Source organism: Lissotriton vulgaris, chromosome 10 (genome assembly GCF_964263255.1).
Source record: "Lissotriton vulgaris chromosome 10, aLisVul1.2, whole genome shotgun sequence".
NCBI classification, from domain to species: Eukaryota; Metazoa; Chordata; class Amphibia; order Caudata; family Salamandridae; genus Lissotriton; species Lissotriton vulgaris.
This window is the reverse complement of record NC_141698.1, coordinates 356,594,091-356,666,179: the sequence shown is the minus strand read 5'-3', so window position 1 is coordinate 356,666,179 and position 72,089 is coordinate 356,594,091.

Genomic DNA, 72,089 nt, shown 5'->3' with positions numbered 1-72,089 from the left:
TCCAGAATGTTATGATCAACCACTCCTTCAATCAAATGTATACGTTTCAAATAATGGCCTAGGTCATTTCATCTCACCACCTTAGTCTTCAGCTGGGCATCCTGTATACATTGCTCCCTTTGCTATACCATGATACATGTATCCTATTGCATACTAGGCAACTGATTGGCCCTCATGTTAGATGATATCCTGCTGTAGCTTTGTGATGTAATGGCACCACTTGACCAATCGCCCTGGGTGACGATTACACCGGAGAACCAGACATCAGCAATTACACACTAGGTAACTTCCTGTAAATATGACTGCACAGCAAGTAGGAGGTGTAATGAGAAAGTACACTGAACCATTTAAAGCATTGTGCTTCTACTTAAAGAGGACTAGAGTTAGAAGAGGCAACTGATTGGCCCTCATGTGAGATGACATCCTGCTGTAGCCTTGTGATGTAATGGCACCACTTGATCAATCACCCTGGGTGACGATTACACCGGAGGACCAGACATCAGCAATTACACACTAGGGAAGTATCTGGGAATAAGACAGCACAGCAAGTAGGAGGTGTAATGGGAAAGTACTCTGCACCATTGAAAGCATTGGGCTCCTTTTTAGAGAGGGCTAGAGTTAGAAGAACACGGCTTCTAAATACCAGTCCATCTTGAGTATCAGAGTCCCACTCGCAGAGAGCAGGGAAACAGGTTAAATAGCTTGCCTCCATCTGAAAGTAAGTCAATTGCTCTAACCTAAGAAACCTCATTCCAGCCTGAAAGATGGTAATTAACTCAGAGGAGAAATTGCCTGCACAAGTATGTAAAGAAGATTTTGTCAGCCACATAGACAGTCAAAGTCTTTGATAAACTATCATGATGGCCATAGCGTTACCCATATTGTTACCGTCTTAGAAGATTATATAAATGTGGAAGACCCCACTAAAAGGCACTGAGAGCCATCAGATGGTATGAACTTTTTATTAATGGCAAAAATATTAAATGAGAATTTGACTTACCATGTATACTTATCGAGGCATGGAGAAGGCTGAGGAATGACTTTTCTTTTTTTTTCTCTCAGCAAGCAGAGAAATATTCCTCTGCAACACTGCCTCTGTTGGCCATTCAGTATAATCTGCAGATGGAAAAGTCCACTGTTAGTCAATTTTTAGAACTTGAATATTTCCAAACCAAATGCAACACTACCAAAAAAAGATTTTTATAAAGCATCAATTATTAGTACTATGGCGTGTCTAATATTGTGACAATCCAAAGCTCACTAAAAATTATAATCTCAATTTAGATTTCAACCTAGCAGACTTCTTTCCATCCTATGCCTCATTTGCTGGTACTCTCTACACAACTCTAGCACCTATATGAGGACTTCGATAGAAAGATGTCTTTGGCAGACAAGAGATAGTGTGCCCTTCTCACAGGAATTATTATAGGTTATGGTACACCATAGCAATTCAGTGTTCGGATATATTAAGGGAGGAAGGTTTACGCTACGGTTTGTGGGAATAATAAAAACTATGAATAGCAGATTCCAACATCTTAATTTTAGGACATTCCTATCAGCTAACCTATAGAGAACTCCAGAATGTTATGATCAACCACTCCTTCAATCAAATGTATACGTTTCAAATAATGGCCTAGGTCATTTCATCTCACCACCTAAGTCTTCAGCTGGGCATCCTGTCTACATTGCTCCCTTTGCTATACAATGATACATGTATCCTATTGCGTACTAGGCAACTGATTGTCCCTCATGTTAGATGATATCCTGCTGTAGCTTTGTGATGTAATGGCACCACTTGACCAATCGCCCTGGGTGACGATTACACCGGAGGACCAGACATCAGCAATTACACACTAGGTAACTACCTGTAAATATGACTGCACAGCAAGTAGGAGGTGTAATGGGAAAGTACACTGAACCATTAAAAGCATTGTGCTTCTACTTAAAGAGGACTAGAGTTAGAAGAGGCAACTGATTGGCCCTCATGTGAGATGACATCCTGCTGTAGCTTTGTGATGTAATGGCACCACTTGATCAATCGCCCTGGGTGACGATTACACCGGAGGACCAGACATCAGCAATTACACACTAGGGAAGTATCTGGGAATAAGACAGCACAGCAAGTAGGAGGTGTAATGGGAAAGTACTCTGCACCATTGAAAGCATTGGGCTCCTATTTAGAGAGGGCTAGAGTTCGAAGAACACAGCTTCTAAATACCAGTCCATCTTGAGTATTAGAGTCCCACTCGGAGAGAGCAGGGAAACAGGTTAAATAGCTTCCCTCCATCTGAAAGTAAGTCAATTGCTCTAACCTAAGAAACCTCATTCCAGCCTGAAAGATGGTAATTAACTCAGAGGAGAAATTGACTGCACAAGTATGTAAAGAAGATTTTGTCAGCCACATAGACAGTCAAAGTCTTTGATAAACTATCATGATGGCCATGGCGTTACCCATATTGCTACCGTTTTAGAAGATTATATAAATGTGGAAGACCCCACTAAAAGGCACTGAGAGCCATCAGATGGTATGAACTTTTTGTTAATGGCAAAAATATTAAATGAGAATTTGACTTACCATGTATACTTATCGAGGCATGGAGAAGGCTGAGGAATGACTTTTCTTTTTTTTTCTCTCAGCAAGCAGAGAAATATTCCTCTGCAACACTGCCTCTGTTGGCCATTCAGTATAATCTGCAGATGGAAAAGTCCACTGTTAGTCAATTTTTAGAACTTGAATATTTCCAAATCAAATGCAACACTACCAAAAAAAGATTTTTATAAAGCATCAATTATTAGTACTATGGCGTGTCTAATATTGTGACAATCCAAAGCTCACTAAAAATTATAATCTCAATTTAGATTTCAACCTAGCAGACTTCTTTCCATCCTATGCCTCATTTGCTGGTACTCTCTACACAACTCTAGCACCTATATGAGGACTTCGATAGAAAGATGTCTTTGGCAGACAAGAGATAGTGTGCCCTTCTCACAGGAATTATTATAGGTTATGGTAAACCATAGCAATTCAGTGTTCTGATATGTTAAGGGAGGAAGGTTTACGCTACGGTTTGTGGGAATAATAAAAACTATGAATAACAGATTCCAACATCTTAATTTTAGGACATCCCTATCAGCTAACCTATAGAGAACTCCAGAATGTTATGATCAACCACTCCTTCAATCAAATTTATACGTTTCAAATAATGGCCTAGGTCATTTCATCTCACCACCTAAGTCTTCAGCTGGGCATCCTGTCTACATTGCTCCCTTTGCTATACCATGATACATGTATCCTATTGCGTACTAGGCAACTGATTGGCCCTCATGTTAGATGATATCCTGCTGTAGCTTTGTGATGTAATGGCACCACTTGACCAATCGCCCTGGGTGACGATTACACCGGAGGACCAGACATCAGCAATTACACACTAGGTAACTACCTGTAAATATGACTGCACAGCAAGTAGGAGGTGTAATGGGAAAGTACACTGAACCATTAAAAGCATTGTGCTCCTACTTAAAGAGGACTAGAGTTAGAAGAGGCAACTGATTGGCCCTCATGTGAGATGACATCCTGCTGTAGCTTTGTGATGTAATGGCACCACTTGATCAATCACCCTGGGTGACGATTACACCGGAGGACCAGACATCAGCAATTACACACTAGGGAAGTATCTGGGAATAAGACAGCACAGCAAGTAGGAGGTGTAATGGGAAAGTACTCTGCACCATTGAAAGCATTGGGCTCCTATTTAGAGAGGGCTAGAGTTAGAAGAACACAGCTTCTAAATACCAGTCCATCTTGAGTATCAGAGTCCCACTCGCAGAGAGCAGGGAAACAGGTTAAATAGCTTCCCTCCATCTGAAAGTAAGTCAATTGCTCTAACCTAAGAAACCTCATTCCAGCCTGAAAGATGGTAATTAACTCAGAGGAGAAATTGCCTGCACAAGTATGTAAAGAAGATTTTGTCAGCCACATAGACAGTCAAAGTCTTTGATAAACTATCATGATGGCCATAGCGTTACCCATATTGCTACCGTCTTAGAAGATTATATAAATGTGGAAGACCCCACTAAAAGGCACTGAGAGCCATCAGATGGTATGAACTTTTTATTAATGGCAAAAATATTAAATGAGAATTTGACTTACCATGTATACTTATCGAGGCATGGAGAAGGCTGAGGAATGACTTTTCTTTTTTTTTCTCTCAGCAAGCAGAGAAATATTCCTCTGCAACACTGCCTCTGTTGGCCATTCAGTATAATCTGCAGATGGAAAAGTCCACTGTTAGTCAATTTTTAGAACTTGAATATTTCCAAATCAAATGCAACACTACCAAAAAAAGATTTTTATAAAGCATCAATTATTAGTACTATGGCGTGTCTAATATTGTGACAATCCAAAGCTCACTAAAAATTATAATCTCAATTTAGATTTCAACCTAGCAGACTTCTTTCCATCCTATGCCTCATTTGCTGGTACTCTCTACACAACTCTAGCACCTATATGAGGACTTCGATAGAAAGAGGTCTTTGGCAGACAAGAGATAGTGTGCCCTTCTCACAGGAATTATTATAGGTTATGGTAAACCATAGCAATTCAGTGTTCTGATATGTTAAGGGAGGAAGGTTTACGCTACGGTTTGTGGGAATAATAAAAACTATGAATAACAGATTCCAACATCTTAATTTTAGGACATCCCTATCAGCTAACCTATAGAGAACTCCAGAATGTTATGATCAACCACTCCTTCAATCAAATGTATACGTTTCAAATAATGGCCTAGGTCATTTCATCTCACCACCTTAGTCTTCAGCTGGGCATCCTGTCTACATTGCTCCCTTTGCTATACCATGATACATGTATCCTATTGCATACTAGGCAACTGATTGGCCCTCATGTTAGATGATATCCTGCTGTAGCTTTGTGATGTAATGGCACCACTTGACCAATCGCCCTGGGTGACGATTACACCGGAGAACCAGACATCAGCAATTACACACTAGGTAACTTCCTGTAAATATGACTGCACAGCAAGTAGGAGGTGTAATGAGAAAGTACACTGAACCATTTAAAGCATTGTGCTTCTACTTAAAGAGGACTAGAGTTAGAAGAGGCAACTGATTGGCCCTCATGTGAGATGACATCCTGCTGTAGCTTTGTGATGTAATGGCACCACTTGATCAATCACCCTGGGTGACGATTACACCGGAGGACCAGACATCAGCAATTACACACTAGGGAAGTATCTGGGAATAAGACAGCACAGCAAGTAGGAGGTGTAATGGGAAAGTACTCTGCACCATTGAAAGCATTGGGCTCCTATTTAGAGAGGGCTAGAGTTAGAAGAACACAGCTTCTAAATACCAGTCCATCTTGAGTATCAGAGTCCCACTCGCAGAGAGCAGGGAAACAGGTTAAATAGCTTCCCTCCATCTGAAAGTAAGTCAATTGCTCTAACCTAAGAAACCTCATTCCAGCCTGAAAGATGGTAATTAACTCAGAGGAGAAATTGCCTGCACAAGTATGTAAAGAAGATTTTGTCAGCCACATAGACAGTCAAAGTCTTTGATAAACTATCATGATGGCCATAGCGTTACCCATATTGCTACCGTCTTAGAAGATTATATAAATGTGGAAGACCCCACTAAAAGGCACTGAGAGCCATCAGATGGTATGAACTTTTTATTAATGGCAAAAATATTAAATGAGAATTTGACTTACCATGTATACTTATCGAGGCATGGAGAAGGCTGAGGAATGACTTTTCTTTTTTTTTCTCTCAGCAAGCAGAGAAATATTCCTCTGCAACACTGCCTCTGTTGGCCATTCAGTATAATCTGCAGATGGAAAAGTCCACTGTTAGTCAATTTTTAGAACTTGAATATTTCCAAACCAAATGCAACACTACCAAAAAAAGATTTTTATAAAGCATCAATTATTAGTACTATGGCGTGTCTAATATTGTGACAATCCAAAGCTCACTAAAAATTATAATCTCAATTTAGATTTCAACCTAGCAGACTTCTTTCCATCCTATGCCTCATTTGCTGGTACTCTCTACACAACTCTAGCACCTATATGAGGACTTCGATAGAAAGATGTCTTTGGCAGACAAGAGATAGTGTGCCCTTCTCACAGGAATTATTATAGATGATGGTACACCATAGCAATTCAGTGTTCTGATATGTTAAGGGAGGAAGGTTTACGCTACGGTTTGTGGGAATAATAAAAACTATGAATAACAGATTCCAACATCTTAATTTTAGGACATCCCTATCAGCTAACCTATAGAGAACTCCAGAATGTTATGATCAACCACTCCTTCAATCAAATTTATACGTTTCAAATAATGGCCTAGGTCATTTCATCTCACCACCTAAGTCTTCAGCTGGGCATCCTGTCTACATTGCTCCCTTTGCTATACCATGATGCATGTATCCTATTGCGTACTAGGCAACTGATTGGCCCTCATGTTAGATGATATCCTGCTGTAGCTTTGTGATGTAATGGCACCACTTGACCAATCGCCCTGGGTGACGATTACACCGGAGGACCAGACATCAGCAATTACACACTAGGTAACTACCTGTAAATATGACTGCACAGCAAGTAGGAGGTGTAATGGGAAAGTACACTGAACCATTAAAAGCATTGTGCTCCTACTTAAAGAGGACTAGAGTTAGAAGAGGCAACTGATTGGCCCTCATGTGAGATGACATCCTGCTGTAGCTTTGTGATGTAATGGCACCACTTGATCAATCACCCTGGGTGACGATTACACCGGAGGACCAGACATCAGCAATTACACACTAGGGAAGTATCTGGGAATAAGACAGCACAGCAAGTAGGAGGTGTAATGCGAAAGTACTCTGCACCATTGAAAGCATTGGGCTCCTATTTAGAGAGGGCTAGAGTTAGAAGAACACAGCTTCTAAATACCAGTCCATCTTGAGTATCAGAGTCCCACTCGCAGAGAGCAGGGAAACAGGTTAAATAGCTTCCCTCCATCTGAAAGTAAGTCAATTGCTCTAACCTAGGAAACCTCATTCCAGCCTGAAAGATGGTAATTAACTCAGAGGAGAAATTGCCTGCACAAGTATCTAAAGAAGATTTTGCCAGCCACATAGACAGTCAAAGTCTTCGATAAAGTATCATGATGGCCATAGCGTTACCCATATTGCTACCGTCTTAGAAGATTATATAAATGTGGAAGACCCCACTAAAAGGCACTGAGAGCCATCAGATGGTATGAACTTTTTGTTAATGGCAAAAATATTAAATGAGAATTGGACTTACCATGTATACTTATCGAGGCATGGAGAAGGCTGAGGAATGACTTTTCTTTTTTTTTCTCTCAGCAAGCAGAGAAATATTCCTCTGCAACACTGCCTCTGTTGGCCATTCAGTATAATCTGCAGATGGAAAAGTCCACTGTTAGTCAATTTTTAGAACTTGAATATTTCCAAACCAAATGCAACACTACCAAAAAAAGATTTTTATAAAGCATCAATTATTAGTACTATGGCGTGTCTAATATTGTGACAATCCAAAACTCACTAAAAATTATAATCTCAATTTAGATTTCAACCTAGCAGACTTCTTTCCATCCTATGCCTCATTTGCTGGTACTCTCTACACAACTCTAGCACCTATATGAGGACTTCGATAGAAAGATGTCTTTGGCAGACAAGAGATAGTGTGCCCTTCTCACAGGAATTATTATAGATTATGGTACACCATAGCAATTCAGTGTTCTGATATGTTAAGGGAGGAAGGTTTACGCTACGGTTTGTGGGAATAATAAAAACTATGAATAACAGATTCCAACATCTTAATTTTAGGACTTCCCTATCAGCTAACCTATAGAGAACTCCAGAATGTTATGATCAACCACTCCTTCAATCAAATGTATACGTTTCAAATAATGGCCTAGGTCATTTCATCTCACCACCTAAGTCTTCAGCTGGGCATCCTGTCTACATTGCTCCCTTTGCTATACAATGATACATGTATCCTATTGCGTACTAGGCAACTGATTGGCCCTCATGTTAGATGATATCCTGCTGTAGCTTTGTGATGTAATGGCACCACTTGACCAATCGCCCTGGGTGACGATTACACCGGAGGACCAGACATCAGCAATTACACACTAGGTAACTACCTGTAAATATGACTGCACAGCAAGTAGGAGGTGTAATGGGAAAGTACACTGAACCATTAAAAGCATTGTGCTCCTACTTAAAGAGGACTAGAGTTAGAAGAGGCAACTTATTGGCCCTCATGTGAGATGACATCCTGCTGTAGCTTTGTGATGTAATGGCACCACTTGATCAATCGCCCTGGGTGACTATTACACCGGAGGACCAGACATCAGCAATTACACACTAGGGAAGTATCTGGGAATAAGACAGCACAGCAAGTAGGAGGTGTAATGGGAAAGTACTCTGCACCATTGAAAGCATTGGGCTCCTATTTAAAGAGGGCTAGAGTTAGAAGAACACAGTTTCTAAATACCAGTCCATCTTGAGTATCAGAGTCCCACTCGCAGAGAGCAGGGAAACAGGTTAAATATCTTCCCTCCATCTGAAAGTAAGTCAATTGCTCTAACCTAAGAAACCTCATTCCAGCCTGAAAGATGGTAATTAACTCAGAGGAGAAATTGCCGGCACAAGTATGTAAAGAAGATTTTGTCAGCCACATAGACAGTCAAAGTCTTTGATGAACTATCATGATGGCCATAGCGTTACCCATATTGCTACCGTCTTAGAAGATTATATAAATGTGGAAGACCCCACTAAAAGGCACTGAGAGCCATCAGATGGTATGAACTTTTTATTAATGGCAAAAATATTAAATGAGAATTTGACTTACCATGTATACTTATCGAGGCATGGAGAAGGCTGAGGAATGACTTTTCTTTTTTTTTCTCTCAGCAAGCAGAGAAATATTCCTCTGCAACACTGCCTCTGTTGGCCATTCAGTATAATCTGCAGATGGAAAAGTCCACTGTTAGTCAATTTTTAGAACTTGAATATTTCCAAACCAAATGCAACACTACCAAAAAAAGATTTTTATAAAGCATCAATTATTAGTACTATGGCGTGTCTAATATTGTGACAATCCAAAGCTCACTAAAAATTATAATCTCAATTTAGATTTCAACCTAGCAGACTTCTTTCCATCCTATGCCTCATTTGCAGGTACTCTCTACACAACTCTAGCACCTATATGAGGACTTCGATAGAAAGATGTCTTTGGCAGACAAGAGATAGTGTGCCCTTCTCACAGGAATTATTATAGGTTATGGTAAACCATAGCAATTCAGTGTTCTGATATGTTAAGGGAGGAAGGTTTACGCTACGGTTTGTGGGAATAATAAAAACTATGAATAACAGATTCCAACATCTTAATTTTAGGACATCCCTATCAGCTAACCTATAGAGAACTCCAGAATGTTATGATCAACCACTCCTTCAATCAAATGTATACGTTTCAAATAATGGCCTAGGTCATTTCATCTCACCACCTTAGTCTTCAGCTGGGCATCCTGTATACATTGCTCCCTTTGCTATACCATGATACATGTATCCTATTGCATACTAGGCAACTGATTGGCCCTCATGTTAGATGATATCCTGCTGTAGCTTTGTGATGTAATGGCACCACTTGACCAATCGCCCTGGGTGACGATTACACCGGAGAACCAGACATCAGCAATTACACACTAGGTAACTTCCTGTAAATATGACTGCACAGCAAGTAGGAGGTGTAATGAGAAAGTACACTGAACCATTTAAAGCATTGTGCTTCTACTTAAAGAGGACTAGAGTTAGAAGAGGCAACTGATTGGCCCTCATGTGAGATGACATCCTGCTGTAGCCTTGTGATGTAATGGCACCACTTGATCAATCACCCTGGGTGACGATTACACCGGAGGACCAGACATCAGCAATTACACACTAGGGAAGTATCTGGGAATAAGACAGCACAGCAAGTAGGAGGTGTAATGGGAAAGTACTCTGCACCATTGAAAGCATTGGGCTCCTTTTTAGAGAGGGCTAGAGTTAGAAGAACACGGCTTCTAAATACCAGTCCATCTTGAGTATCAGAGTCCCACTCGCAGAGAGCAGGGAAACAGGTTAAATAGCTTGCCTCCATCTGAAAGTAAGTCAATTGCTCTAACCTAAGAAACCTCATTCCAGCCTGAAAGATGGTAATTAACTCAGAGGAGAAATTGCCTGCACAAGTATGTAAAGAAGATTTTGTCAGCCACATAGACAGTCAAAGTCTTTGATAAACTATCATGATGGCCATAGCGTTACCCATATTGTTACCGTCTTAGAAGATTATATAAATGTGGAAGACCCCACTAAAAGGCACTGAGAGCCATCAGATGGTATGAACTTTTTATTAATGGCAAAAATATTAAATGAGAATTTGACTTACCATGTATACTTATCGAGGCATGGAGAAGGCTGAGGAATGACTTTTCTTTTTTTTTCTCTCAGCAAGCAGAGAAATATTCCTCTGCAACACTGCCTCTGTTGGCCATTCAGTATAATCTGCAGATGGAAAAGTCCACTGTTAGTCAATTTTTAGAACTTGAATATTTCCAAACCAAATGCAACACTACCAAAAAAAGATTTTTATAAAGCATCAATTATTAGTACTATGGCGTGTCTAATATTGTGACAATCCAAAGCTCACTAAAAATTATAATCTCAATTTAGATTTCAACCTAGCAGACTTCTTTCCATCCTATGCCTCATTTGCTGGTACTCTCTACACAACTCTAGCACCTATATGAGGACTTCGATAGAAAGATGTCTTTGGCAGACAAGAGATAGTGTGCCCTTCTCACAGGAATTATTATAGGTTATGGTACACCATAGCAATTCAGTGTTCGGATATATTAAGGGAGGAAGGTTTACGCTACGGTTTGTGGGAATAATAAAAACTATGAATAGCAGATTCCAACATCTTAATTTTAGGACATTCCTATCAGCTAACCTATAGAGAACTCCAGAATGTTATGATCAACCACTCCTTCAATCAAATGTATACGTTTCAAATAATGGCCTAGGTCATTTCATCTCACCACCTAAGTCTTCAGCTGGGCATCCTGTCTACATTGCTCCCTTTGCTATACAATGATACATGTATCCTATTGCGTACTAGGCAACTGATTGTCCCTCATGTTAGATGATATCCTGCTGTAGCTTTGTGATGTAATGGCACCACTTGACCAATCGCCCTGGGTGACGATTACACCGGAGGACCAGACATCAGCAATTACACACTAGGTAACTACCTGTAAATATGACTGCACAGCAAGTAGGAGGTGTAATGGGAAAGTACACTGAACCATTAAAAGCATTGTGCTTCTACTTAAAGAGGACTAGAGTTAGAAGAGGCAACTGATTGGCCCTCATGTGAGATGACATCCTGCTGTAGCTTTGTGATGTAATGGCACCACTTGATCAATCGCCCTGGGTGACGATTACACCGGAGGACCAGACATCAGCAATTACACACTAGGGAAGTATCTGGGAATAAGACAGCACAGCAAGTAGGAGGTGTAATGGGAAAGTACTCTGCACCATTGAAAGCATTGGGCTCCTATTTAGAGAGGGCTAGAGTTCGAAGAACACAGCTTCTAAATACCAGTCCATCTTGAGTATCAGAGTCCCACTCGGAGAGAGCAGGGAAACAGGTTAAATAGCTTCCCTCCATCTGAAAGTAAGTCAATTGCTCTAACCTAAGAAACCTCATTCCAGCCTGAAAGATGGTAATTAACTCAGAGGAGAAATTGACTGCACAAGTATGTAAAGAAGATTTTGTCAGCCACATAGACAGTCAAAGTCTTTGATAAACTATCATGATGGCCATGGCGTTACCCATATTGCTACCGTTTTAGAAGATTATATAAATGTGGAAGACCCCACTAAAAGGCACTGAGAGCCATCAGATGGTATGAACTTTTTGTTAATGGCAAAAATATTAAATGAGAATTTGACTTACCATGTATACTTATCGAGGCATGGAGAAGGCTGAGGAATGACTTTTCTTTTTTTTTCTCTCAGCAAGCAGAGAAATATTCCTCTGCAACACTGCCTCTGTTGGCCATTCAGTATAATCTGCAGATGGAAAAGTCCACTGTTAGTCAATTTTTAGAACTTGAATATTTCCAAATCAAATGCAACACTACCAAAAAAAGATTTTTATAAAGCATCAATTATTAGTACTATGGCGTGTCTAATATTGTGACAATCCAAAGCTCACTAAAAATTATAATCTCAATTTAGATTTCAACCTAGCAGACTTCTTTCCATCCTATGCCTCATTTGCTGGTACTCTCTACACAACTCTAGCACCTATATGAGGACTTCGATAGAAAGATGTCTTTGGCAGACAAGAGATAGTGTGCCCTTCTCACAGGAATTATTATAGGTTATGGTAAACCATAGCAATTCAGTGTTCTGATATGTTAAGGGAGGAAGGTTTACGCTACGGTTTGTGGGAATAATAAAAACTATGAATAACAGATTCCAACATCTTAATTTTAGGACATCCCTATCAGCTAACCTATAGAGAACTCCAGAATGTTATGATCAACCACTCCTTCAATCAAATTTATACGTTTCAAATAATGGCCTAGGTCATTTCATCTCACCACCTAAGTCTTCAGCTGGGCATCCTGTCTACATTGCTCCCTTTGCTATACCATGATACATGTATCCTATTGCGTACTAGGCAACTGATTGGCCCTCATGTTAGATGATATCCTGCTGTAGCTTTGTGATGTAATGGCACCACTTGACCAATCGCCCTGGGTGACGATTACACCGGAGGACCAGACATCAGCAATTACACACTAGGTAACTACCTGTAAATATGACTGCACAGCAAGTAGGAGGTGTAATGGGAAAGTACACTGAACCATTAAAAGCATTGTGCTCCTACTTAAAGAGGACTAGAGTTAGAAGAGGCAACTGATTGGCCCTCATGTGAGATGACATCCTGCTGTAGCTTTGTGATGTAATGGCACCACTTGATCAATCACCCTGGGTGACGATTACACCGGAGGACCAGACATCAGCAATTACACACTAGGGAAGTATCTGGGAATAAGACAGCACAGCAAGTAGGAGGTGTAATGGGAAAGTACTCTGCACCATTGAAAGCATTGGGCTCCTATTTAGAGAGGGCTAGAGTTAGAAGAACACAGCTTCTAAATACCAGTCCATCTTGAGTATCAGAGTCCCACTCGCAGAGAGCAGGGAAACAGGTTAAATAGCTTCCCTCCATCTGAAAGTAAGTCAATTGCTCTAACCTAAGAAACCTCATTCCAGCCTGAAAGATGGTAATTAACTCAGAGGAGAAATTGCCTGCACAAGTATGTAAAGAAGATTTTGTCAGCCACATAGACAGTCAAAGTCTTTGATAAACTATCATGATGGCCATAGCGTTACCCATATTGCTACCGTCTTAGAAGATTATATAAATGTGGAAGACCCCACTAAAAGGCACTGAGAGCCATCAGATGGTATGAACTTTTTATTAATGGCAAAAATATTAAATGAGAATTTGACTTACCATGTATACTTATCGAGGCATGGAGAAGGCTGAGGAATGACTTTTCTTTTTTTTTCTCTCAGCAAGCAGAGAAATATTCCTCTGCAACACTGCCTCTGTTGGCCATTCAGTATAATCTGCAGATGGAAAAGTCCACTGTTAGTCAATTTTTAGAACTTGAATATTTCCAAATCAAATGCAACACTACCAAAAAAAGATTTTTATAAAGCATCAATTATTAGTACTATGGCGTGTCTAATATTGTGACAATCCAAAGCTCACTAAAAATTATAATCTCAATTTAGATTTCAACCTAGCAGACTTCTTTCCATCCTATGCCTCATTTGCTGGTACTCTCTACACAACTCTAGCACCTATATGAGGACTTCGATAGAAAGAGGTCTTTGGCAGACAAGAGATAGTGTGCCCTTCTCACAGGAATTATTATAGGTTATGGTAAACCATAGCAATTCAGTGTTCTGATATGTTAAGGGAGGAAGGTTTACGCTACGGTTTGTGGGAATAATAAAAACTATGAATAACAGATTCCAACATCTTAATTTTAGGACATCCCTATCAGCTAACCTATAGAGAACTCCAGAATGTTATGATCAACCACTCCTTCAATCAAATGTATACGTTTCAAATAATGGCCTAGGTCATTTCATCTCACCACCTTAGTCTTCAGCTGGGCATCCTGTCTACATTGCTCCCTTTGCTATACCATGATACATGTATCCTATTGCATACTAGGCAACTGATTGGCCCTCATGTTAGATGATATCCTGCTGTAGCTTTGTGATGTAATGGCACCACTTGACCAATCGCCCTGGGTGACGATTACACCGGAGGACCAGACATCAGCAATTACACACTAGGTAACTACCTGTAAATATGACTGCACAGCAAGTAGGAGGTGTAATGGGAAAGTACACTGAACCATTAAAAGCATTGTGCTCCTACTTAAAGAGGACTAGAGTTAGAAGAGGCAACTGATTGGCCCTCATGTGAGATGACATCCTGCTGTAGCTTTGTGATGTAATGGCACCACTTGATCAATCACCCTGGGTGACGATTACACCGGAGGACCAGACATCAGCAATTACACACTAGGGAAGTATCTGGGAATAAGACAGCACAGCAAGTAGGAGGTGTAATGCGAAAGTACTCTGCACCATTGAAAGCATTGGGCTCCTATTTAGAGAGGGCTAGAGTTAGAAGAACACAGCTTCTAAATACCAGTCCATCTTGAGTATCAGAGTCCCACTCGCAGAGAGCAGGGAAACAGGTTAAATAGCTTCCCTCCATCTGAAAGTAAGTCAATTGCTCTAACCTAGGAAACCTCATTCCAGCCTGAAAGATGGTAATTAACTCAGAGGAGAAATTGCCTGCACAAGTATCTAAAGAAGATTTTGCCAGCCACATAGACAGTCAAAGTCTTCGATAAAGTATCATGATGGCCATAGCGTTACCCATATTGCTACCGTCTTAGAAGATTATATAAATGTGGAAGACCCCACTAAAAGGCACTGAGAGCCATCAGATGGTATGAACTTTTTGTTAATGGCAAAAATATTAAATGAGAATTGGACTTACCATGTATACTTATCGAGGCATGGAGAAGGCTGAGGAATGACTTTTCTTTTTTTTTCTCTCAGCAAGCAGAGAAATATTCCTCTGCAACACTGCCTCTGTTGGCCATTCAGTATAATCTGCAGATGGAAAAGTCCACTGTTAGTCAATTTTTAGAACTTGAATATTTCCAAACCAAATGCAACACTACCAAAAAAAGATTTTTATAAAGCATCAATTATTAGTACTATGGCGTGTCTAATATTGTGACAATCCAAAGCTCACTAAAAATTATAATCTCAATTTAGATTTCAACCTAGCAGACTTCTTTCCATCCTATGCCTCATTTGCTGGTACTCTCTACACAACTCTAGCACCTATATGAGGACTTCGATAGAAAGATGTCTTTGGCAGACAAGAGATAGTGTGCCCTTCTCACAGGAATTATTATAGATGATGGTACACCATAGCAATTCAGTGTTCTGATATGTTAAGGGAGGAAGGTTTACGCTACGGTTTGTGGGAATAATAAAAACTATGAATAACAGATTCCAACATCTTAATTTTAGGACATCCCTATCAGCTAACCTATAGAGAACTCCAGAATGTTATGATCAACCACTCCTTCAATCAAATTTATACGTTTCAAATAATGGCCTAGGTCATTTCATCTCACCACCTAAGTCTTCAGCTGGGCATCCTGTCTACATTGCTCCCTTTGCTATACCATGATGCATGTATCCTATTGCGTACTAGGCAACTGATTGGCCCTCATGTTAGATGATATCCTGCTGTAGCTTTGTGATGTAATGGCACCACTTGACCAATCGCCCTGGGTGACGATTACACCGGAGGACCAGACATCAGCAATTACACACTAGGTAACTACCTGTAAATATGACTGCACAGCAAGTAGGAGGTGTAATGGGAAAGTACACTGAACCATTAAAAGCATTGTGCTCCTACTTAAAGAGGACTAGAGTTAGAAGAGGCAACTGATTGGCCCTCATGTGAGATGACATCCTGCTGTAGCTTTGTGATGTAATGGCACCACTTGATCAATCACCCTGGGTGACGATTACACCGGAGGACCAGACATCAGCAATTACACACTAGGGAAGTATCTGGGAATAAGACAGCACAGCAAGTAGGAGGTGTAATGCGAAAGTACTCTGCACCATTGAAAGCATTGGGCTCCTATTTAGAGAGGGCTAGAGTTAGAAGAACACAGCTTCTAAATACCAGTCCATCTTGAGTATCAGAGTCCCACTCGCAGAGAGCAGGGAAACAGGTTAAATAGCTTCCCTCCATCTGAAAGTAAGTCAATTGCTCTAACCTAGGAAACCTCATTCCAGCCTGAAAGATGGTAATTAACTCAGAGGAGAAATTGCCTGCACAAGTATCTAAAGAAGATTTTGCCAGCCACATAGACAGTCAAAGTCTTCGATAAAGTATCATGATGGCCATAGCGTTACCCATATTGCTACCGTCTTAGAAGATTATATAAATGTGGAAGACCCCACTAAAAGGCACTGAGAGCCATCAGATGGTATGAACTTTTTGTTAATGGCAAAAATATTAAATGAGAATTGGACTTACCATGTATACTTATCGAGGCATGGAGAAGGCTGAGGAATGACTTTTCTTTTTTTTTCTCTCAGCAAGCAGAGAAATATTCCTCTGCAACACTGCCTCTGTTGGCCATTCAGTATAATCTGCAGATGGAAAAGTCCACTGTTAGTCAATTTTTAGAACTTGAATATTTCCAAACCAAATGCAACACTACCAAAAAAAGATTTTTATAAAGCATCAATTATTAGTACTATGGCGTGTCTAATATTGTGACAATCCAAAACTCACTAAAAATTATAATCTCAATTTAGATTTCAACCTAGCAGACTTCTTTCCATCCTATGCCTCATTTGCTGGTACTCTCTACACAACTCTAGCACCTATATGAGGACTTCGATAGAAAGATGTCTTTGGCAGACAAGAGATAGTGTGCCCTTCTCACAGGAATTATTATAGATTATGGTACACCATAGCAATTCAGTGTTCTGATATGTTAAGGGAGGAAGGTTTACGCTACGGTTTGTGGGAATAATAAAAACTATGAATAACAGATTCCAACATCTTAATTTTAGGACTTCCCTATCAGCTAACCTATAGAGAACTCCAGAATGTTATGATCAACCACTCCTTCAATCAAATGTATACGTTTCAAATAATGGCCTAGGTCATTTCATCTCACCACCTAAGTCTTCAGCTGGGCATCCTGTCTACATTGCTCCCTTTGCTATACAATGATACATGTATCCTATTGCGTACTAGGCAACTGATTGGCCCTCATGTTAGATGATATCCTGCTGTAGCTTTGTGATGTAATGGCACCACTTGACCAATCGCCCTGGGTGACGATTACACCGGAGGACCAGACATCAGCAATTACACACTAGGTAACTACCTGTAAATATGACTGCACAGCAAGTAGGAGGTGTAATGGGAAAGTACACTGAACCATTAAAAGCATTGTGCTCCTACTTAAAGAGGACTAGAGTTAGAAGAGGCAACTTATTGGCCCTCATGTGAGATGACATCCTGCTGTAGCTTTGTGATGTAATGGCACCACTTGATCAATCGCCCTGGGTGACTATTACACCGGAGGACCAGACATCAGCAATTACACACTAGGGAAGTATCTGGGAATAAGACAGCACAGCAAGTAGGAGGTGTAATGGGAAAGTACTCTGCACCATTGAAAGCATTGGGCTCCTATTTAAAGAGGGCTAGAGTTAGAAGAACACAGTTTCTAAATACCAGTCCATCTTGAGTATCAGAGTCCCACTCGCAGAGAGCAGGGAAACAGGTTAAATAGCTTCCCTCCATCTGAAAGTAAGTCAATTGCTCTAACCTAAGAAACCTCATTCCAGCCTGAAAGATGGTAATTAACTCAGAGGAGAAATTGCCGGCACAAGTATGTAAAGAAGATTTTGTCAGCCACATAGACAGTCAAAGTCTTTGATGAACTATCATGATGGCCATAGCGTTACCCATATTGCTACCGTCTTAGAAGATTATATAAATGTGGAAGACCCCACTAAAAGGCACTGAGAGCCATCAGATGGTATGAACTTTTTATTAATGGCAAAAATATTAAATGAGAATTTGACTTACCATGTATACTTATCGAGGCATGGAGAAGGCTGAGGAATGACTTTTCTTTTTTTTTCTCTCAGCAAGCAGAGAAATATTCCTCTGCAACACTGCCTCTGTTGGCCATTCAGTATAATCTGCAGATGGAAAAGTCCACTGTTAGTCAATTTTTAGAACTTGAATATTTCCAAACCAAATGCAACACTACCAAAAAAAGATTTTTATAAAGCATCAATTATTAGTACTATGGCGTGTCTAATATTGTGACAATCCAAAGCTCACTAAAAATTATAATCTCAATTTAGATTTCAACCTAGCAGACTTCTTTCCATCCTATGCCTCATTTGCAGGTACTCTCTACACAACTCTAGCACCTATATGAGGACTTCGATAGAAAGATGTCTTTGGCAGACAAGAGATAGTGTGCCCTTCTCACAGGAATTATTATAGGTTATGGTAAACCATAGCAATTCAGTGTTCTGATATGTTAAGGGAGGAAGGTTTACGCTACGGTTTGTGGGAATAATAAAAACTATGAATAACAGATTCCAACATCTTAATTTTAGGACATCCCTATCAGCTAACCTATAGAGAACTCCAGAATGTTATGATCAACCACTCCTTCAATCAAATGTATACGTTTCAAATAATGGCCTAGGTCATTTCATCTCACCACCTTAGTCTTCAGCTGGGCATCCTGTATACATTGCTCCCTTTGCTATACCATGATACATGTATCCTATTGCATACTAGGCAACTGATTGGCCCTCATGTTAGATGATATCCTGCTGTAGCTTTGTGATGTAATGGCACCACTTGACCAATCGCCCTGGGTGACGATTACACCGGAGAACCAGACATCAGCAATTACACACTAGGTAACTTCCTGTAAATATGACTGCACAGCAAGTAGGAGGTGTAATGAGAAAGTACACTGAACCATTTAAAGCATTGTGCTTCTACTTAAAGAGGACTAGAGTTAGAAGAGGCAACTGATTGGCCCTCATGTGAGATGACATCCTGCTGTAGCCTTGTGATGTAATGGCACCACTTGATCAATCACCCTGGGTGACGATTACACCGGAGGACCAGACATCAGCAATTACACACTAGGGAAGTATCTGGGAATAAGACAGCACAGCAAGTAGGAGGTGTAATGGGAAAGTACTCTGCACCATTGAAAGCATTGGGCTCCTTTTTAGAGAGGGCTAGAGTTAGAAGAACACGGCTTCTAAATACCAGTCCATCTTGAGTATCAGAGTCCCACTCGCAGAGAGCAGGGAAACAGGTTAAATAGCTTGCCTCCATCTGAAAGTAAGTCAATTGCTCTAACCTAAGAAACCTCATTCCAGCCTGAAAGATGGTAATTAACTCAGAGGAGAAATTGCCTGCACAAGTATGTAAAGAAGATTTTGTCAGCCACATAGACAGTCAAAGTCTTTGATAAACTATCATGATGGCCATAGCGTTACCCATATTGTTACCGTCTTAGAAGATTATATAAATGTGGAAGACCCCACTAAAAGGCACTGAGAGCCATCAGATGGTATGAACTTTTTATTAATGGCAAAAATATTAAATGAGAATTTGACTTACCATGTATACTTATCGAGGCATGGAGAAGGCTGAGGAATGACTTTTCTTTTTTTTTCTCTCAGCAAGCAGAGAAATATTCCTCTGCAACACTGCCTCTGTTGGCCATTCAGTATAATCTGCAGATGGAAAAGTCCACTGTTAGTCAATTTTTAGAACTTGAATATTTCCAAACCAAATGCAACACTACCAAAAAAAGATTTTTATAAAGCATCAATTATTAGTACTATGGCGTGTCTAATATTGTGACAATCCAAAGCTCACTAAAAATTATAATCTCAATTTAGATTTCAACCTAGCAGACTTCTTTCCATCCTATGCCTCATTTGCTGGTACTCTCTACACAACTCTAGCACCTATATGAGGACTTCGATAGAAAGATGTCTTTGGCAGACAAGAGATAGTGTGCCCTTCTCACAGGAATTATTATAGGTTATGGTACACCATAGCAATTCAGTGTTCGGATATATTAAGGGAGGAAGGTTTACGCTACGGTTTGTGGGAATAATAAAAACTATGAATAGCAGATTCCAACATCTTAATTTTAGGACATTCCTATCAGCTAACCTATAGAGAACTCCAGAATGTTATGATCAACCACTCCTTCAATCAAATGTATACGTTTCAAATAATGGCCTAGGTCATTTCATCTCACCACCTAAGTCTTCAGCTGGGCATCCTGTCTACATTGCTCCCTTTGCTATACAATGATACATGTATCCTATTGCGTACTAGGCAACTGATTGTCCCTCATGTTAGATGATATCCTGCTGTAGCTTTGTGATGTAATGGCACCACTTGACCAATCGCCCTGGGTGACGATTACACCGGAGGACCAGACATCAGCAATTACACACTAGGTAACTACCTGTAAATATGACTGCACAGCAAGTAGGAGGTGTAATGGGAAAGTACACTGAACCATTAAAAGCATTGTGCTTCTACTTAAAGAGGACTAGAGTTAGAAGAGGCAACTGATTGGCCCTCATGTGAGATGACATCCTGCTGTAGCTTTGTGATGTAATGGCACCACTTGATCAATCGCCCTGGGTGACGATTACACCGGAGGACCAGACATCAGCAATTACACACTAGGGAAGTATCTGGGAATAAGACAGCACAGCAAGTAGGAGGTGTAATGGGAAAGTACTCTGCACCATTGAAAGCATTGGGCTCCTATTTAGAGAGGGCTAGAGTTCGAAGAACACAGCTTCTAAATACCAGTCCATCTTGAGTATCAGAGTCCCACTCGGAGAGAGCAGGGAAACAGGTTAAATAGCTTCCCTCCATCTGAAAGTAAGTCAATTGCTCTAACCTAAGAAACCTCATTCCAGCCTGAAAGATGGTAATTAACTCAGAGGAGAAATTGACTGCACAAGTATGTAAAGAAGATTTTGTCAGCCACATAGACAGTCAAAGTCTTTGATAAACTATCATGATGGCCATGGCGTTACCCATATTGCTACAGTTTTAGAAGATTATATAAATGTGGAAGACCCCACTAAAAGGCACTGAGAGCCATCAGATGGTATGAACTTTTTGTTAATGGCAAAAATATTAAATGAGAATTTGACTTACCATGTATACTTATCGAGGCATGGAGAAGGCTGAGGAATGACTTTTCTTTTTTTTTCTCTCAGCAAGCAGAGAAATATTCCTCTGCAACACTGCCTCTGTTGGCCATTCAGTATAATCTGCAGATGGAAAAGTCCACTGTTAGTCAATTTTTAGAACTTGAATATTTCCAAATCAAATGCAACACTACCAAAAAAAGATTTTTATAAAGCATCAATTATTAGTACTATGGCGTGTCTAATATTGTGACAATCCAAAGCTCACTAAAAATTATAATCTCAATTTAGATTTCAACCTAGCAGACTTCTTTCCATCCTATGCCTCATTTGCTGGTACTCTCTACACAACTCTAGCACCTATATGAGGACTTCGATAGAAAGATGTCTTTGGCAGACAAGAGATAGTGTGCCCTTCTCACAGGAATTATTATAGGTTATGGTAAACCATAGCAATTCAGTGTTCTGATATGTTAAGGGAGGAAGGTTTACGCTACGGTTTGTGGGAATAATAAAAACTATGAATAACAGATTCCAACATCTTAATTTTAGGACATCCCTATCAGCTAACCTATAGAGAACTCCAGAATGTTATGATCAACCACTCCTTCAATCAAATTTATACGTTTCAAATAATGGCCTAGGTCATTTCATCTCACCACCTAAGTCTTCAGCTGGGCATCCTGTCTACATTGCTCCCTTTGCTATACCATGATACATGTATCCTATTGCGTACTAGGCAACTGATTGGCCCTCATGTTAGATGATATCCTGCTGTAGCTTTGTGATGTAATGGCACCACTTGACCAATCGCCCTGGGTGACGATTACACCGGAGGACCAGACATCAGCAATTACACACTAGGTAACTACCTGTAAATATGACTGCACAGCAAGTAGGAGGTGTAATGGGAAAGTACACTGAACCATTAAAAGCATTGTGCTCCTACTTAAAGAGGACTAGAGTTAGAAGAGGCAACTGATTGGCCCTCATGTGAGATGACATCCTGCTGTAGCTTTGTGATGTAATGGCACCACTTGATCAATCACCCTGGGTGACGATTACACCGGAGGACCAGACATCAGCAATTACACACTAGGGAAGTATCTGGGAATAAGACAGCACAGCAAGTAGGAGGTGTAATGGGAAAGTACTCTGCACCATTGAAAGCATTGGGCTCCTATTTAGAGAGGGCTAGAGTTAGAAGAACACAGCTTCTAAATACCAGTCCATCTTGAGTATCAGAGTCCCACTCGCAGAGAGCAGGGAAACAGGTTAAATAGCTTCCCTCCATCTGAAAGTAAGTCAATTGCTCTAACCTAAGAAACCTCATTCCAGCCTGAAAGATGGTAATTAACTCAGAGGAGAAATTGCCTGCACAAGTATGTAAAGAAGATTTTGTCAGCCACATAGACAGTCAAAGTCTTTGATAAACTATCATGATGGCCATAGCGTTACCCATATTGCTACCGTCTTAGAAGATTATATAAATGTGGAAGACCCCACTAAAAGGCACTGAGAGCCATCAGATGGTATGAACTTTTTATTAATGGCAAAAATATTAAATGAGAATTTGACTTACCATGTATACTTATCGAGGCATGGAGAAGGCTGAGGAATGACTTTTCTTTTTTTTTCTCTCAGCAAGCAGAGAAATATTCCTCTGCAACACTGCCTCTGTTGGCCATTCAGTATAATCTGCAGATGGAAAAGTCCACTGTTAGTCAATTTTTAGAACTTGAATATTTCCAAATCAAATGCAACACTACCAAAAAAAGATTTTTATAAAGCATCAATTATTAGTACTATGGCGTGTCTAATATTGTGACAATCCAAAGCTCACTAAAAATTATAATCTCAATTTAGATTTCAACCTAGCAGACTTCTTTCCATCCTATGCCTCATTTGCTGGTACTCTCTACACAACTCTAGCACCTATATGAGGACTTCGATAGAAAGAGGTCTTTGGCAGACAAGAGATAGTGTGCCCTTCTCACAGGAATTATTATAGGTTATGGTAAACCATAGCAATTCAGTGTTCTGATATGTTAAGGGAGGAAGGTTTACGCTACGGTTTGTGGGAATAATAAAAACTATGAATAACAGATTCCAACATCTTAATTTTAGGACATCCCTATAAGCTAACCTATAGAGAACTCCAGAATGTTATGATCAACCACTCCTTCAATCAAATGTATACGTTTCAAATAATGGCCTAGGTCATTTCATCTCACCACCTTAGTCTTCAGCTGGGCATCCTGTCTACATTGCTCCCTTTGCTATACCATGATACATGTATCCTATTGCATACTAGGCAACTGATTGGCCCTCATGTTAGATGATATCCTGCTGTAGCTTTGTGATGTAATGGCACCACTTGACCAATCGCCCTGGGTGACGATTACACCGGAGAACCAGACATCAGCAATTACACACTAGGTAACTTCCTGTAAATATGACTGCACAGCAAGTAGGAGGTGTAATGAGAAAGTACACTGAACCATTTAAAGCATTGTGCTTCTACTTAAAGAGGACTAGAGTTAGAAGAGGCAACTGATTGGCCCTCATGTGAGATGACATCCTGCTGTAGCTTTGTGATGTAATGGCACCACTTGATCAATCACCCTGGGTGACGATTACACCGGAGGACCAGACATCAGCAATTACACACTAGGGAAGTATCTGGGAATAAGACAGCACAGCAAGTAGGAGGTGTAATGGGAAAGTACTCTGCACCATTGAAAGCATTGGGCTCCTATTTAGAGAGGGCTAGAGTTAGAAGAACACAGCTTCTAAATACCAGTCCATCTTGAGTATCAGAGTCCCACTCGCAGAGAGCAGGGAAACAGGTTAAATAGCTTCCCTCCATCTGAAAGTAAGTCAATTGCTCTAACCTAAGAAACCTCATTCCAGCCTGAAAGATGGTAATTAACTCAGAGGAGAAATTGCCTGCACAAGTATGTAAAGAAGATTTTGTCAGCCACATAGACAGTCAAAGTCTTTGATAAACTATCATGATGGCCATAGCGTTACCCATATTGCTACCGTCTTAGAAGATTATATAAATGTGGAAGACCCCACTAAAAGGCACTGAGAGCCATCAGATGGTATGAACTTTTTATTAATGGCAAAAATATTAAATGAGAATTTGACTTACCATGTATACTTATCGAGGCATGGAGAAGGCTGAGGAATGACTTTTCTTTTTTTTTCTCTCAGCAAGCAGAGAAATATTCCTCTGCAACACTGCCTCTGTTGGCCATTCAGTATAATCTGCAGATGGAAAAGTCCACTGTTAGTCAATTTTTAGAACTTGAATATTTCCAAACCAAATGCAACACTACCAAAAAAAGATTTTTATAAAGCATCAATTATTAGTACTATGGCGTGTCTAATATTGTGACAATCCAAAGCTCACTAAAAATTATAATCTCAATTTAGATTTCAACCTAGCAGACTTCTTTCCATCCTATGCCTCATTTGCTGGTACTCTCTACACAACTCTAGCACCTATATGAGGACTTCGATAGAAAGATGTCTTTGGCAGACAAGAGATAGTGTGCCCTTCTCACAGGAATTATTATAGATGATGGTACACCATAGCAATTCAGTGTTCTGATATGTTAAGGGAGGAAGGTTTACGCTACGGTTTGTGGGAATAATAAAAACTATGAATAACAGATTCCAACATCTTAATTTTAGGACATCCCTATCAGCTAACCTATAGAGAACTCCAGAATGTTATGATCAACCACTCCTTCAATCAAATTTATACGTTTCAAATAATGGCCTAGGTCATTTCATCTCACCACCTAAGTCTTCAGCTGGGCATCCTGTCTACATTGCTCCCTTTGCTATACCATGATGCATGTATCCTATTGCGTACTAGGCAACTGATTGGCCCTCATGTTAGATGATATCCTGCTGTAGCTTTGTGATGTAATGGCACCACTTGACCAATCGCCCTGGGTGACGATTACACCGGAGGACCAGACATCAGCAATTACACACTAGGTAACTACCTGTAAATATGACTGCACAGCAAGTAGGAGGTGTAATGGGAAAGTACACTGAACCATTAAAAGCATTGTGCTCCTACTTAAAGAGGACTAGAGTTAGAAGAGGCAACTGATTGGCCCTCATGTGAGATGACATCCTGCTGTAGCTTTGTGATGTAATGGCACCACTTGATCAATCACCCTGGGTGACGATTACACCGGAGGACCAGACATCAGCAATTACACACTAGGGAAGTATCTGGGAATAAGACAGCACAGCAAGTAGGAGGTGTAATGCGAAAGTACTCTGCACCATTGAAAGCATTGGGCTCCTATTTAGAGAGGGCTAGAGTTAGAAGAACACAGCTTCTAAATACCAGTCCATCTTGAGTATCAGAGTCCCACTCGCAGAGAGCAGGGAAACAGGTTAAATAGCTTCCCTCCATCTGAAAGTAAGTCAATTGCTCTAACCTAGGAAACCTCATTCCAGCCTGAAAGATGGTAATTAACTCAGAGGAGAAATTGCCTGCACAAGTATCTAAAGAAGATTTTGCCAGCCACATAGACAGTCAAAGTCTTCGATAAAGTATCATGATGGCCATAGCGTTACCCATATTGCTACCGTCTTAGAAGATTATATAAATGTGGAAGACCCCACTAAAAGGCACTGAGAGCCATCAGATGGTATGAACTTTTTGTTAATGGCAAAAATATTAAATGAGAATTGGACTTACCATGTATACTTATCGAGGCATGGAGAAGGCTGAGGAATGACTTTTCTTTTTTTTTCTCTCAGCAAGCAGAGAAATATTCCTCTGCAACACTGCCTCTGTTGGCCATTCAGTATAATCTGCAGATGGAAAAGTCCACTGTTAGTCAATTTTTAGAACTTGAATATTTCCAAACCAAATGCAACACTACCAAAAAAAGATTTTTATAAAGCATCAATTATTAGTACTATGGCGTGTCTAATATTGTGACAATCCAAAACTCACTAAAAATTATAATCTCAATTTAGATTTCAACCTAGCAGACTTCTTTCCATCCTATGCCTCATTTGCTGGTACTCTCTACACAACTCTAGCACCTATATGAGGACTTCGATAGAAAGATGTCTTTGGCAGACAAGAGATAGTGTGCCCTTCTCACAGGAATTATTATAGATTATGGTACACCATAGCAATTCAGTGTTCTGATATGTTAAGGGAGGAAGGTTTACGCTACGGTTTGTGGGAATAATAAAAACTATGAATAACAGATTCCAACATCTTAATTTTAGGACTTCCCTATCAGCTAACCTATAGAGAACTCCAGAATGTTATGATCAACCACTCCTTCAATCAAATGTATACGTTTCAAATAATGGCCTAGGTCATTTCATCTCACCACCTAAGTCTTCAGCTGGGCATCCTGTCTACATTGCTCCCTTTGCTATACAATGATACATGTATCCTATGGCGTACTAGGCAACTGATTGGCCCTCATGTTAGATGATATCCTGCTGTAGCTTTGTGATGTAATGGCACCACTTGACCAATCGCCCTGGGTGACGATTACACCGGAGGACCAGACATCAGCAATTACACACTAGGTAACTACCTGTAAATATGACTGCACAGCAAGTAGGAGGTGTAATGGGAAAGTACACTGAACCATTAAAAGCATTGTGCTCCTACTTAAAGAGGACTAGAGTTAGAAGAGGCAACTTATTGGCCCTCATGTGAGATGACATCCTGCTGTAGCTTTGTGATGTAATGGCACCACTTGATCAATCGCCCTGGGTGACTATTACACCGGAGGACCAGACATCAGCAATTACACACTAGGGAAGTATCTGGGAATAAGACAGCACAGCAAGTAGGAGGTGTAATGGGAAAGTACTCTGCACCATTGAAAGCATTGGGCTCCTATTGAGAGAGGGCTAGAGTTAGAAGAACACAGCTTCTAAATACCAGTCCATCTTGAGTATCAGAGTCCCACTCGGAGAGAGCAGGGAAACAGGTTAAATAGCTTCCCTCCATCTGAAAGTAAGTCAATTGCTCTAACCTAAGAAACCTCATTCCAGCCTGAAAGATGGTAATTAACTCAGAGGAGAAATTGACTGCACAAGTATGTAAAGAAGATTTTGTCAGCCACATAGACAGTCAAAGTCTTTGATAAACTATCATGATGGCCATAGCGTTACCCATATTGCTACCGTCTTAGAAGATTATATAAATGTGGAAGACCCCACTAAAAGGCACTGAGAGCCATCAGATGGTATGAACTTTTTGTTAATGGCAAAAATATTAAATGAGAATTTGACTTACCATGTATACTTATCGAGGCATGGAGAAGGCTGAGGAATGACTTTTCTTTTTTTTTCTCTCAGCAAGCAGAGAAATATTCCTCTGCAACACTGCCTCTGTTGGCCATTCAGTATAATCTGCAGATGGAAAAGTCCACTGTTAGTCAATTTTTAGAACTTGAATATTTCCAAACCAAATGCAACACTACCAAAAAAAGATTTTTATAAAGCATCAATTATTAGTACTATGGCGTGTCTAATATTGTGACAATCCAAAGCTCACTAAAAATTATAATCTCAATTTACATTTCAACCTAGCAGACTTCTTTCCATCCTATGCCTCATTTGCTGGTACTCTCTACACAACTCTAGCACCTATATGAGGACTTCGATAGAAAGATGTCTTTGGCAGACAAGAGATAGTGTGCCCTTCTCACAGGAATTATTATAGGTTATGGTACACCATAGCAATTCAGTGTTCGGATATGTTAAGGGAGGAAGGTTTACGCTACGGTTTGTGGGAATAATAAAAACTATGAATAACAGATTCCAACATCTTAATTTTAGGACATCCCTATCAGCTAACCTATAGAGAACTCCAGAATGTTATGATCAACCACTCCTTCAATCAAATGTATACGTTTCAAATAATGGCCTAGGTCATTTCATCTCACCACCTTAGTCTTCAGCTGGGCATCCTGTCTACATTGCTCCCTTTGCTATACCATGATACATGTATCCTATTGCATACTAGGCAACTGATTGGCCCTCATGTTAGATGATATCCTGCTGTAGCTTTGTGATGTAATGGCACCACTTGACCAATCGCCCTGGGTGACGATTACACCGGAGAACCAGACATCAGCAATTACACACTAGGTAACTTCCTGTAAATATGACTGCACAGCAAGTAGGAGGTGTAATGAGAAAGTACACTGAACCATATAAAGCATTGTGCTTCTACTTAAAGAGGACTAGAGTTAGAAGAGGCAACTGATTGGCCCTCATGTGAGATGACATCCTGCTGTAGCTTTGTGATGTAATGGCACCACTTGATCAATCACCCTGGGTGACGATTACACCGGAGGACCAGACATCAGCAATTACACACTAGGGAAGTATCTGGGAATAAGACAGCACAGCAAGTAGGAGGTGTAATGGGAAAGTACTCTGCACCATTGAAAGCATTGGGCTCCTATTTAGAGAGGGCTAGAGTTAGAAGAACACAGCTTCTAAATACCAGTCCATCTTGAGTATCAGAGTCCCACTCGCAGAGAGCAGGGAAACAGGTTAAATAGCTTCCCTCCATCTGAAAGTAAGTCAATTGCTCTAACCTAAGAAACCTCATTCCAGCCTGAAAGATGGTAATTAACTCAGAGGAGAAATTGCCTGCACAAGTATGTAAAGAAGATTTTGTCAGCCACATAGACAGTCAAAGTCTTTGATAAACTATCATGATGGCCATAGCGTTACCCATATTGCTACCGTCTTAGAAGATTATATAAATGTGGAAGACCCCACTAAAAGGCACTGAGAGCCATCAGATGGTATGAACTTTTTATTAATGGCAAAAATATTAAATGAGAATTTGACTTACCATGTATACTTATCGAGGCATGGAGAAGGCTGAGGAATGACTTTTCTTTTTTTTTCTCTCAGCAAGCAGAGAAATATTCCTCTGCAACACTGCCTCTGTTGGCCATTCAGTATAATCTGCAGATGGAAAAGTCCACTGTTAGTCAATTTTTAGAACTTGAATATTTCCAAACCAAATGCAACACTACCAAAAAAAGATTTTTATAAAGCATCAATTATTAGTACTATGGCGTGTCTAATATTGTGACAATCCAAAGCTCACTAAAAATTATAATCTCAATTTAGATTTCAACCTAGCAGACTTCTTTCCATCCTATGCCTCATTTGCTGGTACTCTCTACACAACTCTAGCACCTATATGAGGACTTCGATAGAAAGATGTCTTTGGCAGACAAGAGATAGTGTGCCCTTCTCACAGGAATTATTATAGATGATGGTACACCATAGCAATTCAGTGTTCTGATATGTTAAGGGAGGAAGGTTTACGCTACGGTTTGTGGGAATAATAAAAACTATGAATAACAGATTCCAACATCTTAATTTTAGGACATCCCTATCAGCTAACCTATAGAGAACTCCAGAATGTTATGATCAACCACTCCTTCAATCAAATTTATACGTTTCAAATAATGGCCTAGGTCATTTCATCTCACCACCTAAGTCTTCAGCTGGGCATCCTGTCTACATTGCTCCCTTTGCTATACCATGATGCATGTATCCTATTGCGTACTAGGCAACTGATTGGCCCTCATGTTAGATGATATCCTGCTGTAGCTTTGTGATGTAATGGCACCACTTGACCAATCGCCCTGGGTGACGATTACACCGGAGGACCAGACATCAGCAATTACACACTAGGTAACTACCTGTAAATATGACTGCACAGCAAGTAGGAGGTGTAATGGGAAAGTACACTGAACCATTAAAAGCATTGTGCTCCTACTTAAAGAGGACTAGAGTTAGAAGAGGCAACTGATTGGCCCTCATGTGAGATGACATCCTGCTGTAGCTTTGTGATGTAATGGCACCACTTGATCAATCACCCTGGGTGACGATTACACCGGAGGACCAGACATCAGCAATTACACACTAGGGAAGTATCTGGGAATAAGACAGCACAGCAAGTAGGAGGTGTAATGCGAAAGTACTCTGCACCATTGAAAGCATTGGGCTCCTATTTAGAGAGGGCTAGAGTTAGAAGAACACAGCTTCTAAATACCAGTCCATCTTGAGTATCAGAGTCCCACTCGCAGAGAGCAGGGAAACAGGTTAAATAGCTTCCCTCCATCTGAAAGTAAGTCAATTGCTCTAACCTAGGAAACCTCATTCCAGCCTGAAAGATGGTAATTAACTCAGAGGAGAAATTGCCTGCACAAGTATCTAAAGAAGATTTTGCCAGCCACATAGACAGTCAAAGTCTTCGATAAAGTATCATGATGGCCATAGCGTTACCCATATTGCTACCGTCTTAGAAGATTATATAAATGTGGAAGACCCCACTAAAAGGCACTGAGAGCCATCAGATGGTATGAACTTTTTGTTAATGGCAAAAATATTAAATGAGAATTGGACTTACCATGTATACTTATCGAGGCATGGAGAAGGCTGAGGAATGACTTTTCTTTTTTTTTCTCTCAGCAAGCAGAGAAATATTCCTCTGCAACACTGCCTCTGTTGGCCATTCAGTATAATCTGCAGATGGAAAAGTCCACTGTTAGTCAATTTTTAGAACTTGAATATTTCCAAACCAAATGCAACACTACCAAAAAAAGATTTTTATAAAGCATCAATTATTAGTACTATGGCGTGTCTAATATTGTGACAATCCAAAACTCACTAAAAATTATAATCTCAATTTAGATTTCAACCTAGCAGACTTCTTTCCATCCTATGCCTCATTTGCTGGTACTCTCTACACAACTCTAGCACCTATATGAGGACTTCGATAGAAAGATGTCTTTGGCAGACAAGAGATAGTGTGCCCTTCTCACAGGAATTATTATAGATTATGGTACACCATAGCAATTCAGTGTTCTGATATGTTAAGGGAGGAAGGTTTACGCTACGGTTTGTGGGAATAATAAAAACTATGAATAACAGATTCCAACATCTTAATTTTAGGACTTCCCTATCAGCTAACCTATAGAGAACTCCAGAATGTTATGATCAACCACTCCTTCAATCAAATGTATACGTTTCAAATAATGGCCTAGGTCATTTCATCTCACCACCTAAGTCTTCAGCTGGGCATCCTGTCTACATTGCTCCCTTTGCTATACAATGATACATGTATCCTATGGCGTACTAGGCAACTGATTGGCCCTCATGTTAGATGATATCCTGCTGTAGCTTTGTGATGTAATGGCACCACTTGACCAATCGCCCTGGGTGACGATTACACCGGAGGACCAGACATCAGCAATTACACACTAGGTAACTACCTGTAAATATGACTGCACAGCAAGTAGGAGGTGTAATGGGAAAGTACACTGAACCATTAAAAGCATTGTGCTCCTACTTAAAGAGGACTAGAGTTAGAAGAGGCAACTTATTGGCCCTCATGTGAGATGACATCCTGCTGTAGCTTTGTGATGTAATGGCACCACTTGATCAATCGCCCTGGGTGACTATTACACCGGAGGACCAGACATCAGCAATTACACACTAGGGAAGTATCTGGGAATAAGACAGCACAGCAAGTAGGAGGTGTAATGGGAAAGTACTCTGCACCATTGAAAGCATTGGGCTCCTATTTAGAGAGGGCTAGAGTTAGAAGAACACAGCTTCTAAATACCAGTCCATCTTGAGTATCAGAGTCCCACTCGGAGAGAGCAGGGAAACAGGTTAAATAGCTTCCCTCCATCTGAAAGTAAGTCAATTGCTCTAACCTAAGAAACCTCATTCCAGCCTGAAAGATGGTAATTAACTCAGAGGAGAAATTGACTGCACAAGTATGTAAAGAAGATTTTGTCAGCCACATAGACAGTCAAAGTCTTTGATAAACTATCATGATGGCCATAGCGTTACCCATATTGCTACCGTCTTAGAAGATTATATAAATGTGGAAGACCCCACTAAAAGGCACTGAGAGCCATCAGATGGTATGAACTTTTTGTTAATGGCAAAAATATTAAATGAGAATTTGACTTACCATGTATACTTATCGAGGCATGGAGAAGGCTGAGGAATGACTTTTCTTTTTTTTTCTCTCAGCAAGCAGAGAAATATTCCTCTGCAACACTGCCTCTGTTGGCCATTCAGTATAATCTGCAGATGGAAAAGTCCACTGTTAGTCAATTTTTAGAACTTGAATATTTCCAAACCAAATGCAACACTACCAAAAAAAGATTTTTATAAAGCATCAATTATTAGTACTATGGCGTGTCTAATATTGTGACAATCCAAAGCTCACTAAAAATTATAATCTCAATTTACATTTCAACCTAGCAGACTTCTTTCCATCCTATGCCTCATTTGCTGGTACTCTCTACACAACTCTAGCACCTATATGAGGACTTCGATAGAAAGATGTCTTTGGCAGACAAGAGATAGTGTGCCCTTCTCACAGGAATTATTATAGGTTATGGTACACCATAGCAATTCAGTGTTCGGATATGTTAAGGGAGGAAGGTTTACGCTACGGTTTGTGGGAATAATAAAAACTATGAATAACAGATTCCAACATCTTAATTTTAGGACATCCCTATCAGCTAACCTATAGAGAACTCCAGAATGTTATGATCAACCACTCCTTCAATCAAATGTATACGTTTCAAATAATGGCCTAGGTCATTTCATCTCACCACCTTAGTCTTCAGCTGGGCATCCTGTCTACATTGCTCCCTTTGCTATACCATGATACATGTATCCTATTGCATACTAGGCAACTGATTGGCCCTCATGTTAGATGATATCCTGCTGTAGCTTTGTGATGTAATGGCACCACTTGACCAATCGCCCTGGGTGACGATTACACCGGAGAACCAGACATCAGCAATTACACACTAGGTAACTTCCTGTAAATATGACTGCACAGCAAGTAGGAGGTGTAATGAGAAAGTACACTGAACCATATAAAGCATTGTGCTTCTACTTAAAGAGGACTAGAGTTAGAAGAGGCAACTGATTGGCCCTCATGTGAGATGACATCCTGCTGTAGCTTTGTGATGTAATGGCACCACTTGATCAATCACCCTGGGTGACGATTACACCGGAGGACCAGACATCAGCAATTACACACTAGGGAAGTATCTGGGAATAAGACAGCACAGCAAGTAGGAGGTGTAATGGGAAAGTACTCTGCACCATTGAAAGCATTGGGCTCCTATTTAGAGAGGGCTAGAGTTAGAAGAACACAGCTTCTAAATACCAGTCCATCTTGAGTATCAGAGTCCCACTCGCAGAGAGCAGGGAAACAGGTTAAATAGCTTCCCTCCATCTGAAAGTAAGTCAATTGCTCTAACCTAAGAAACCTCATTCCAGCCTGAAAGATGGTAATTAACTCAGAGGAGAAATTGCCTGCACAAGTATGTAAAGAAGATTTTGTCAGCCACATAGACAGTCAAAGTCTTTGATAAACTATCATGATGGCCATAGCGTTACCCATATTGCTACCGTCTTAGAAGATTATATAAATGTGGAAGACCCCACTAAAAGGCACTGAGAGCCATCAGATGGTATGAACTTTTTATTAATGGCAAAAATATTAAATGAGAATTTGACTTACCATGTATACTTATCGAGGCATGGAGAAGGCTGAGGAATGACTTTTCTTTTTTTTTCTCTCAGCAAGCAGAGAAATATTCCTCTGCAACACTGCCTCTGTTGGCCATTCAGTATAATCTGCAGATGGAAAAGTCCACTGTTAGTCAATTTTTAGAACTTGAATATTTCCAAACCAAATGCAACACTACCAAAAAAAGATTTTTATAAAGCATCAATTATTAGTACTATGGCGTGTCTAATATTGTGACAATCCAAAGCTCACTAAAAATTATAATCTCAATTTAGATTTCAACCTAGCAGACTTCTTTCCATCCTATGCCTCATTTGCTGGTACTCTCTACACAACTCTAGCACCTATATGAGGACTTCGATAGAAAGATGTCTTTGGCAGACAAGAGATAGTGTGCCCTTCTCACAGGAATTATTATAGATGATGGTACACCATAGCAATTCAGTGTTCTGATATGTTAAGGGAGGAAGGTTTACGCTACGGTTTGTGGGAATAATAAAAACTATGAATAACAGATTCCAACATCTTAATTTTAGGACATCCCTATCAGCTAACCTATAGAGAACTCCAGAATGTTATGATCAACCACTCCTTCAATCAAATTTATACGTTTCAAATAATGGCCTAGGTCATTTCATCTCACCACCTAAGTCTTCAGCTGGGCATCCTGTCTACATTGCTCCCTTTGCTATACCATGATGCATGTATCCTATTGCGTACTAGGCAACTGATTGGCCCTCATGTTAGATGATATCCTGCTGTAGCTTTGTGATGTAATGGCACCACTTGACCAATCGCCCTGGGTGACGATTACACCGGAGGACCAGACATCAGCAATTACACACTAGGTAACTACCTGTAAATATGACTGCACAGCAAGTAGGAGGTGTAATGGGAAAGTACACTGAACCATTAAAAGCATTGTGCTCCTACTTAAAGAGGACTAGAGTTAGAAGAGGCAACTGATTGGCCCTCATGTGAGATGACATCCTGCTGTAGCTTTGTGATGTAATGGCACCACTTGATCAATCACCCTGGGTGACGATTACACCGGAGGACCAGACATCAGCAATTACACACTAGGGAAGTATCTGGGAATAAGACAGCACAGCAAGTAGGAGGTGTAATGCGAAAGTACTCTGCACCATTGAAAGCATTGGGCTCCTATTTAGAGAGGGCTAGAGTTAGAAGAACACAGCTTCTAAATACCAGTCCATCTTGAGTATCAGAGTCCCACTCGCAGAGAGCAGGGAAACAGGTTAAATAGCTTCCCTCCATCTGAAAGTAAGTCAATTGCTCTAACCTAGGAAACCTCATTCCAGCCTGAAAGATGGTAATTAACTCAGAGGAGAAATTGCCTGCACAAGTATCTAAAGAAGATTTTGCCAGCCACATAGACAGTCAAAGTCTTCGATAAAGTATCATGATGGCCATAGCGTTACCCATATTGCTACCGTCTTAGAAGATTATATAAATGTGGAAGACCCCACTAAAAGGCACTGAGAGCCATCAGATGGTATGAACTTTTTGTTAATGGCAAAAATATTAAATGAGAATTGGACTTACCATGTATACTTATCGAGGCATGGAGAAGGCTGAGGAATGACTTTTCTTTTTTTTTCTCTCAGCAAGCAGAGAAATATTCCTCTGCAACACTGCCTCTGTTGGCCATTCAGTATAATCTGCAGATGGAAAAGTCCACTGTTAGTCAATATTTAGAACTTGAATATTTCCAAACCAAATGCAACACTACCAAAAAAAGATTTTTATAAAGCATCAATTATTAGTACTATGGCGTGTCTAATATTGTGACAATCCAAAACTCACTAAAAATTATAATCTCAATTTAGATTTCAACCTAGCAGACTTCTTTCCATCCTATGCCTCATTTGCTGGTACTCTCTACACAACTCTAGCACCTATATGAGGACTTCGATAGAAAGATGTCTTTGGCAGACAAGAGATAGTGTGCCCTTCTCACAGGAATTATTATAGATTATGGTACACCATAGCAATTCAGTGTTCTGATATGTTAAGGGAGGAAGGTTTACGCTACGGTTTGTGGGAATAATAAAAACTATGAATAACAGATTCCAACATCTTAATTTTAGGACTTCCCTATCAGCTAACCTATAGAGAACTCCAGAATGTTATGATCAACCACTCCTTCAATCAAATGTATACGTTTCAAATAATGGCCTAGGTCATTTCATCTCACCACCTAAGTCTTCAGCTGGGCATCCTGTCTACATTGCTCCCTTTGCTATACAATGATACATGTATCCTATGGCGTACTAGGCAACTGATTGGCCCTCATGTTAGATGATATCCTGCTGTAGCTTTGTGATGTAATGGCACCACTTGACCAATCGCCCTGGGTGACGATTACACCGGAGGACCAGACATCAGCAATTACACACTAGGTAACTACCTGTAAATATGACTGCACAGCAAGTAGGAGGTGTAATGGGAAAGTACACTGAACCATTAAAAGCATTGTGCTCCTACTTAAAGAGGACTAGAGTTAGAAGAGGCAACTTATTGGCCCTCATGTGAGATGACATCCTGCTGTAGCTTTGTGATGTAATGGCACCACTTGATCAATCGCCCTGGGTGACTATTACACCGGAGGACCAGACATCAGCAATTACACACTAGGGAAGTATCTGGGAATAAGACAGCACAGCAAGTAGGAGGTGTAATGGGAAAGTACTCTGCACCATTGAAAGCATTGGGCTCCTATTTAGAGAGGGCTAGAGTTAGAAGAACACAGCTTCTAAATACCAGTCCATCTTGAGTATCAGAGTCCCACTCGGAGAGAGCAGGGAAACAGGTTAAATAGCTTCCCTCCATCTGAAAGTAAGTCAATTGCTCTAACCTAAGAAACCTCATTCCAGCCTGAAAGATGGTAATTAACTCAGAGGAGAAATTGACTGCACAAGTATGTAAAGAAGATTTTGTCAGCCACATAGACAGTCAAAGTCTTTGATAAACTATCATGATGGCCATAGCGTTACCCATATTGCTACCGTCTTAGAAGATTATATAAATGTGGAAGACCCCACTAAAAGGCACTGAGAGCCATCAGATGGTATGAACTTTTTGTTAATGGCAAAAATATTAAATGAGAATTTGACTTACCATGTATACTTATCGAGGCATGGAGAAGGCTGAGGAATGACTTTTCTTTTTTTTTCTCTCAGCAAGCAGAGAAATATTCCTCTGCAACACTGCCTCTGTTGGCCATTCAGTATAATCTGCAGATGGAAAAGTCCACTGTTAGTCAATTTTTAGAACTTGAATATTTCCAAATCAAATGCAACACTACCAAAAAAAGATTTTTATAAAGCATCAATTATTAGTACTATGGCGTGTCTAATATTGTGACAATCCAAAGCTCACTAAAAATTATAATCTCAATTTAGATTTCAACCTAGCAGACTTCTTTCCATCCTATGCCTCATTTGCTGGTACTCTCTACACAACTCTAGCACCTATATGAGGACTTCGATAGAAAGATGTCTTTGGCAGACAAGAGATAGTGTGCCCTTCTCACAGGAATTATTATAGGTTATGGTAAACCATAGCAATTCAGTGTTCTGATATGTTAAGGGAGGAAGGTTTACGCTACGGTTTGTGGGAATAATAAAAACTATGAATAACAGATTCCAACATCTTAATTTTAGGACATCCCTATCAGCTAACCTATAGAGAACTCCAGAATGTTATGATCAACCACTCCTTCAATCAAATGTATACGTTTCAAATAATGGCCTAGGTCATTTCATCTCACCACCTTAGTCTTCAGCTGGGCATCCTGTCTACATTGCTCCCTTTGCTATACCATGATACATGTATCCTACTGCATACTAGGCAACTGATTGGCCCTCATGTTAGATGATATCCTGCTGTAGCTTCGTGATGTAATGGCACCACTTGACCAATCGCCCTGGGTGACGATTACACCGGAGAACCAGACATCAGCAATTACACACTAGGTAACTTCCTGTAAATATGACTGCACAGCAAGTAGGAGGTGTAATGAGAAAGTACACTGAACCATTTAAAGCATTGTGCTTCTACTTAAAGAGGACTAGAGTTAGAAGAGGCAACTGATTGGCCCTCATGTGAGATGACATCCTGCTGTAGCTTTGTGATGTAATGGCACCACTTGATCAATCACCCTGGGTGACGATTACACCGGAGGACCAGACATCAGCAATTACACACTAGGGAAGTATCTGGGAATAAGACAGCACAGCAAGTAGGAGGTGTAATGGGAAAGTACTCTGCACCATTGAAAGCATTGGGCTCCTATTTAGAGAGGGCTAGAGTTAGAAGAACACAGCTTCTAAATACCAGTCCATCTTGAGTATCAGAGTCCCACTCGCAGAGATCAGGGAAACAGGTTAAATAGCTTCCCTCCATCTGAAAGTAAGTCAATTGCTCTAACCTAAGAAACCTCATTCCAGCCTGAAAGATGGTAATTAACTCAGAGGAGAAATTGCCTGCACAAGTATGTAAAGAAGATTTTGTCAGCCACATAGACAGTCAAAGTCTTTGATAAACTATCATGATGGCCATAGCGTTACCCATATTGCTACCGTCTTAGAAGATTATATAAATGTGGAAGACCCCACTAAAAGGCACTGAGAGCCATCAGATGGTATGAACTTTTTATTAATGGCAAAAATATTAAATGAGAATTTGACTTACCATGTATACTTATCGAGGCATGGAGAAGGCTGAGGAATGACTTTTCTTTTTTTTTCTCTCAGCAAGCAGAGAAATATTCCTCTGCAACACTGCCTCTGTTGGCCATTCAGTATAATCTGCAGATGGAAAAGTCCACTGTTAGTCAATTTTTAGAACTTGAATATTTCCAAACCAAATGCAACACTACCAAAAAAAGATTTTTATAAAGCATCAATTATTAGTACTATGGCGTGTCTAATATTGTGACAATCCAAAGCTCACTAAAAATTATAATCTCAATTTACATTTCAACCTAGCAGACTTCTTTCCATCCTATGCCTCATTTGCTGGTACTCTCTACACAACTCTAGCACCTATATGAGGACTTCGATAGAAAGATGTCTTTGGCAGACAAGAGATAGTGTGCCCTTCTCACAGGAATTATTATAGGTTATGGTACACCATAGCAATTCAGTGTTCGGATATGTTAAGGGAGGAAGGTTTACGCTACGGTTTGTGGGAATAATAAAAACTATGAATAACAGATTCCAACATCTTAATTTTAGGACATCTCCTATCAGCTAACCTATAGAGAACTCCAGAATGTTATGATCAACCACTCCTTCAATCAAATGTATACGTTTCAAATAATGGCCTAGGTCATTTCATCTCACCACCTAAGTCTTCAGCTGGGCATCCTGTCTACATTGCTCCCTTTGCTATACCATGATACATGTATCCTATTGCGTACTAGGCAACTGATTGGCCCTCATGTTAGATGATATCCTGCTGTAGCTTTGTGATGTAATGGCACCACTTGACCAATCGCCCTGGGTGACGATTACACCGGAGGACCAGACATCAGCAATTACACACTAGGTAACTACCTGTAAATATGACTGCACAGCAAGTAGGAGGTGTAATGGGAAAGTACACTGAACCATTAAAAGCATTGTGCTTCTACTTAAAGAGGACTAGAGTTAGAAGAGGCAACTGATTGGCCCTCATGTGAGATGACATCCTGCTGTAGCTTTGTGATGTAATGGCACCACTTGATCAATCACCCTGGGTGACGATTACACCGGAGGACCAGACATCAGCAATTACACACTAGGGAAGTATCTGGGAATAAGACAGCACAGCAAGTAGGAGGTGTAATGGGAAAGTACTCTGCACCATTGAAAGCATTGGGCTCCTATTTAGAGAGGGCTAGAGTTAGAAGAAAACAGCTTCTAAATACCAGTCCATCTTGAGTATCAGAGTCCCACTCGGAGAGAGCAGGGAAACAGGTTAAATAGCTTCCCTCCATCTGAAAGTAAGTCAATTGCTCTAACCTAAGAAACCTCATTCCAGCCTGAAAGATGGTAATTAACTCAGAGGAGAAATTGACTGCACAAGTATGTAAAGAAGATTTTGTCAGCCACATAGACAGTCAAAGTCTTTGATAAACTATCATGATGGCCATAGCGTTACCCATATTGCTACCGTCTTAGAAGATTATATAAATGTGGAAGACCCCACTAAAAGGCACTGAGAGCCATCAGATGGTATGAACTTTTTGTTAATGGCAAAAATATTAAATGAGAATTTGACTTACCATGTATACTTATCGAGGCATGGAGAAGGCTGAGGAATGACTTTTCTTTTTTTTTCTCTCAGCAAGCAGAGAAATATTCCTCTGCAACACTGCCTCTGTTGGCCATTCAGTATAATCTGCAGATGGAAAAGTCCACTGTTAGTCAATTTTTAGAACTTGAATATTTCCAAATCAAATGCAACACTACCAAAAAAAGATTTTTATAAAGCATCAATTATTAGTACTATGGCGTGTCTAATATTGTGACAATCCAAAGCTCACTAAAAATTATAATCTCAATTTAGATTTCAACCTAGCAGACTTCTTTCCATCCTATGCCTCATTTGCTGGTACTCTCAACACAACTCTAGCACCTATATGAGGACTTCGATAGAAAGATGTCTTTGGCAGACAAGAGATAGTGTGCCCTTCTCACAGGAATTATTATAGGTTATGGTAAACCATAGCAATTCAGTGTTCTGATATGTTAAGGGAGGAAGGTTTACGCTACGGTTTGTGGGAATAATAAAAACTATGAATAACAGATTCCAACATCTTAATTTTAGGACATCCCTATCAGCTAACCTATAGAGAACTCCAGAATGTTATGATCAACCACTCCTTCAATCAAATGTATACGTTTCAAATAATGGCCTAGGTCATTTCATCTCACCACCTTAGTCTTCAGCTGGGCATCCTGTCTACATTGCTCCCTTTGCTATACCATGATACATGTATCCTATTGCATACTAGGCAACTGATTGGCCCTCATGTTAGATGATATCCTGCTGTAGCTTTGTGATGTAATGGCACCACTTGACCAATCGCCCTGGGTGACGATTACACCGGAGAACCAGACATCAGCAATTACACACTAGGTAACTTCCTGTAAATATGACTGCACAGCAAGTAGGAGGTGTAATGAGAAAGTACACTGAACCATTTAAAGCATTGTGCTTCTACTTAAAGAGGACTAGAGTTAGAAGAGGCAACTGATTGGCCCTCATGTGAGATGACATCCTGCTGTAGCTTTGTCATGTAATGGCACCACTTGATCAATCACCCTGGGTGACGATTACACCGGAGGACCAGACATCAGCAATTACACACTAGGGAAGTATCTGGGAATAAGACAGCACAGCAAGTAGGAGGTGTAATGGGAAAGTACTCTGCACCATTGAAAGCATTGGGCTCCTATTTAGAGAGGGCTAGAGTTAGAAGAACACAGCTTCTAAATACCAGTCCATCTTGAGTATCAGAGTCCCACTCGCAGAGAGCAGGGAAACAGGTTAAATAGCTTCCCTCCATCTGAAAGTAAGTCAATTGCTCTAACCTAAGAAACCTCATTCCAGCCTGAAAGATGGTAATTAACTCAGAGGAGAAATTGCCTGCACAAGTATGTAAAGAAGATTTTGTCAGCCACATAGACAGTCAAAGTCTTTGATAAACTATCATGATGGCCATAGCGTTACCCATATTGCTACCGTCTTAGAAGATTATATAAATGTGGAAGACCCCACTAAAAGGCACTGAGAGCCATCAGATGGTATGAACTTTTTATTAATGGCAAAAATATTAAATGAGAATTTGACTTACCATGTATACTTATCGAGGCATGGAGAAGGCTGAGGAATGACTTTTCTTTTTTTTTCTCTCAGCAAGCAGAGAAATATTCCTCTGCAACACTGCCTCTGTTGGCCATTCAGTATAATCTGCAGATGGAAAAGTCCACTGTTAGTCAATTTTTAGAACTTGAATATTTCCAAACCAAATGCAACACTACCAAAAAAAGATTTTTATAAAGCATCAATTATTAGTACTATGGCGTGTCTAATATTGTGAAAATCCAAAGCTCACTAAAAATTATAATCTAAATTTAGATTTCAACCTAGCAGACTTCTTTCCATGCTATGCCTCATTTGCTGGTACTCTCTACACAACTCTAGCACCTATATGAGGACTTCGATAGAAAGATGTCTTTGGCAGACAAGAGATAGTGTGCCCTTCTCACAGGAATTATTATAGGTTATGGTACACCATAGCAATTCAGTGTTCTGATATGTTAAGGGAGGAAGGTTTGCGCTACGGTTTGTGGGAATAATAAAAACTATGAATAACAGATTCCAACATCTTAATTTTAGGACATCCCTATCAGCTAACCTATAGAGAACTCCAGAATGTTATGATCAACCACTCCTTCAATCAAATGTATACGTTTCAAATAATGGCCTAGGTCATTTCATCTCACCACCTTAGTCTTCAGCTGGGCATCCTGTCTACATTGCTCCCTTTGCTATACCATGATACATGTATCCTATTGCGTACTAGGCAACTGATTGGCCCTCATGTTAGATGATATCCTGCTGTAGCTTTGTGATGTAATGGCACCACTTGACCAATCGCCCTGGGTGACGATTACACCGGAGAACCAGACATCAGCAATTACACACTAGGTAACTTCCTGTAAATATGACTGCACAGCAAGTAGGAGGTGTAATGAGAAAGTACACTGAACCATTTAAAGCATTGTTCTCCTATTTAAAGAGGACTAGAGTTAGAAGAGGCAACTGATTGGCCCTCATGTGAGATGACATCCTGCTGTAGCTTTGTGATGTAATGGCACCACTTGATCAATCGCCCTGGGTGACTATTACACCGGAGGACCAGACATCAGCAGTTACACACTAGGGATGTATCTGGGAATAAGACAGCACAGCAAGTAGGAGGTGTAATGGGAAAGTACTCTGCACCATAGAAAGTATTGGGCTCCTATTTAAAGAGGGCTAGAGTTAGAAGAACACAGTTTCTAAATACCAGTCCATCTTGAGTATCAGAGTCCCACTCGCAGAGAGCAGGGAAACAGGTTAAATAGCTTCCCTCCATCTGAAAGTAAGTCAATTGCTCTAACCTAAGAAAGCTCATTCCAGCCTGAAAGATGGTTATTAACTCAGAGGAGAAATTGCCTGCACAAGTATGTAAAGAAGATTTTGTCAGCCACATAGACAGTCAAAGTCTTTGATGAACTATCATTATGGCCATAGCGTTACCCATATTGCTACCGTCTTAGAATATTATATAAATGCGGAAGACCCCACTAAAAGGCACTGAGAGCCATCAGATGGTATGAACTTTTTATTAATGGCAAAATTATTAAATGAGAGTTTGACTTACCATGTATATTTATCGAGGCATGGAGAAGGCTGAGGAATGACTTTTCTTTTTTTTTTCTCTCAGCAAGCAAAGAAATATTCCTCTGCAACACTGCCTCTGTTGGCCATTCAGTATAATCTGCAGATGGAAAAGTCCACTGTTAGTCAATTTTTAGAACTTGAATATTTCCAAACCAAATGCAACACTACCAAAAAAAGATTTTTATAAAGCATCAATTATTAGTACTATGGCGTGTCTAATATTGTGACAATCCAAAGCTCACTAAAAATTATAATATCAATTTAGATTTCAACCTAGCAGACTTCTTTCCATCCTATGCCTCATTTGCTGGTACTCTCTACACAACTCTAGCACCTATACGAGGACTTCGATAGAAAGATGTCTTTGGCAGACAAGAGATAGTGTGCCCTTCTCACAGGAATTATTATAGGTTATGGTAAACCATAGCAATTCAGTGTTCTGATATGTTAAGGGAGGAAGGTTTACGCTACGGTTTGTGGGAATAATAAAAACCATGAATAACAGATTCCAACATCTTAATTTTAGGACATCCCTATCAGCTAACCTATAGAGAACTCCAGAATGTTATGATCAACCACTCCTTCAATCAAATGTATACGTTTCAAATAATGGCCTAGGTCATTTCATCTCACCACCTTAGTCTTCAGCTGGGCATCCTGTCTACATTGCTCCCTTTGCTATACCATGATACATGTATCCTATTGCATACTAGGCAACTGATTGGCCCTCATGTTAGATGATATCCTGCTGTAGCTTTGTGATGTAATGGCACCACTTGACCAATCGCCCTGGGTGACGATTACACCGGAGAACCAGACATCAGCAATTACACACTAGGTAACTTCCTGTAAATATGACTGCACAGCAAGTAGGAGGTGTAATGAGAAAGTACACTGAACCATTTAAAGCATTGTGCTTCTACTTAAAGAGGACTAGAGTTAGAAGAGGCAACTGATTGGCCCTCATGTGAGATGACATCCTGCTGTAGCTTTGTGATGTAATGGCACCACTTGATCAATCACCCTGGGTGACGATTACACCGGAGGACCAGACATCAGCAATTACACACTAGGGAAGTATCTGGGAATAAGACAGCACAGCAAGTAGGAGGTGTAATGGGAAAGTACTCTGCACCATTGAAAGCATTGGGCTCCTATTTAGAGAGGGCTAGAGTTAGAAGAACACAGCTTCTAAATACCAGTCCATCTTGAGTATCAGAGTCCCACTCGCAGAGAGCAGGGAAACAGGTTAAATAGCTTCCCTCCATCTGAAAGTAAGTCAATTGCTCTAACCTAAGAAACCTCATTCCAGCCTGAAAGATGGTAATTAACTCAGAGGAGAAATTGCCTGCACAAGTATGTAAAGAAGATTTTGTCAGCCACATAGACAGTCAAAGTCTTTGATAAACTATCATGATGGCCATAGCGTTACCCATATTGCTACCGTCTTAGAAGATTATATAAATGTGGAAGACCCCACTAAAAGGCACTGAGAGCCATCAGATGGTATGAACTTTTTATTAATGGCAAACATATTAAATGAGAATTTGACTTACCATCTATACTTATCGAGGCATGGAGAAGGCTGAGGAATGACTTCTTTTTTTTTCTCTCAGCAAGCAGAGAAATATTCCTCTGCAACACTGCCTCTGTTGGCCATTCAGTATAATCTGCAGATGGAAAAGTCCACTGTTAGTCAATTTTTAGAACTTGAATATTTCCAAACCAAATGCAACACTACCAAAAAAAGATTTTTATAAAGCATCAATTATTAGTACTATGGCGTGTCTAATATTGTGACAATCCAAAGCTCACTAAAAATTATAATCTCAATTTAGATTTCAACCTAGCAGACTTCTTTCCATCCTATGCCTCATTTGCTGGTACTCTCTACACAACTCTAGCACCTATATGAGGACTTCGATAGAAAGATGTCTTTGGCAGACAAGAGATAGTGTGCCCTTCTCACAGGAATTATTATAGATTATGGTACACCATCGCAATTCAGTGATCTGATATGTTAAGGGAGGAAGGTTTACGCTACGGTTTGTGGGAATAATAAAAACTATGAATAACAGATTCCAACATCTTAATTTTAGCACATCCCTATCAGCTAACCTAGAGAGAACTCCAGAATGTTATGATCAACCACTCCTTCAATCAAATGTATACGTTTCAAATAATGGCCTAGGTCATTTCATCTCACCACCTTAGTCTTCAGCTGAGCATCCTGTCTACATTGCTCCCTTTGCTATACCATGATACATGTATCCTATTGCGTACTAGGCAACTGATTGGCCCTCATGTTAGATGATATCCTGCTGTAGCTTTGTGATGTAATGGCACCACTTGACCAATCGCCCTGGGTGACGATTACACCGGAGGACCAGACATCAGCAATTACACACTAGGTAACTACCTGTAAATATGACTGCACAGCAAGTAGGAGGTGTAATGGGAAAGTACACTGAACCATTAAAAGCATTGTGCTCCTACTTAAAGAGGACTAGAGTTAGAAGAGGCAACTGATTGGCCCTCATGTCAGATGACATCCTGCTGTAGCTTTGTGATGTAATGGCACCACTTGATCAATCACCCTTGGTGACGATTACACCGGAGGACCAGACATCAGCAATTACACACTAGGGAAGTATCTGGGAATAAGACAGCACAGCAAGTAGGAGGTGTAATGGGAAAGTACTCTGCACCATTGAAAGCATTGGGCTCCTATTTAGAGAGGGCTAGAGTTAGAAGAACACAGCTTCTAAATACCAGTCCATCTTGAGTATAAGAGTCCCACTTGCAGAGAGCAGGGAAACTGGTTAAATAGCTTCCCTCCATCTGAAAGTAAGTCAATTGCTCTAACCTAAGAAACCTCATTCCAGCCTGAAAGATGGTAATTAACTCAGAGGAGAAATTGCCTGCACAAGTATGTAAAGAAGATTTTGTCAGCCACATAGACAGTCAAAGTCTTTGATAAACTATGATGATGGCCATAGCGTTACCCATATTGCTACCGTCTTAGAAGATTATATAAATGCGGAAGACCCCACTAAAAGGCACTGAGAGCCATCAGATGGTATGAACTTTTTATTAATGGCAAAATTATTAAATGAGAGTTTGACTTACCATGTATATTTATCGAGGCATGGAGAAGGCTGAGGAATGACTTCTTTTTTTTTTCCTCTCAGCAAGCAGAGAAATATTCCTCTGCAACACTGCCTCTGTTGGCCATTCAGTATAATCTGCAGATGGAAAAGTCCACTGTTAGTCAATTTTTAGAACTTGAATATTTCCAAACCAAATGCAACACTACCAAAAAAAGATTTTTATAAAGCATCAATTATTAGTACTATGGCGTGTCTAATATTGTGACAATCCAAAGCTCACTAAAAATTATAATCTCAATTTAGATTTCAACCTAGCAGACTTCTTTCCATCCTATGCCTCATTTGCTGGTACTCTCTACACAACTCTAGCACCTATATGAGGACTTCGATAGAAAGATGTCTTTGGCAGACAAGAGATAGTGTGCCCTTCTCACAGGAATTATTATAGGTTATGGTACACCATAGCAATTCAGTGTTCTGATATGTTAAGGGAGGAAGGTTTACGCTACGGTTTGAGTGAATAATAAAAACTATGAATAACAGATTCCAACATCTCAATTTTAGGACATCCCTATCAGCTAACCTATAGAGAACTCTAGAATGTTATGATCAATCACTCCTTCAATCAAATGTATACGTTTCAAATAATGGCCTAGGTCATTTCATCTCACCACCTTAGTCTTCAGCTGGGCATCCTGTCTACATTGCTCCCTTTGCTATACCATGATACATGTATCCTATTGCGTACTAGGCAACTGATTGGCCCTCATGTTAGATGATATCCTGCTGTAGCTTTGTGATGTAATGGCACCACTTGACCAATCGCCCTGGGTGACGATTACACCGGAGGACCAGACATCAGCAATTACACACTAGGTAACTACCTGTAAATATGACTGCACAGCAAGTAGGAGGTGTAATGGGAAAGTACACTGAACCATTAAAAGAATTGTGCTCCTATTTAAAGAGGGCTAGAGTTAGAAGAGGCAACTGATTGGCCCTCATGTGAGATGACATCCTGCTGTAGCTTTGTGATGTAATGGCACCACTTGATCAATCACCCTGGGTGACGATTACACCGGAGGACCAGACATCAGCAATTACACACTAGGGAAGTATCTGGGAATAAGACAGCACAGCAAGTAGGAGGTGTAATGGGAAAGTACTCTGCACCATTGAAAGCATTGGGCTCCTATTTAGAGAGGGCTAGAGTTAGAAGAACAGAGCTTCTAAATGCCAGTCCATCTTGAGTATCAGAGTCCCACTCGCAGAGAGCAGGGAAACAGGTTAAATAGCTTCCCTCCATCTGAAAGTAAGTCAATTGCTCTAACCTAAGAAACCTCATTCCAGCCTGAAAGATGGTAATTAACTCAGAGGTGAAATTGCCTGCACAAGTATGTAAAGAAGATTTTGTCAGCCACATAGACAGTCAAAGTCTTTGATAAACTATCATGATGGCCATAGCGTTACCCATATTGCTACCGTCTTAGAAGATTATATAAATGTGGAAGACCCCACTAAAAGGCACTGAGAGCCATCAGATGGTATGAACTTTTTATTAATGGCAAAAATAATAAATGAGAATTTGACTTACCATGTATACTTATCGAGGCATGGAGAAGGCTGAGGAATGACTTTTCTTTTTTTTTTCTCTCAGCAAGCAGAGAAATATTCCTCTGCAACACTGCCTCTGTTGGCCATTCAGTATAATCTGCAGATAGAAAAGTCCACTGATAGTCAATTTTTAGAACTTGGATATTTCCAAACCAAATGCAACACTACCAAAAAAAGATTTTTATAAAGCATCAATTATTAGTACTATGGCGTGTCTAATATTGTGACAATCCAAAGCTCACTAAAAATTATAATCTCAATTTAGATTTCAACCTAGCAGACTTCTTTCCATCCTATGCCTCATTTGCTGGTTCTCTCTACACAACTCTAGCACCTATATGAGGACTTCGATAGAAAAATCTCTTTGGCAGACAAGAGATAGTGTGCCCTTCTCACAGGAATTATTATAGGTTATGGTACACCATAGCAATTCAGTGTTCTGATATGTTAAGGGAGGAAGGTTTACGCTACTTTTTGTGGGAATAATAAAAAGTATGAATAACAGATTCCAACATCTTAATTTTAGCACATCCCTATCAGCTAACCTATAGAGTACTCCAGAATGTTATGATCAACCACTCCTTCAATCAAATGTATACGTTTCAAATAATGGCCTAGGTCATTTCATCTCACCACCTTAGTCTTCAGCTGGGCATCCTGTCTACATTGCTCCCTTTGCTATACCATGATACATGTATCCTATTGCGTACTAGGCAACTGATTGGCCCTCATGTTAGATGATATCCTGTTGTAGCTTTGTGATGTAATGGCACCACTTGACCAATCGCCCTGGGTGACGAATTCACCGGAGGACCAGACATCAGCAATTACACACTAGGTAACTACCTGTAAATATGACTGCACAGCAAGTAGGAGGTGTAATGGGAAAGTACACTGAACCATTAAAAGCATTGTGCTCCTACTTAAAGAGGACTAGAGTTAGAAGAGGCAACTGATTGGCCCTCATGTGAGATGACATCCTGCTGTAGCTTTGTGATGTAATGACACCACTTGATCAATCACCCTGGGTGACGATTACACCGGAGGACCAGACATCAGCAATTACACACTAGGGAAGTATCTGGGAATAAGACAGCACAGCAAGTAGGAGGTGTAATGGGAAAGTACTCTGCACCATTGAAAGCATTGGGCTCCTATTTAAAGAGGGCTAGAGTTAGAAGAACACAGTTTCTAAATACCAGTCCATCTTGAAAGTAAGTCAATTGCTCTAACCTAAGAAACCTCATTCCAGCCTGAAAGATGGTATTTAACTCAGAGGAGAAATTGCCTGCACAAGTATGTAAAGAATATTTTGTCAGCCACATAGACAGCCAAAGTCTTTGATAAACTATGATGATGGCCATAGCGTTACCCATATTGCTACCGTCTTAGAAGATTATATAAATGCGGAAGACCCCACTAAAAGGCACTGAGAGCCATCAGATGGTATGAACTTTTTATTAATGGCAAAAATATTAAATGAGAATTTGACTTACCATGTATATTTATCGAGGCATGGAGAAGGCTGAGGAATGACTTTTCTTTTTTTTTCTCTCAGCAAGCAGAGAAATATTCCCCTGCAACACTGCCTCTGTTGGCCATTCAGTATAATCTGCAGATGGAAAAGTCCACTGATAGTCAATTTTTAGAACTTGAATATTTCCAAACCAAATGCAACACTACCAAAAAAAGATTTTTATAAAGCATCAATTATTAGTACTATGGCGTGTCTAATATTGTGAAAATCCAAAGCTCACTAAAAATTATAATCTAAATTTAGATTTCAACCTAGCAGACTTCTTTCCATGCTATGCCTCATTTGCTGGTACTCTCTACACAACTCTAGCACCTATATGAGGACTTCGATAGAAAGATGTCTTTGGCAGACAAGAGATAGTGTGCCCTTCTCACAGGAATTATTATAGGTTATGGTACACCATAGCAATTCAGTGTTCTGATATGTTAAGGGAGGAAGGTTTACGCTACGGTTTGTGGGAATAATAAAAACTATGAATAACAGATTCCAACATCTTAATTTTAGGACATCCCTATCAGCTAACCTATAGAGAACTCCAGAATGTTATGATCAACCACTCCTTCAATCAAATGTATACGTTTCAAATAATGGCCTAGGTCATTTCATCTCACCACCTTAGTCTTCAGCTGGGCATCCTGTCTACATTGCTCCCTTTGCTATACCATGATACATGTATCCTATTGCGTACTAGGCAACTGATTGGCCCTCATGTTAGATGATATCCTGCTGTAGCTTTGTGATGTAATGGCACCACTTGACCAATCGCCCTGGGTGACGATTACACCGGAGAACCAGACATCAGCAATTACACACTAGGCAACTTCCTGTAAATATGACTGCACAGCAAGTAGGAGGTGTAATGAGAAAGTACACTGAACCATTTAAAGCATTGTTCTCCTATTTAAAGAGGACTAGAGTTAGAAGAGGCAACTGATTGGCCCTCATGTGAGATGACATCCTGCTGTAGCTTTGTGATGTAATGGCACCACTTGATCAATCGCCCTGGGTGACTATTACACCGGAGGACCAGACATCAGCAGTTACACACTAGGGATGTATCTGGGAATAAGACAGCACAGCAAGTAGGAGGTGTAATGGGAAAGTACTCTGCACCATAGAAAGTATTGGGCTCCTATTTAAAGAGGGCTAGAGTTAGAAGAACACAGTTTCTAAATACCAGTCCATCTTGAGTATCAGAGTCCCACTCGCAGAGAGCAGGGAAACAGGTTAAATAGCTTCCCTCCATCTGAAAGTAAGTCAATTGCTCTAACCTAAGAAAGCTCATTCCAGCCTGAAAGATGGTTATTAACTCAGAGGAGAAATTGCCTGCACAAGTATGTAAAGAAGATTTTGTCAGCCACATAGACAGTCAAAGTCTTTGATGAACTATCATTATGGCCATAGCGTTACCCATATTGCTACCGTCTTAGAATATTATATAAATGCGGAAGACCCCACTAAAAGGCACTGAGAGCCATCAGATGGTATGAACTTTTTATTAATGGCAAAATTATTAAATGAGAGTTTGACTTACCATGTATATTTATCGAGGCATGGAGAAGGCTGAGGAATGACTTTTCTTTTTTTTTTCTCTCAGCAAGCAAAGAAATATTCCTCTGCAACACTGCCTCTGTTGGCCATTCAGTATAATCTGCAGATGGAAAAGTCCACTGTTAGTCAATTTTTAGAACTTGAATATTTCCAAACCAAATGCAACACTACCAAAAAAAGATTTTTATAAAGCATCAATTATTAGTACTATGGCGTGTCTAATATTGTGACAATCCAAAGCTCACTAAAAATTATAATATCAATTTAGATTTCAACCTAGCAGACTTCTTTCCATCCTATGCCTCATTTGCTGGTACTCTCTACACAACTCTAGCACCTATACGAGGACTTCGATAGAAAGATGTCTTTGGCAGACAAGAGATAGTGTGCCCTTCTCACAGGAATTATTATAGGTTATGGTAAACCATAGCAATTCAGTGTTCTGATATGTTAAGGGAGGAAGGTTTACGCTACGGTTTGTGGGAATAATAAAAACCATGAATAACAGATTCCAACATCTTAATTTTAGGACATCCCTATCAGCTAACCTATAGAGAACTCCAGAATGTTATGATCAACCACTCTTTCAATCAAATGTATACGTTTCAAATAATGGCCTAGGTCATTTCATCTCACCACCTTAGTCTTCAGCTGGGCATCCTGTCTACATTGCTCCCTTTGCTATACCATGATACATGTATCCTATTGCATACTAGGCAACTGATTGGCCCTCATGTTAGATGATATCCTGCTGTAGCTTTGTGATGTAATGGCACCACTTGACCAATCGCCCTGGGTGACGATTACACCGGAGAACCAGACATCAGCAATTACACACTAGGTAACTTCCTGTAAATATGACTGCACAGCAAGTAGGAGGTGTAATGAGAAAGTACACTGAACCATTTAAAGCATTGTGCTTCTACTTAAAGAGGACTAGAGTTAGAAGAGGCAACTGATTGGCCCTCATGTGAGATGACATCCTGCTGTAGCTTTGTGATGTAATGGCACCACTTGATCAATCACCCTGGGTGACGATTACACCGGAGGACCAGACATCAGCAATTACACACTAGGGAAGTATCTGGGAATAAGACAGCACAGCAAGTAGGAGGTGTAATGGGAAAGTACTCTGCACCATTGAAAGCATTGGGCTCCCATTTAGAGAGGGCTAGAGTTAGAAGAACACAGCTTCTAAATACCAGTCCATCTTGAGTATCAGAGTCCCACTCGCAGAGAGCAGGGAAACAGGTTAAATAGCTTCCCTCCATCTGAAAGTAAGTCAATTGCTCTAACCTAAGAAACCTCATTCCAGCCTGAAAGATGGTAATTAACTCAGAGGAGAAATTGCCTGCACAAGTATGTAAAGAAGATTTTGTCAGCCACATAGACAGTCAAAGTCTTTGATAAACTATCATGATGGCCATAGCGTTACCCATATTGCTACCGTCTTAGAAGATTATATAAATGTGGAAGACCCCACTAAAAGGCACTGAGAGCCATCAGATGGTATGAACTTTTTATTAATGGCAAAAATATTAAATGAGAATTTGACTTACCATCTATACTTATCGAGGCATGGAGAAGGCTGAGGAATGACTTCTTTTTTTTTCTCTCAGCAAGCAGAGAAATATTCCTCTGCAACACTGCCTCTGTTGGCCATTCAGTATAATCTGCAGATGGAAAAGTCCACTGTTAGTCAATTTTTAGAACTTGAATATTTCCAAACCAAATGCAACACTACCAAAAAAAGATTTTTATAAAGCATCAATTATTAGTACTATGGCGTGTCTAATATTGTGACAATCCAAAGCTCACTAAAAATTATAATCTCAATTTAGATTTCAACCTAGCAGACTTCTTTCCATCCTATGCCTCATTTGCTGGTACTCTCTACACAACTCTAGCACCTATATGAGGACTTCGATAGAAAGATGTCTTTGGCAGACAAGAGATAGTGTGCCCTTCTCACAGGAATTATTATAGATTATGGTACACCATCGCAATTCAGTGATCTGATATGTTAAGGGAGGAAGGTTTACGCTACGGTTTGTGGGAATAATAAAAACTATGAATAACAGATTCCAACATCTTAATTTTAGCACATCCCTATCAGCTAACCTAGAGAGAACTCCAGAATGTTATGATCAACCACTCCTTCAATCAAATGTATACGTTTCAAATAATGGCCTAGGTCATTTCATCTCACCACCTTAGTCTTCAGCTGAGCATCCTGTCTACATTGCTCCCTTTGCTATACCATGATACATGTATCCTATTGCGTACTAGGCAACTGATTGGCCCTCATGTTAGATGATATCCTGCTGTAGCTTTGTGATGTAATGGCACCACTTGACCAATCGCCCTGGGTGACGATTACACCGGAGGACCAGACATCAGCAATTACACACTAGGTAACTACCTGTAAATATGACTGCACAGCAAGTAGGAGGTGTAATGGGAAAGTACACTGAACCATTAAAAGCATTGTGCTCCTACTTAAAGAGGACTAGAGTTAGAAGAGGCAACTGATTGGCCCTCATGTCAGATGACATCCTGCTGTAGCTTTGTGATGTAATGGCACCACTTGATCAATCACCCTTGGTGACGATTACACCGGAGGACCAGACATCAGCAATTACAGTCTAGGGAAGTATCTGGGAATAAGACAGCACAGCAAGTAGGAGGTGTAATGGGAAAGTACTCTGCACCATTGAAAGCATTGGGCTCCTATTTAGAGAGGGCTAGAGTTAGAAGAACACAGCTTCTAAATACCAGTCCATCTTGAGTATAAGAGTCCCACTTGCAGAGAGCAGGGAAACTGGTTAAATAGCTTCCCTCCATCTGAAAGTAAGTCAATTGCTCTAACCTAAGAAACCTCATTCCAGCCTGAAAGATGGTAATTAACTCAGAGGAGAAATTGCCTGCACAAGTATGTAAAGAAGATTTTGTCAGCCACATAGACAGTCAAAGTCTTTGATAAACTATGATGATGGCCATAGCGTTACCCATATTGCTACCGTCTTAGAAGATTATATAAATGCGGAAGACCCCACTAAAAGGCACTGAGAGCCATCAGATGGTATGAACTTTTTATTAATGGCAAAATTATTAAATGAGAGTTTGACTTACCATGTATATTTATCGAGGCATGGAGAAGGCTGAGGAATGACTTCTTTTTTTTTTCCTCTCAGCAAGCAGAGAAATATTCCTCTGCAACACTGCCTCTGTTGGCCATTCAGTATAATCTGCAGATGGAAAAGTCCACTGTTAGTCAATTTTTAGAACTTGAATATTTCCAAACCAAATGCAACACTACCAAAAAAAGATTTTTATAAAGCATCAATTATTAGTACTATGGCGTGTCTAATATTGTGACAATCCAAAGCTCACTAAAAATTATAATCTCAATTTAGATTTCAACCTAGCAGACTTCTTTCCATCCTATGCCTCATTTGCTGGTACTCTCTACACAACTCTAGCACCTATATGAGGACTTCGATAGAAAGATGTCTTTGGCAGACAAGAGATAGTGTGCCCTTCTCACAGGAATTATTATAGGTTATGGTACACCATAGCAATTCAGTGTTCTGATATGTTAAGGGAGGAAGGTTTACGCTACGGTTTGAGTGAATAATAAAAACTATGAATAACAGATTCCAACATCTCAATTTTAGGACATCCCTATCAGCTAACCTATAGAGAACTCTAGAATGTTATGATCAATCACTCCTTCAATCAAATGTATACGTTTCAAATAATGGCCTAGGTCATTTCATCTCACCACCTTAGTCTTCAGCTGGGCATCCTGTCTACATTGCTCCCTTTGCTATACCATGATACATGTATCCTATTGCGTACTAGGCAACTGATTGGCCCTCATGTTAGATGATATCCTGCTGTAGCTTTGTGATGTAATGGCACCACTTGACCAATCGCCCTGGGTGACGATTACACCGGAGGACCAGACATCAGCAATTACACACTAGGTAACTACCTGTAAATATGACTGCACAGCAAGTAGGAGGTGTAATGGGAAAGTACACTGAACCATTAAAAGAATTGTGCTCCTATTTAAAGAGGGCTAGAGTTAGAAGAGGCAACTGATTGGCCCTCATGTGAGATGACATCCTGCTGTAGCTTTGTGATGTAATGGCACCACTTGATCAATCACCCTGGGTGACGATTACACCGGAGGACCAGACATCAGCAATTACACACTAGGGAAGTATCTGGGAATAAGACAGCACAGCAAGTAGGAGGTGTAATGGGAAAGTACTCTGCACCATTGAAAGCATTGGGCTCCTATTTAGAGAGGGCTAGAGTTAGAAGAACAGAGCTTCTAAATGCCAGTCCATCTTGAGTATCAGAGTCCCACTCGCAGAGAGCAGGGAAACAGGTTAAATAGCTTCCCTCCATCTGAAAGTAAGTCAATTGCTCTAACCTAAGAAACCTCATTCCAGCCTGAAAGATGGTAATTAACCCAGAGGAGAAATTGCCTGCACAAGTATGTAAAGAAGATTTTGTCAGCCACATAGACAGTCAAAGTCTTTGATAAACTATGATGATGGCCATAGCGTTACCCATATTGCTACCGTCTTAGAAGATTATATAAATGCGGAAGACCCCACTAAAAGGCACTGAGAGCCATCAGATGGTATGAACTTTTTATTAATGGCAAAATTATTAAATGAGAGTTTGACTTACCATGTATACTTATCGAGGCATGGAGAAGGCTGAGGAATGACTTTTCTTTTTTTTTCTCTCAGCAAGCAGAGAAATATTCCTCTGCAACACTGCCTCTGTTGGCCATTCAGTATAATCTGCAGATGGAAAAGTCCACTGTTAGTCAATTTTTAGGACTTGGATATTTCCAAACCAAATGCAACACTACCAAAAAAAGATTTTTATAAAGCATCAATTATTAGTACTATGGCGTGTCTAATATTGTGACAATCCAAAGCTCACTAAAAATTATAATCTCAATTTAGATTTCAACCTAGCAGACTTCTTTCCATCCTATGCCTCATTTGCTGGTTCTCTCTACACAACTCTAGCACCTATATGAGGACTTCGATAGAAAGATCTCTTTGGCAGACAAGAGATAGTGTGCCCTTCTCACAGGAATTATTATAGGTTATGGTACACCATAGCAATTCAGTGTTCTGATATGTTAAGGGAGGAAGGTTTACGCTACTTTTTGTGGGAATAATAAAAAGTATGAATAACAGATTCCAACATCTTAATTTTAGCACATCCCTATCAGCTAACCTATAGAGTACTTCAGAATGTTATGATCAACCACTCCTTCAATCAAATGTATACGTTTCAAATAATGGCCTAGGTCATTTCATCTCACCACCTTAGTCTTCAGCTGGGCATCCTGTCTACATTGCTCCCTTTGCTATACCATGATACATGTATCCTATTGCGTACTAGGCAACTGATTGGCCCTCATGTTAGATGATATCCTGTTGTAGCTTTGTGATGTAATGGCACCACTTGACCAATCGCCCTGGGTGACGAATTCACCGGAGGACCAGACATCAGCAATTACACACTAGGTAACTACCTGTAAATATGACTGCACAGCAAGTAGGAGGTGTAATGGGAAAGTACACGGAACCATTAAAAGCATTGTGCTCCTACTTAAAGAGGACTAGAGTTAGAAGAGGCAACTGATTGGCCCTCATGTGAGATGACATCCTGCTGTAGCTTTGTGATGTAATGACATCACTTGAACAATCACCCTGGGTGACGATTACACCGGAGGACCAGACATCAGCAATTACACACTAGGGAAGTATCTGGGAATAAGACAGCACAGCAAGTAGGAGGTGTAATGGGAAAGTACTCTGCACCATTGAAATCATTGGGCTCCTATTTAAAGAGGGCTAGAGTTAGAAGAACACAGTTTCTAAATACCAGTCCATCTTGAAAGTAAGTCAATTGCTCTAACCTAAGAAACCTCATTCCAGCCTGAAAGATGGTATTTAACTCAGAGGAGAAATTGCCTGCACAAGTATGTAAAGAATATTTTGTCAGCCACATAGACAGCCAAAGTCTTTGATAAACTATGATGATGGCCATAGCGTTACCCATATTGCTACCGTCTTAGAAGATTATATAAATGCGGAAGACCCCAATAAAAGGCACTGAGAGCCATCAGATGGTATGAACTTTTTATTAATGGCAAAAATATTAAATGAGAATTTGACTTACCATGTATATTTATCGAGGCATGGAGAAGGCTGAGGAATGACTTTTCTTTTTTTTTCTCTCAGCAAGCAGAGAAATATTCCTCTGCAACACTGCCTCTGTTGGCCATTCAGTATAATCTGCAGATGGAAAAGTCCACTGATAGTAAATTTTTAGAACTTGGATATTTCCAAACCAAATGCAAAACTACCAAAAAAAGATTTTTATAAAGCATCAATTATTAGTACTGTGGCGTGTCTAATATTGTGACAATCCAAAGCTCACTAAAAATTATAATCTCAATTTAGATTTCAACCTAGCAGACTTCTTTCCATCCTATGCCTCATTTGCTGGTACTCTCTACACAACTCTAGCACCTATATGAGGACTTCGATAGAAAGATGTCTTTGGCAGACAAGAGATAGTGTGCCCTTCTCACAGGAATTATTATAGGTTATGGTACACCATAGCAATTCAGTGTTCTGATATGTTAAGGGAGGAAGGTTTACGCTACGGTTTGAGTGAATAATAAAAACTATGAATAACAGATTCCAACATCTCAATTTTAGGACATCCCTATCAGCTAACCTATAGAGAACTCTAGAATGTTATGATCAATCACTCCTTCAATCAAATGTATACGTTTCAAATAATGGCCTAGGTCATTTCATCTCACCACCTTAGTCTTCAGCTGGGCATCCTGTCTACATTGCTCCCTTTGCTATACCATGATACATGTATCCTATTGCGTACTAGGCAACTGATTGGCCCTCATGTTAGATGATATCCTGCTGTAGCTTTGTGATGTAATGGCACCACTTGACCAATCGCCCTGGGTGACGATTACACCGGAGGACCAGACATCAGCAATTACACACTAGGTAACTACCTGTAAATATGACTGCACAGCAAGTAGGAGGTGTAATGGGAAAGTACACTGAACCATTAAAAGAATTGTGCTCCTATTTAAAGAGGGCTAGAGTTAGAAGAGGCAACTGATTGGCCCTCATGTGAGATGACATCCTGCTGTAGCTTTGTGATGTAATGGCACCACTTGATCAATCACCCTGGGTGACGATTACACCGGAGGACCAGACATCAGCAATTACACACTAGGGAAGTATCTGGGAATAAGACAGCACAGCAAGTAGGAGGTGTAATGGGAAAGTACTCTGCACCATTGAAAGCATTGGGCTCCTATTTAGAGAGGGCTAGAGTTAGAAGAACAGAGCTTCTAAATGCCAGTCCATCTTGAGTATCAGAGTCCCACTCGCAGAGAGCAGGGAAACAGGTTAAATAGCTTCCCTCCATCTGAAAGTAAGTCAATTGCTCTAACCTAAGAAACCTCATTCCAGCCTGAAAGATGGTAATTAACCCAGAGGAGAAATTGCCTGCACAAGTATGTAAAGAAGATTTTGTCAGCCACATAGACAGTCAAAGTCTTTGATAAACTATGATGATGGCCATAGCGTTACCCATATTGCTACCGTCTTAGAAGATTATATAAATGCGGAAGACCCCACTAAAAGGCACTGAGAGCCATCAGATGGTATGAACTTTTTATTAATGGCAAAATTATTAAATGAGAGTTTGACTTACCATGTATACTTATCGAGGCATGGAGAAGGCTGAGGAATGACTTTTCTTTTTTTTTCTCTCAGCAAGCAGAGAAATATTCCTCTGCAACACTGCCTCTGTTGGCCATTCAGTATAATCTGCAGATGGAAAAGTCCACTGTTAGTCAATTTTTAGGACTTGGATATTTCCAAACCAAATGCAACACTACCAAAAAAAGATTTTTATAAAGCATCAATTATTAGTACTATGGCGTGTCTAATATTGTGACAATCCAAAGCTCACTAAAAATTATAATCTCAATTTAGATTTCAACCTAGCAGACTTCTTTCCATCCTATGCCTCATTTGCTGGTTCTCTCTACACAACTCTAGCACCTATATGAGGACTTCGATAGAAAGATCTCTTTGGCAGACAAGAGATAGTGTGCCCTTCTCACAGGAATTATTATAGGTTATGGTACACCATAGCAATTCAGTGTTCTGATATGTTAAGGGAGGAAGGTTTACGCTACTTTTTGTGGGAATAATAAAAAGTATGAATAACAGATTCCAACATCTTAATTTTAGCACATCCCTATCAGCTAACCTATAGAGTACTTCAGAATGTTATGATCAACCACTCCTTCAATCAAATGTATACGTTTCAAATAATGGCCTAGGTCATTTCATCTCACCACCTTAGTCTTCAGCTGGGCATCCTGTCTACATTGCTCCCTTTGCTATACCATGATACATGTATCCTATTGCGTACTAGGCAACTGATTGGCCCTCATGTTAGATGATATCCTGTTGTAGCTTTGTGATGTAATGGCACCACTTGACCAATCGCCCTGGGTGACGAATTCACCGGAGGACCAGACATCAGCAATTACACACTAGGTAACTACCTGTAAATATGACTGCACAGCAAGTAGGAGGTGTAATGGGAAAGTACACGGAACCATTAAAAGCATTGTGCTCCTACTTAAAGAGGACTAGAGTTAGAAGAGGCAACTGATTGGCCCTCATGTGAGATGACATCCTGCTGTAGCTTTGTGATGTAATGACACCACTTGAACAATCACCCTGGGTGACGATTACACCGGAGGACCAGACATCAGCAATTACACACTAGGGAAGTATCTGGGAATAAGACAGCACAGCAAGTAGGAGGTGTAATGGGAAAGTACTCTGCACCATTGAAATCATTGGGCTCCTATTTAAAGAGGGCTAGAGTTAGAAGAACACAGTTTCTAAATACCAGTCCATCTTGAAAGTAAGTCAATTGCTCTAACCTAAGAAACCTCATTCCAGCCTGAAAGATGGTATTTAACTCAGAGGAGAAATTGCCTGCACAAGTATGTAAAGAATATTTTGTCAGCCACATAGACAGCCAAAGTCTTTGATAAACTATGATGATGGCCATAGCGTTACCCATATTGCTACCGTCTTAGAAGATTATATAAATGCGGAAGACCCCAATAAAAGGCACTGAGAGCCATCAGATGGTATGAACTTTTTATTAATGGCAAAAATATTAAATGAGAATTTGACTTACCATGTATATTTATCGAGGCATGGAGAAGGCTGAGGAATGACTTTTCTTTTTTTTTCTCTCAGCAAGCAGAGAAATATTCCTCTGCAACACTGCCTCTGTTGGCCATTCAGTATAATCTGCAGATGGAAAAGTCCACTGATAGTAAATTTTTAGAACTTGGATATTTCCAAACCAAATGCAAAACTACCAAAAAAAGATTTTTATAAAGCATCAATTATTAGTACTGTGGCGTGTCTAATATTGTGACAATCCAAAGCTCACTAAAAATTATAATCTCAATTTAGATTTCAACCTAGCAGACTTCTTTCCATCCTATGCCTCATTTGCTGGTACTCTCTACACAACTCTAGCACCTATATGAGGACTTCGATAGAAAGATCTTTTTGGCAGACAAGAGATAGTGTGCCCTTCTCACAGGAATTATTATAGGTTATGGTACACCATAGCAATTCAGTGTTCTGATATGCTAAGGGAGGAAGGTTTACGCTACTTTTTGTGGGAATAATAAAAACTATGAATAACAGATTCCAACATCTTAATTTTAGCACATCCCTATCAGCTAACCTATAGAGAACTCCAGAATGTTATGATCAACCACTCCTTCAATCAAATGTATACGTTTCAAATAATGGCCTAGGTCATTTCATCTCACCACCTAAGTCTTCAGCTGGGCATCCTGTCTACATTGCTCCCTTTGCTATACCATGATACATGTATCCTATTGCGTACTAGGCAACTGATTGGCCCTCATGTTAGATGATATCCTGCTGTAGCTTTGTGATGTAATGGCACCACTTGACCAATCGCCCTGGGTGACGATTACACCGGAGGACCAGACATCAGCAATTACACACTAGGTAACTACCTGTAAATATGACTGCACAGCAAGTAGGAGGTGTAATGGGAAAGTACACTGAACCATTAAAAGCATGGTGCTCCTACTTAAAGAGGACTAGAGTTAGAAGAGGCAACTGATTGGCCCTCATGTGAGATGACATCCTGCTGTAGCTTTGTGATGTAATGGCACCACTTGATCAATCACCCTTGGTGACGATTACACCGGAGGACCAGACATCAGCAATTACACACTAGGGAAGTATCTGGGAATAAGACAGCACAGCAAGTAGGAGGTGTAATGGGAAAGTACTCTGCACCATTGAAAGCATTGGGCTCCTATTTAGAGAGGGCTAGAGTTAGAAGAACACAGCTTCTAAATACCAGTCCATCTTGAGTATCAGAGTCCCACTCGCAGAGAGCAGGGAAACAGGTTAAATAGCTTCCCTCCATCTGAAAGTAAGTCAATTGCTCTAACCTAAGAAACCTCATTCCAGCCTGAAAGATGGTAAGTAACTCAGAGGAGAAATTGCCTGCACAAGTATGTAAAGAAGATTTTGTCAGCCACATAGACAGTCAAAGTCTTTGATAAACTATGATGATGGCCATAGCGTTACCCATATTGCTACCGTCTTAGAAGATTATATAAATGCGGAAGACCCCACTAAAAGGCACTGAGAGCCATCAGATGGTATGAACTTTTTATTAATGGCAAAATTATTAAATGAGAGTTTGACTTACCATGTATATTTATCGAGGCATGGAGAAGGCTGAGGAATGACTTTTCTTTTTTTTTTCTCTCAGCAAGCAGAGAAATATTCCTCTGCAACACTGCCTCTGTTGGCCATTCAGTATAATCTGCAGATGGAAAAGTCCACTGTTAGTCAATTTTTAGAACTTGAATATTTCCAAACCAAATGCAACACTACCAAAAAAAGATTTTTATAAAGCATCAATTATTAGTACTATGGCGTGTCTAATATTGTGACAATCCAAAGCTCACTAAAAATTATAATCTCAATTTAGATTTCAACCTAGCAGACTTCTTTCCATCCTATGCCTCATTTGCTGGTACTCTCTACACAACTCTAGCACCTATATGAGGACTTCGATAGAAAGATGTCTTTGGCAGACAAGAGATAGTGTGCCCTTCTCACAGGAATTATTATAGGTTATGGTACACCATAGCAATTCAGTGTTCTGATATGTTAAGGGAGGAAGGTTTACGCTACGGTTTGAGTGAATAATAAAAACTATGAATAACAGATTCCAACATCTCAATTTTAGGACATCCCTATCAGCTAACCTATAGAGAACTCTAGAATGTTATGATCAACCACTCCTTCAATCAAATGTATACGTTTCAAATAATGGCCTAGGTCATTTCATCTCACCACCTTAGTCTTCAGCTGGGCATCCTGTCTACATTGCTCCCTTTGCTATACCATGATACATGTATCCTATTGCGTACTAGGCAACTGATTGGCCCTCATGTTAGATGATATCCTGCTGTAGCTTTGTGATGTAATGGCACCACTTGACCAATCGCCCTGGGTGACGATTACACCGGAGGACCAGACATCAGCAATTACACACTAGGTAACTACCTGTAAATATGACTGCACAGCAAGTAGGATGTGTAATGGGAAAGTACACTGAACCATTAAAAGAATTGTGCTCCTATTTAAAGAGGACTAGAGTTAGAAGAGGCAACTGATTGGCCCTCATGTGAGATGACATCCTGCTGTAGCTTTGTGATGTAATGGCACCACTAGATCAATGACCCTGGGTGACGATTACACCGGAGGACCAGACATCAGCAATTACACACTAGGGAAGTATCTGGGAATAAGACAGCACAGCAAGTAGGAGGTGTAATGGGAAAGTACTCTGCACCATAGAAAGTATTGGGCTCCTATTTAAAGAGGGCTAGAGTTAGAAGAACACAGTTTCTAAATACCAGTCCATCTTGAGTATCAGAGTCCCACTCGCAGAGAGCAGGGAAACAGGTTAAATAGCTTCCCTCCATCTGAAAGTAAGTCAATTGCTCTAACCTAAGAAAGCTCATTCCAGCCTGAAAGATGGTTATTAACTCAGAGGAGAAATTGCCTGCACAAGTATGTAAAGAAGATTTTGTCAGCCACATAGACAGTCAAAGTCTTTGATGAACTATCATTATGGCCATAGCGTTACCCATATTGCTACCGTCTTAGAATATTATATAAATGCGGAAGACCCCACTAAAAGGCACTGAGAGCCATCAGATGGTATGAACTTTTTATTAATGGCAAAATTATTAAATGAGAGTTTGACTTACCATGTATATTTATCGAGGCATGGAGAAGGCTGAGGAATGACTTTTCTTTTTTTTTTCTCTCAGCAAGCAAAGAAATATTCCTCTGCAACACTGCCTCTGTTGGCCATTCAGTATAATCTGCAGATGGAAAAGTCCACTGTTAGTCAATTTTTAGAACTTGAATATTTCCAAACTAAATGCAACACTACCAAAAAAAGATTTTTATAAAGCATCAATTATTAGTACTATGGCGTGTCTAATATTGTGACAATCCAAAGCTCACTAAAAATTATAATATCAATTTAGATTTCAACCTAGCAGACTTCTTTCCATCCTATGCCTCATTTGCTGGTACTCTCTACACAACTCTAGCACCTATACGAGGACTTCGATAGAAAGATGTCTTTGGCAGACAAGAGATAGTGTGCCCTTCTCACAGGAATTATTATAGATTATGGTACACCATCGCAATTCAGTGATCTGATATGTTAAGGGAGGAAGGTTTACGCTACGGTTTGTGGGAATAATAAAAACTATGAATAACAGATTCCAACATCTTAATTTTAGCACATCCCTATCAGCTAACCTATAGAGAACTCCAGAATGTTATGATCAACCACTCCTTCAATCAAATGTATACGTTTCAAATAATGGCCTAGGTCATTTCATCTCACCACCTTAGTCTTCAGCTGAGCATCCTGTCTACATTGCTCCCTTTGCTATACCATGATACATGTATCCTATTGCGTACTAGGCAACTGATTGGCCCTCATGTTAGATGATATCCTGCTGTAGCTTTGTGATGTAATGGCACCACTTGACCAATCGCCCTGGGTGACGATTACACCGGAGGACCAGACATCAGCAATTACACACTAGGTAACTACCTGTAAATATGACTGCACAGCAAGTAGGAGGTGTAATGAGAAAGTACACTGAACCATTTAAAGCATTGTTCTCCTATTTAAAGAGGACTAGAGTTAGAAGAGGCAACTGATTGGCCCTCATGTGAGATGACATCCTGCTGTAGCTTTGTGATGTAATGGCACCACTTGATCAATCGCCCTGGGTGACTATTACACCGGAGGACCAGACATCAGCAGTTACACACTAGGGATGTATCTGGGAATAAGACAGCACAGCAAGTAGGAGGTGTAATGGGAAAGTACTCTGCACCATTGAAAGCATTGGGCTCCTATTTAGAGAGGGCTAGAGTTAGAAGAGGCAACTGATTGGCCCTCATGTCAGATGACATCCTGCTGTAGCTTTGTGATGTAATGGCACCACTTGATCAATCACCCTTGGTGACGATTACACCGGAGGACCAGACATCAGCAATTACACACTAGGGAAGTATCTGGGAATAAGACAGCACAGCAAGTAGGAGGTGTAATGGGAAAGTACTCTGCACCATTGAAAGCATTGGGCTCCTATTTAGAGAGGGCTAGAGTTAGAAGAACACAGCTTCTAAATACCAGTCCATCTTGAGTATAAGAGTCCCACTTGCAGAGAGCAGGGAAACTGGTTAAATAGCTTCCCTCCATCTGAAAGTAAGTCAATTGCTCTAACCTAAGAAACCTCATTCCAGCCTGAAAGATGGTAATTAACTCAGAGGAGAAATTGCCTGCACAAGTATGTAAAGAAGATTTTGTCAGCCACATAGACAGTCAAAGTCTTTGATAAACTATGATGATGGCCATAGCGTTACCCATATTGCTACCGTCTTAGAAGATTATATAAATGCGGAAGACCCCACTAAAAGGCACTGAGAGCCATCAGATGGTATGAACTTTTTATTAATGGCAAAATTATTAAATGAGAGTTTGACTTACCATGTATATTTATCGAGGCATGGAGAAGGCTGAGGAATGACTTCTTTTTTTTTTCCTCTCAGCAAGCAGAGAAATATTCCTCTGCAACACTGCCTCTGTTGGCCATTCAGTATATTCTGCAGATGGAAAAGTCCACTGTTAGTCAATTTTTAGAACTTGAATATTTCCAAACCAAATGCAACACTACCAAAAAAAGATTTTTATAAAGCATCAATTATTAGTACTATGGCGTGTCTAATATTGTGACAATCCAAAGCTCACTAAAAATTATAATCTCAATTTAGATTTCAACCTAGCAGACTTCTTTCCATCCTATGCCTCATTTGCTGGTACTCTCTACACAACTCTAGCACCTATATGAGGACTTCGATAGAAAGATGTCTTTGGCAGACAAGAGATAGTGTGCCCTTCTCACAGGAATTATTATAGGTTATGGTACACCATAGCAATTCAGTGTTCTGATATGTTAAGGGAGGAAGGTTTACGCTACGGTTTGAGTGAATAATAAAAACTATGAATAACAGATTCCAACATCTCAATTTTAGGACATCCCTATCAGCTAACCTATAGAGAACTCTAGAATGTTATGATCAACCACTCCTTCAATCAAATGTATACGTTTCAAATAATGGCCTAGGTCATTTCATCTCACCACCTTAGTCTTCAGCTGGGCATCCTGTCTACATTGCTCCCTTTGCTATACCATGATACATGTATCCTATTGCGTACTAGGCAACTGATTGGCCCTCATGTTAGATGATATCCTGCTGTAGCTTTGTGATGTAATGGCACCACTTGACCAATCGCCCTGGGTGACGATTACACCGGAGGACCAGACATCAGCAATTACACACTAGGTAACTACCTGTAAATATGACTGCACAGCAAGTAGGATGTGTAATGGGAAAGTACACTGAACCATTAAAAGAATTGTGCTCCTATTTAAAGAGGACTAGAGTTAGAAGAGGCAACTGATTGGCCCTCATGTGAGATGACATCCTGCTGTAGCTTTGTGATGTAATGGCACCACTTGATCAATCACCCTGGGTGACGATTACACCGGAGGACCAGACATCAGCAATTACACACTAGGGAAGTATCTGGGAATAAGACAGCACAGCAAGTAGGAGGTGTAATGGGAAAGTACTCTGCACCATAGAAAGTATTGGGCTCCTATTTAAAGAGGGCTAGAGTTAGAAGAACACAGTTTCTAAATACCAGTCCATCTTGAGTATCAGAGTCCCACTCGCAGAGAGCAGGGAAACAGGTTAAATAGCTTCCCTCCATCTGAAAGTAAGTCAATTGCTCTAACCTAAGAAAGCTCATTCCAGCCTGAAAGATGGTTATTAACTCAGAGGAGAAATTGCCTGCACAAGTATGTAAAGAAGATTTTGTCAGCCACATAGACAGTCAAAGTCTTTGATGAACTATCATTATGGCCATAGCGTTACCCATATTGCTACCGTCTTAGAATATTATATAAATGCGGAAGACCCCACTAAAAGGCACTGAGAGCCATCAGATGGTATGAACTTTTTATTAATGGCAAAATTATTAAATGAGAGTTTGACTTACCATGTATATTTATCGAGGCATGGAGAAGGCTGAGGAATGACTTTTCTTTTTTTTTCTCTCAGCAAGCAAAGAAATATTCCTCTGCAACACTGCCTCTGTTGGCCATTCAGTATAATCTGCAGATGGAAAAGTCCACTGTTAGTCAATTTTTAGAACTTGAATATTTCCAAACCAAATGCAACACTACCAAAAAAAGATTTTTATAAAGCATCAATTATTAGTACTATGGCGTGTCTAATATTGTGACAATCCAAAGCTCACTAAAAATTATAATATCAATTTAGATTTCAACCTAGCAGACTTCTTTCCATCCTATGCCTCATTTGCTGGTACTCTCTACACAACTCTAGCACCTATACGAGGACTTCGATAGAAAGATGTCTTTGGCAGACAAGAGATAGTGTGCCCTTCTCACAGGAATTATTATAGGTTATGGTACACCATAGCAATTCAGTGTTCTGATATGTTAAGGGAGGAAGGTTTACGCTACGGTTTGTGGGAATAATAAAAACTATGAATAACAGATTCCAACATCTTAATTTTAGGATATCCCTATCAGCTAACTTATAGAGAACTCTAGAATGTTATGATCAACCACTCCTTCAATCAAATGTATACGTTTCAAATAATGGCCTAGGTCATTTCATCTCACCACCTTAGTCTTCAGCTGGGCATCCTGTCTACATTGCTCCCTTTGCTATACCATGATACATGTATCCTATTGCGTACTAGGCAACTGATTGGCCCTCATGTTAGATGATATCCTGCTGTAGCTTTGTGATGTAATGGCACCACTTGACCAATCGCCCTGGGTGACGATTACACCGGAGGACCAGACATCAGCAATTACACACTAGGTAACTACCTGTAAATATGACTGCACAGCAAGTAGGATGTGTAATGGGAAAGTACACTGAACCATTAAAAGAATTGTGCTCCTATTTAAAGAGGACTAGAGTTAGAAGAGGCAACTGATTGGCCCTCATGTGAGATGACATCCTGCTGTAGCTTTGTGATGTAATGGCACCACTAGATCAATGACCCTGGGTGACGATTACACCGGAGGACCAGACATCAGCAATTACACACTAGGGAAGTATCTGGGAATAAGACAGCACAGCAAGTAGGAGGTGTAATGGGAAAGTACTCTGCACCATAGAAAGTATTGGGCTCCTATTTAAAGAGGGCTAGAGTTAGAAGAACACAGTTTCTAAATACCAGTCCATCTTGAGTATCAGAGTCCCACTCGCAGAGAGCAGGGAAACAGGTTAAATAGCTTCCCTCCATCTGAAAGTAAGTCAATTGCTCTAACCTAAGAAAGCTCATTCCAGCCTGAAAGATGGTTATTAACTCAGAGGAGAAATTGCCTGCACAAGTATGTAAAGAAGATTTTGTCAGCCACATAGACAGTCAAAGTCTTTGATGAACTATCATTATGGCCATAGCGTTACCCATATTGCTACCGTCTTAGAATATTATATAAATGCGGAAGACCCCACTAAAAGGCACTGAGAGCCATCAGATGGTATGAACTTTTTATTAATGGCAAAATTATTAAATGAGAGTTTGACTTACCATGTATATTTATCGAGGCATGGAGAAGGCTGAGGAATGACTTTTCTTTTTTTTTTCTCTCAGCAAGCAAAGAAATATTCCTCTGCAACACTGCCTCTGTTGGCCATTCAGTATAATCTGCAGATGGAAAAGTCCACTGTTAGTCAATTTTTAGAACTTGAATATTTCCAAACTAAATGCAACACTACCAAAAAAAGATTTTTATAAAGCATCAATTATTAGTACTATGGCGTGTCTAATATTGTGACAATCCAAAGCTCACTAAAAATTATAATCTCAATTTAGATTTCAACCTAGCAGACTTCTTTCCATCCTATGCCTCATTTGCTGGTACTCTCTACACAACTCTAGCACCTATATGAGGACTTCGATAGAAAGATGTCTTTGGCAGACAAGAGATAGTGTACCCTTCTCACAGGAATTATTATAGATTATGGTACACCATAGCAATTCAGTGTTCTGATATGTTAAGGGAGGAAGGTTTACGCTACGGTTTGTGGGAATAATAAAAACTATGAATAACAGATTCCAACATCTTAATTTTAGGACATCCCTATCAGCTAACCTATAGAGAATTCCAGAATGTTATGATCAACCACTCCTTCAATCAAATGTATACGTTTCAAATAATGGCCTAGGTCATTTCATCTCACCACCTAAGTCTTCAGCTGGGCATCCTGTCTACATTGCTCCCTTTGCTATACCATGATACATGTATCCTATTGCGTACTAGGCAACTGATTGGCCCTCATGTTAGATGATATCCTGCTGTAGCTTTGTGATGTAATGGCACCACTTGACCAATCGCCCTGGGTGACGATTACACCGGAGGACCAGACATCAGCAATTACACACTAGGTAACTACCTGTAAATATGACTGCACAGCAAGTAGGAGGTGTAATGGGAAAGTACACTGAACCATTAAAAGCATTGTGCTCCTACTTAAAGAGGACTAGAGTTAGAAGAGGCAACTGATTGGCCCTCATGTCAGATGACATCCTGCTGTAGCTTTGTGATGTAATGGCACCACTTGATCAATCACCCTTGGTGACGATTACACCGGAGGACCAGACATCAGCAATTACACACTAGGGAAGTATCTGGGAATAAGACAGCACAGCAAGTAGGAGGTGTAATGGGAAAGTACTCTGCACCATTGAAAGCATTGGGCTCCTATTTAGAGAGGGCTAGAGTTAGAAGAACACAGCTTCTAAATACCAGTCCATCTTGAGTATAAGAGTCCCACTTGCAGAGAGCAGGGAAACTGGTTAAATAGCTTCCCTCCATCTGAAAGTAAGTCGATTGCTCTAACCTAAGAAACCTCATTCCAGCCTGAAAGATGGTAATTAACTCAGAGGAGAAATTGCCTGCACAAGTATGTAAAGAAGATTTTGTCAGCCACATAGACAGTCAAAGTCTTTGATAAACTATGATGATGGCCATAGCGTTACCCATATTGCTACCGTCTTAGAAGATTATATAAATGCGGAAGACCCCACTAAAAGGCACTGAGAGCCATCAGATGGTATGAACTTTTTATTAATGGCAAAATTATTAAATGAGAGTTTGACTTACCATGTATATTTATCGAGGCATGGAGAAGGCTGAGGAATGACTTCTTTTTTTTTTCCTCTCAGCAAGCAGAGAAATATTCCTCTGCAACACTGCCTCTGTTGGCCATTCAGTATAATCTGCAGATGGAAAAGTCCACTGTTAGTCAATTTTTAGAACTTGAATATTTCCAAACCAAATGCAACACTACCAAAAAAAGATTTTTATAAAGCATCAATTATTAGTACTATGGCGTGTCTAATATTGTGACAATCCAAAGCTCACTAAAAATTATAATATCAATTTAGATTTCAACCTAGCAGACTTCTTTCCATCCTATGCCTCATTTGCTGGTACTCTCTACACAACTCTAGCACCTATACGAGGACTTCGATAGAAAGATGTCTTTGGCAGACAAGAGATAGTGTGCCCTTCTCACAGGAATTATTATAGGTTATGGTACACCATAGCAATTCAGTGTTCTGATATGTTAAGGGAGGAAGGTTTACGCTACGGTTTGTGGGAATAATAAAAACTATGAATAACAGATTCCAACATCTTAATTTTAGGATATCCCTATCAGCTAACTTATAGAGAACTCTAGAATGTTATGATCAACCACTCCTTCAATCAAATGTATACGTTTCAAATAATGGCCTAGGTCATTTCATCTCACCACCTTAGTCTTCAGCTGGGCATCCTGTCTACATTGCTCCCTTTGCTATACCATGATACATGTATCCTATTGCGTACTAGGCAACTGATTGGCCCTCATGTTAGATGATATCCTGCTGTAGCTTTGTGATGTAATGGCACCACTTGACCAATCGCCCTGGGTGACGATTACACCGGAGGACCAGACATCAGCAATTACACACTAGGTAACTACCTGTAAATATGACTGCACAGCAAGTAGGATGTGTAATGGGAAAGTACACTGAACCATTAAAAGAATTGTGCTCCTATTTAAAGAGGACTAGAGTTAGAAGAGGCAACTGATTGGCCCTCATGTGAGATGACATCCTGCTGTAGCTTTGTGATGTAATGGCACCACTAGATCAATGACCCTGGGTGACGATTACACCGGAGGACCAGACATCAGCAATTACACACTAGGGAAGTATCTGGGAATAAGACAGCACAGCAAGTAGGAGGTGTAATGGGAAAGTACTCTGCACCATAGAAAGTATTGGGCTCCTATTTAAAGAGGGCTAGAGTTAGAAGAACACAGTTTCTAAATACCAGTCCATCTTGAGTATCAGAGTCCCACTCGCAGAGAGCAGGGAAACAGGTTAAATAGCTTCCCTCCATCTGAAAGTAAGTCAATTGCTCTAACCTAAGAAAGCTCATTCCAGCCTGAAAGATGGTTATTAACTCAGAGGAGAAATTGCCTGCACAAGTATGTAAAGAAGATTTTGTCAGCCACATAGACAGTCAAAGTCTTTGATGAACTATCATTATGGCCATAGCGTTACCCATATTGCTACCGTCTTAGAATATTATATAAATGCGGAAGACCCCACTAAAAGGCACTGAGAGCCATCAGATGGTATGAACTTTTTATTAATGGCAAAATTATTAAATGAGAGTTTGACTTACCATGTATATTTATCGAGGCATGGAGAAGGCTGAGGAATGACTTTTCTTTTTTTTTTCTCTCAGCAAGCAAAGAAATATTCCTCTGCAACACTGCCTCTGTTGGCCATTCAGTATAATCTGCAGATGGAAAAGTCCACTGTTAGTCAATTTTTAGAA